The following is a 72,089-nucleotide window of genomic DNA, read 5'->3' on the forward strand; positions in this document are numbered from 1 at the left end:
CGCGATATCTGCGCACCTCCGATTCTGGCCTCTTGAACATCCCTGATTCACTCCACCACTGGCGGCTGCACCATCAGCTGCCAAGGCCCTGAGCTCTGGAACTCCCTCCCTAAACCTCCCCGTCTCTCCAGCTCTCCTCCTTTAAGATGCTCCTTAAAACCTAACATTTTGATCAAGCTTTTAGTCATCTACCATAATATCTCCTTATGTGGCTCAGTGTCATATTTTGTTTGATATCGCTTCTGTGAAGTGCCTTCTGATGTTTTACTACATCCTCAATTTTTAAATCCTGATTCTTGTTTTCAAATCCCTCCATGGCCTTGCCCCTCCCTATCTCTGTCACCTCCTCCAGCTCTACAACTCTCTGAAAATTCCTTTTACCTGGTCACTTGTTCAACCAACCTCACTTCACAGCAACTTGTAATAAAAAGTCCTGAGACATGTCACAGGAGTATTAGTAAACAAAGTTTGACACTGAGCCAAATATTAGGACAGGGGTAAATAAATCCAGGGACCACTTACACAGACACACCAAATCCAGGGACCACTTACATTGAGACAGGACTGGACAGACTAAATGCAGGAAGGATGTTCCCAATGGTCACAGACTAAGGATAAGGGGTAAGCCATTTAGGACAGAATTAAGGAGGAATTTCTTCACCCAGAGAGTGGTGAACCTGTGGAATTCTCTACCACAGAAGGCAGTAGAGGCCAATACATTAAATATATTCAAGAAGGCGTTGGATATATTTCTTAAGGCTAAAGGGATCAAGGGGTATGGGGAGAAAGCAGGGACCGGGTACTGAATTTGGATGATCAACCATGATCACATTGAATGGCGGAGCAGGCTCGAGGGGCCAAATGGCCTACTCCTGCTCCTATCTTCTATGTTTTTATGTTTCTATGAGACACCAAATCCAGGGACCACTTACACAGAGGCACAAATCCAGGGACCACTTACACTGAGACACCAAATCCAGGGACCACTTACACTGAGACACCAAATCCAGGGACCACTTACACTGAGACACCAAATCCAGGGACCACTTACACTGTGACACCAAATCCAGGGACCACTTACACTGTGACACCAAATCCAGGGACCACTTACACTGTGACACCAAATCCAGGGACCACTTACACTGAGACACCAAATCCAGGGACCACTTACACTGAGACACCAAATCCAGGGACCACTTACACTGAGACACCAAATGGGAATCAGAGAGCCTCAGTGTGGGGAATGGTCATGGTGGTGAAACCAGCTGTAGTGAGGGTGAAAGGCGGTTAATGGATGAAGATGTGACAGTGGAATCAGATGGCGACTGGTGGGGCCTGGTGACAGGTTGTTGTCAGAAGCCCTTTTCAGGCAGGCCGACGATTGGGTGTAACCAGAGCAACAACTGGATCCGCCTGTTCTTGTCCCCAAATCCCAAAGTCTAATGTCCCGGATGTCTTTTTCTTTGGGAAATGTCGAGATGTGAAAGAAGGGTGGAAATCGGACTCAGGCCAGACAGAAGGTTCCTTGAATGAACAATTCATGAGGCTGTTTTGTGACTCGTCTGTGTGAGGTTAAAAAAACATGAATGAGAAAGGACGCGTCCAGTGACACTGGCGTTGTCAATAGTGGTTTCTAACCTTAATCACTGTCTCCTAAGCCAAATATCCTATCGACTAAACCCAAACCACTGACCCCAATCCTAACCAATAACCACGAGCCCCAACCACTAACCCCAATCCTAACCAATAACAACTAGCCCCCAACCACTAACCCCAATCCTAACCAATAACAACTAGCCCCCAACCACTAACCCCAATCCTAACCAATAACAACTAGCCCCCAACCACTAACCCCAATCCTAACCAATAACAACTAGCCCCCAACCACTAACCCCAATCCTAACCAATAACAACTAGCCCCAAACCACTAACCCCAATCCTAACCAGTAACCATGAGCCCCAACCACTAACCCCAATCCTAACCAATAACAACTAGCCCCAAACCACTAACCCCAATCCTAACCACTGGCCCCAACCACTAACCCCAATCCTAACCACTGGCCCCAACCACTAACCCCAATCCTAACCAATAACCACTAGCCCCAACCACTAACCTCAATCATAACCAATAACCACTAGCCCCAACCATTAACTCCTAACCCCAGCCCCTAACCATTGATTATTGACAGAGATCAATGGAGGAGCTGATGATCTGATAAAGGAAGTATTTGAAACAATTATCTTGATTAAAGAAATAGTGTTAGTAACACCAGATTAAATCAATGATACCATCAAAATTACCAATTACAATTACAAAGTTCAGAACATTTCAAAGTGCAATATGTGTGATGGTGTTTTACTTAATCGTATCCAAAAAATTCTAAATGATGCAGAAAATAACAGATTTCAAATCTTATACAAGATAGTTCTATAAAGGGGGTGGTTCAAAGGAATTTCAGGTGAGTGTAAAGTGAAACACGACAGTTCAGTCTATGACACCCACAAGCCAAGTACTCAAGCGGAACACACATTCAAACATTCGCGATGCAGCACCTGCCCTTTTACCTCCTCCCTTCCCCCGGTCCAGGGCCCCAAGCATTCCTTCCAGGTGAAACAGCGATTTACTTGTACTTCTTACAATTTAGTATACTGTATTAGCTGCTCACGATGCAATCTTCTCTACATTGGGGAGACCAAACGTAGATTGTGGAACACCTCCATTCAGTCTGTAAGGGTGACCCCGAGCTTCCGGTCACCTGTCACTTTAGTTCTCTGCTCCACTCCCATTCTGACTTCCCTGTCCTCGGCCTCTTACGCTGTTCCAATGAAGCTCAATGTAAGCTCGAGGAACAGCACCTCATCTTTCGATTAGGCACTTTACAGCCTTCTGGACTCAACATCAAGTTCAACAATTTCAGGCCATAACCTCTGCCCCTATATTTTCACATGGCAGTTGTTGATGATTCTGCCATTCCAATTTACAACTCATCTAGATTCATCTTTTGTTTCATTACTTGTCCCATTACCATCTCCTTTTGCTTTGTACTATCCTCCCTTTTGTCATTTAATCTCTCCTGCCTTCCACCCTATCAGAGACGTTCCCTTTTGGTCTTTCCTCCCCACTTTCCCTGCCTCTTCACTTGCTTAAAGTCTGCTACATCTCTAAGTTTTTCCAGTTCTGATGAAAGGTCATCGACCTGAAATGTTAACGTTGTTTTTCTCTCCACAGATGCTGCCTGACCCGCTGAGTATTTCCCGCATTTTGTTTTTATTTAAGATTTCCAGCATCCGCAGTATTTTCCTTTTATATTAGTATTTTAAACAAAGCTGATGTATTCAATATTTATACAGAATATTAATCTCCAGCCCAAGTATTGGGGTTATAGATCAGCAGAAACGAACCATAACTGCTAGAATGAACATGGTTCAGTCCTCAATGCAATCACAGTAAATCATGTTGTATTCACTAATGGCGGTGCTTTTACCCAGCACTCCACGCGGTGGGGAATGTGCCGCACCCAGACTACAGGAGCCCAGTACGCAGGCGCGGTTCCGGGCAGTGTTTGGAGCATGCGCAGTGCGTTGTACGGGAGACAGGCTGGAGAAGGACCGATGGTGGAGACGGGCCTCGGACAGCTGGTAAGAAGTGGGAGGGCGCAGGGGAGGAAGGGAGCCGGTGGATGAGCGTGGAGGCTTCATAAACAACTGGTGCAGGCCGTAAGCTCCGAACAATACCGTAAACTGGAAATAACAACAGAAAAAGCTGGAAAAACTCAGTAGAAGTTCTGAAGAAGGGTTTCGACCTGAAATATTAACTCTGTTTCTCTCTCCACGGATGTTGCCTGGCCTGCTGAGTGTTTCCAGCTTTTTCGATTGTTATTTCAGATTTCCAGCATCCACAGTATTTTGCTATCGAATAACGTAAAGTTCCCCGGTTGCAGATTCGGGGCTTTCTCCCGGTAAAAGGCCTTAGTTGACGGCCGCCATCTTTGTGCAGGAAGTCGGGAATGTTAAGTATCGCGTCCACATGATTCAGGAAGGAGCGCAGCGCATACGCGACCATCTTGGTACAGGAACAAAGAGGGGCGTGGCTTCAGGGTCTGTTCCCAACTGGGTCCGAGTGCCCTCGGGAGAAACACACTGACTCGTTTATCTCACTCTCCACACATCGGATTTCTCCCCATCTTATCCTAAAGGTGCTGGTAACTGCCGAGCTTACGGTTTGCATCCCACACAAATATAACAGAACAGCCCCAGAGCTGGGCCCCCCATGTACAGTCCCAGGGTTAGAATCCCTCTGTACAGTCCCAGGGTTAGTGTCCCCCTGTACAGTCCCAGGGCTGGAATCCCCCTGTACAGTCCCAGGGCTGGAATCCCCATGTACAGTCCCAGGGTGAGAATCCCCATGTACAGCCCCAGGGTTAGAATCCCCATGTACAGTCCCAGGGTTAGAATCCCCATGTACAGTTCCAGGGTTAGAATCCCCATGTACAGTCCCAGGGTTAGAATCCCCATGTACAGTCCCAGGGTTAGAATCCCCATGTACAGTCCCAGGGTCAGAATCCCCATGTACAGTCCCAAGGTCAGAATCCCCATGTACAGTCCCAGGGTTAGAATCCCCATGTACAGTCCCAGGGTCGGAATCCCCATGTACAGTCCCAGGGTCGGAATCCCCATGTACAGTCCCAGGGTTGGAATCCCCATGTACAGTCCCAGGGTTAGAATCCCCATGTACAGTCCCAGGGTTAGAATCCCCATGTACAGACCCAGGGTTAGAATCCCCATGTACAGACCCAGGGTTAGAATCCCCATGTACAGACCCAGGGTTAGAATAACCATGTACAGTCCCAGGGTTAGAATCCCCATGTACAGTCCCAGGGTTAGAATCCCCATGTACAGTCCCTGGGTTAGAATCCCCATGTACAGTCCCAGGGTTAGAATCCCCATGTACAGTCCCAGGGCTGGAATCCCCATGTACAGTCCCAGGGTTAGAATCCCCATGTACATTCCTAGGGTTAGAATCCCCATGTACAGTCCCAGGGTTAGAATCCCCATGTACAGTCCCAGGGTTAGAAACCCCGTGTACAGTCCCAGGGTTGGAATCCCCGTGAACAGTCCCAGGGTTAGAATCCCCATGTACAGTCCCGGGGTTAGAATCCCCATGTACAGTCCCAGGGTTAGAATCCCCATGTGCAGTCCCAGGGTTAGAATCCCCATGTACAGTCCCAGGGTTAGAATCCCCATGTACAGTCCCAGGTTTAGAATCCCCATGTACAGTCCCAGGTTTAGAATCCCCATGTACAGTCCCAGGGTTAGAATCCCCATGTACAGTCCCAAGGTCAGAATCCCCATATACAATCCCAGGGTTAGAATCCCCATGTACAGTCCCAGGGTTAGAATCCCCATGTACAGTCTCAGGGTTAGAATCCCCATGTACAGTCCCAGGGTTAGAATCCCCATGTACAGTCCCAAGGTCAGAATCCCCATGTACAGCCCCAGGGTCAGAATCCCCATGTACAGTCCCAGGGTTGGAATCCCCATGTACAGTCCCAGGGTTGGAATCCCCATGTACAGTCCCAGGGTTAGAATCCCCATGTACAGTCCCAGTGTCGGAATCCCCATGTACAGTCCCAGGGTCAGAATCCCCATGTACAGTCCCAAGGTTGGAATCCCCATGTACAGTCCCAGGGTTGGAATCCCCATGTACAGTCCCAGGGTTGGAATCCCCGTGTACAGTCCCAGGGTTAGAATCCCCATGTACAGTCCCAGGGTTAGAATCCCCATGTACAGTCCCAGGGTTGGAATCCCCATGTACAGTCCCAGGGTTAGAATCCCCATGTACAGTCCCAGAGTTAGAATCCCCATGTACAGACCCAGGGTTAGAATCCCCATGTACAGACCCAGGGTTAGAATCCCCATGTACAGTCACAGGGTTGGAATCCCCATGTACAGTCCCAGGGTTAGAATCCCCATGTACAGTCCCAGAGTTAGAATCCCCATGGACAGACCCAGGGTTAGAATCCCCATGTACAGACCCAGGGTTAGAATCCCCATGTACAGTCCCAGGGTTAGAATCCCCATGTGCATTCCCAGGGTTAGAATCCCCATGTACAGTCCCAGGGTTAGAATCCCCATGTACAGTCCCAGGGTTAGAATCCCCATGTACAGTCCCAGGGTTAGAATCCCCATGTACAGTCCCAGGGTTAGAATCCCCATGTACAGCCCCAAGGTCAGAATCCCCATGTACAGTCCCAGGGTTAGAATCCCCATGTACAGTCCCAGGGTTAGAATCCCCATGTACAGTCCCAGGGTCGGAATCCCCATGTACAGTCCCAGGGTCAGAATCCCCATGTACAGTCCCAGGGTCAGAATCCCCATGTACAGTCCCAGGGTTAGAATCCCCGTGTACAGTCCCAGGGTTGGAATCCCCGTGTACAGTACCAGGGATAGAATCCCCATGTACAGTCCCAGGGTTAGAATCCCCATGTACAGTCCCAGAGTTAGAATCCCCATGTACAGACCCAGGGTTAGAATCCCCATGTACAGACCCAGGGTTAGAATCCCCATGTACAGACCCAGGGTTAGAATAACCATATACAGTCCCAGGGTTAGAATCCCCATGTACAGTCCCAGGGTTAGAATCCCCATGTACAGTCCCTGGGTTAGAATCCCCATGTACAGTCCCAGGGTTAGAATCCCCATGTGCAGTCCCAGGGCTGGAATCCCCATGTACAGTCCCAGGGTTAGAATCCCCGTGTACAGTCCCAGGGTTAGAATCCCCATGTACAGTCCCAGGGTTAGAATCCCCATGTACAGTCCCAGGGTTGGAATCCCCATGTAGAGTCCCAGGGTTAGAATCTGTTGTACCTGTGTGTTAATGGAGACACGGAATGCAGGAGTTGGTTTAACAGGTGTTTACTGAACAAAGTCTGGAGGTGAACTAAAAGATACAAGACACTATACAGGCTTATATAGCCCGAGTGGTCACTCGGTATTACAGTACACAGGGGCTCTTAAAGGTACATACACTACAATTCCTCCCCTTTTAGATAATTAGTACATAACATTTTAAGTAATCATTTATTAACATGTTTACAAGAACAATAATCTACACATTTGCTGCAGTTAATCAATTATAAGTCAGTCTCTCTGGAGGCTTCCTGACTCGGTCCGGATAACGCCTCGGTGGTGCAGTAGGTTCTTTTGGCAAGGTCGATTCGGCTTGAATGCCAGTGTCGGGTTCATCTGGTTCCAGTATCACCGGATTGGAGGTAGATACTATGGGTATCTCTGCTTCATCATTAGGCGTATAGCGTTGTGGTGTAGGTTGTCCCTTTTCGGATGACTCTATGATCTGGTCAGCATGACGCCTTATTATGCTTTCTCCAATGTCCACGGTATACATCAGCGGTCCTAGTCGTGTGCAAATAGTTCCAGGCTGCCATTTCTCGGTACGGTAGTCCCGGGCCAAAAGTTGTTGACCTATCTGGAAGGTTCTAGTTGGCCTTTCATTCATGCCTTGAAATTGCCGGTTCTCCACGTCCCTTCTGATGTTTGGCTTGATCAAATCCAGCCGGCATCTTAGTCTTCTATTGAAAAACATCATGGCGGGAGTTTGGTTTGTAACCACATGTGTTGCATTCCTGTACGCAAACAAGAAGTTATCTACCTTATGTTGTAGATTTATGTCTTCATTACCCATGGCCTTTATGGCCTTCTTGAAGGTCTGGACAAACCTTTCAGCTAATCCATTGGTGGCGGGATGGTATGGGGCGGACGTGTAGTGCTTAACCCCATTGTTTTTTAAGAACTTCCTGAATTCTTCGGACACAAATTGCGGTCCATTATCAGAACAGATCTGTTCAGGCAGCCCATTCCTGGCAAATATGGTCCTTAATACTGTGATGGTTTTTTCCGTGGTGGTGGAGGACATCTTTATTACCTCCGGCCACTTGGAGTGTGCATCAACCGCGATTAAGAACATTGAGTCCATAAATGGACCAGCAAAGTCGATGTGTACCCTTTGCCATTGAGATGAGGGCCACTCCCATGGATGTAGAGGGGCTTGTGGTGGGGCGTTTTGGACCTTCTGGCATCCTAAACAGCTCTTGGTCATTTCTTCGATGTCTCCATCGATACCTGGCCACCATACAAACGCTCTGGCTAGGTTCTTCATTTTCACTCCACCCAGATGCCCCTCGTGAAGCTCCTTTAGCACTTTATCCTGGAGTTTGGGTGGAATCACCACTCTGGATCCACACATCAAGGTTCCTCGGCACACTGACAGCTGTTCTCTTCTTTGCGAGAATGCTGGCAACAGTGGTTCGCCATGTGCTGGCCATCCCTTCACCGTTAAATCGTAGACTCGTGAGAGAGTCGGGTCATTTCTCGTTTCCTTTTCAATGGTAGAATTTGTTACTGGTAGACATTCCACTATGGTTGAGTGGAACATCTCCACTGGGTCCACTGTAGGTGCCTCTTCTACCGTTGGCAACGGTAGGCGCGATAAACCGTCAGCATTCCCGTGCTGTTTTGATCCTTTGTATTCTATGTCATATTGGTGTGCCCCTAGGAAAAGGGACCACCTCTAGCCTTTGCGCTGTCATAATGGGAACGCCCTTTTTAGGGTTGAATATGGAGACGAGTGGTTGATTGTCAGTCAACAAGGTAAATTTTTGTCCGTGTAGGTAATGGTTGAATTTCTTCACTTCCCCATACCAGGCTGAGTGCTTCCCTGTCGATCTGGGCATAGTTACGCTCAGCTGAGTTCAATGAGTGTGACGCAAAAGCTATCGGCCGCACCGAGCAATCGGGGTATCTATGCGATAATACCACTCTTACGCCGTAAGGGGATGCATCGCACGCCAGTCTGATTGGCAGTGATGGGTTGTAATGAGCCAACACTTCCTTGGACGTAATCAAGGCTTTGCATTTATGGAAGGCACGTTTACAGTCTTCGCTCCATTTCCAAATTACTCCCGTTTGTAGCAGTGCGTTAAGAGGGTGCAGAACAGTTGACAAGTTCGGTAAAAATTTATGATAGTAATTTATCAATCCCAGGAACGACCTTAATTGTGAGACATTTTCAGGTGCTGGGCTTTTATGACCGCTTCAATTTTTTCAGGTGACTTATGCAACCCTTCTTCGTTAATTATATGGTCACAATATGATATTTGTTTCTGGAAAAATTTGCACTTGGGGCGATTTGCTCGTAGGCCCCGTTCTCTCAGCCTAGTGAGCACCTGCTCCAAATTGGCAAGGTGCTCATTGTCGTTTTCTCCTGTTACAAGGATGTCGTCTAGGTAGCATTGAGTCCCCGGAATCCCTTGCAGGACTTGCTCCATAGCTCTTTGCCAGATAGCTGGAGCTGATGCTACTCCGAAAACCAGTCGATTGTACTGGTACAGGCCTTTGTGTGTGTTTATCGTGAGATACTTTTTAGAGGCCTCCTCAACCTCCATCTGTAGATATGCCTGTGCCAAGTCAATTTTGGTGAAACGTTTCCCTCCGGATAGTGAGGCGAAAATATCTTCTACCCTCGGAAGAGGATACTGTACCGTGTGAAGGACCAGGCTTACAGTCACCTTGAAGTCCCCACAGATGCGAATTTTTCTCTGTTCTTCAGATTTATCATTATTCAACGTTTTCTTCATGACCGGGACGATGGGTGTTGCCCACTCGCTCCAATCTACCTTGGATAACACGCCTGCCTTTTCCAAATTCTCCAGCTCTGCCTCGACTGCTGGACGAATTGCGTATGGCACCGGCCTTGCCTTAAAAAACTTGGGAATTGCCGCATCTTCCACTTTTATTGAGGCGGTGACGCCTTTCAAGGTTCCTAGTTCCTGTTGAAACACTTCTTTGGCGTTGGCCAAGATGTCTTTTAATCGTTCAGGTATGACATCATCATCATTTTTTTTTCTTACTGGTCACCGTCAGTGCCTGAATGGAGTGCCAGTCTAAACGTATCTTCCTGATCCATTCACGTCCCAACAGCGGTGGACCACCATCTTGCAGAACGTATAAATACAACTTCTGTATTTCCTTGCTGTTGTATACAACAGGCACCCTTATTTTCCCTCTGGGGTATACTTTCTGCCCCGTATATGTCTTCAAGATAATGGATGTGTCTTTCAAAGGTATATGCCGAAATAGCCGCTCGTAATCCCCTCAACTTATGACGGTGGATAGGCAATGGCAAACATTCAAAGACCAAATGGATGAGCTACAGAATTTGTTCATCCCAGTTTGGCGTAAAAATAAAACAAAAAAGGTGACTCAACCGTGGCTAACAAGGGAAATTAGGGATAGCATAAGATCCAAGGAGAGAACATATAAATTGGCTAGAAAAAGCAATAATCCTGAGGATTGGGAGCAGTTTAGGAGTCAACAAAGGAGGACAAAGGGATTAATTAAGAAAGGGAAAATAGAATGAGAGTAAGCTAGCAGAGAACATAAAAACTGACTGTAAAAGGTTTTATAAATATGTGAAGAGAAAAAGATTAGTGAAGTCAAGCGTAGGTCCCTTACAGTCAGAATCAGGGGAATTTATAATGGGAAACAAGGAAATGGCAGACCAACTAAATGCATACTTTGGTTCTGTCTTCACAAAGGAGGACACAAATAACCTCCCAGAGATGCCGGGGAACATAGGGTCGGATGAAAGCGAGGAACTGAAAGAAATCAGTATTTGTAGGAAAATGGTGTTAGGAAAATTGATGGGACTGAAGGCCGATAATTCCCCAGGGCCTGATGGTCTACATCCCAGGGTACTTAAGGAAGTGGCCCTAGAGATAGTAGATGCATTACTGATCATCTTCCAGAACTCGATAGACTCTGGAACGGTACCCATGGATTGGAGGGTAGCTAATGTTACCCCACTATTCAAAAAAGGTGGTAGAGAAAAAGCAGGGAATTATAGACCGGTAAGCCTGACATCGGTAGTGGGGAAAATGCTAGAGTCTATTATAAAAGATGTAATAGCAGAGCACTTGGAAAGCAGTGACAGGATCGGACAAAGTCAACATGGATTTACAAAAGGTAAATCATGCTTGACTAATCTACTGGAATTTTTTGAGGATGTAACTGGTAAAATAGATAAGGGAGAACCAGTGGATGTGGTGTATTTGGACTTTCAGAAGGCTTTCGATAAGGTCCAACACAAGAGATTAGCGTGCAAAATTAAGGCACATGGGATTGGGGGCAAGGTATTGACTTGGATAGAGAACTGGTTGGTGGACAGAAAGCAAAGAGTTGGAATAAACGGGTCGTTTTCCAAGTGGCAGGCAGTGACTAGTGGGGTACCGCAAGGATCGGTCCTAGGACCCCAGCTGTTCACAATATATATTAATGATCTGGACAAGGGAATTGGATGTAATATCTCCAAATTTGCAGACGACACAAAGCTGGGCGGGAGGGTATGCTGCGAGGAGGATGTCGGGAAACTCCAGTACGATTTGGACAGGTTGGGTGATTGGGCAGAAACATGGCAAATGCACTATAATGTGGATAAATGTGAGGTTATCCACTTCGGTGGCAAAAACAGGAAGGCAGATTATTATTTGAATGGCAATAGATTGGGAGAAGGGGAAGTGCAAAGAGACCTGGGGGTCCTTGTGCACCAGTCGCTGAAGGTAAGCATGCAGGTGCAGCAGGCGGTTAAGAAGGCAAATGGTATGTTGGCCTTCGTAGCAAGAGGGTTCGAGTACAGGAACAAGGATGTCTTGCTACAGTTGTACAGGGCCTTGGTGAGACCGCACCTTGAGAGTCACCTTACCTGAGGAAGGACGTTCTTGCCATGGAGGGAGTGCAGCGAAGATTCACCAGGCTGATACCTGGGATGGCAGGAATGACGTATGAGGAGAGATTGTGTCGATTGGACTTATACTCACTGGAGTTTAGAAGATTGAGAGGGGATCTCATCGAAACCTATAAAATTCTGTCAGGTCTGGACAGACTAATGGCCGGGGAGTCCAGAACCAGGGGTCATAGTCTAAGGATAAGGGGTAAGCCATTTAGGACTGAAATGAGGAGGAATTTCTTCACCCAGAGAGTGGTGAACCTGTGGAATTCTCTGCCACAGAGGGCGGTGGAGGCCAGTTCATTAAATATATTCAAGAAAGAGTTGGATATATTTCTTAAGGCTAAAGGGATCAAGGGATATGGGGAAAAGGCAGGGACAGGGTACTGAATTGGATGATCAGCCATGATCACATTGAATGGCAGAGCAGGCTCGAAGGGCCGAATGGCCGACTCCTGCTCCTATCTTCTATGTTTCTATGTCAGAGCTGATCCTGTATCTAGCTCCATTTTAACTGGGGACCCCGCTATCGTGAGGGTAACCCAAATGGTCTGGTAATCTTCTTTGGCAATTACATTATGTAATTTGAGACAGCTTAATCTCTTGTTTCCAGAGTCGCTATCGCTCTTCTGGTCTTCGGAGCTACTGTCCGTCATCATTTGTACCTTTCTGTACTTTTCCTTATTGACCTTTTTACTGTCAGCGGATTTCTTTCCAGATCTGCATACACGTGCAATGTGTCCCATCTTTCCGCATTGCCTGCATACTTTGTCCTTGAACCAGCAGTCCCTCTGGTCATGGGTGGACCTGCCGCAGCGATAACATCTCTGGAAACCTCATGTCATTTCATGGGTGCCGAAGTCCTGTGGCTCTTGCTGTATCTCTGCAGCTCCTCTTGCTGCTGCTTCGTATGATACAGCCACACTGAAAGCCTTCTCCAGTGTCAAATCTTTCTCAGAAAGTAGCCTTTTCTGTGTTCCTTCACTTAGGAGACCGCAGACGAATTTGTCTCGTAGAGAATCTGCCAGTCCTGCCCCGAATTGGCAGTGCTTTGACAGCTTTCTTAATTCGGTGAGGTAATCAGCGTTACTTTCATTCTTGTGCTGATTCCTCCTGAAGAATTTGAATCGTTCCGCTATCAGCAGCGGTGTTGGGTTTAACTGCTCCTGTTGGGTATCAACAATCTCCTTAAAATTCTTGTCCATCGGTTTGGCTGGAGTGATCAAGTTTCGTAACAGCCCGTATGTCCTTGCGCCCATCAGATTCAGAAGTACCGATGCCTTTTTATCATTCTCTACTTCATTCGCTGTGCAATATACCTCCAGTCTTTCCACATATGTGGTCCAATCCTCTATATCACTATCGAAAGCAGTAATATTGCCAGTCTTAGGCATCCTGATAATCAAAAATGGCGCCTCCCGTGCTTTCCTTTCTTCCCTGCCGAGAAAAAATGGCGCCTCCCGCCGCTGCCGCTGCTGCCAACGTTGTTCTCCGTGGTTTTTATTTACACAGATATTTTTAATAGTTGGAGACTCGTTCCCGCCGGACTCTCTGGGACTTTTCCCTCCCTCTGCTTGGCCCGAACGCCGACCCTGCTTTGCAGCGCCGGCCATCTCCCCTCCGTCCTCCGTCTCTGTTTCCCTCCGCCTTCCGACTCGCTGCTCGGCCCCGCTGCAGAGCCACCCGACCGAGCCACAGCCCGCCGCCCAGGAAGGATTAGTGCAGTACCTGCCACCAGCCCGGCTAGCTGGTGAAACCACAGTTTTTTTTGACCTTCGTCTGAGGAATCGATCTCCTTGAGGTGCTGCCGAATTGCAGGTAAGTCCGTTTCCAATTCGTCGCCACTGTTGTATCCGTGTGTTAATGGAGACACGGAATGCAGGAGTTGGTTTAACAGGTGTTTACTGAACAAAGTCTGGAGGTGAACGAAAAGATACAAGACACAAAACAGGCTTATATAGCCTGAGTGGTCACTACCGGTATTACAGTACACAGGGGCTCTTAAAGGTACATACACTACAGAATCCCCGTGTACAGTCCCAGGGTTGGAATCCCCATGTACAGTCCCAGGGTTAGAATCCCCATGTGCAGTCCCAGGGTTGGAATCCCCATGTACAGTCCCAGGGTTGGAATCCCCATGTACAGTCCCAGGGTTAGAATCCCCATGTACAGTCCCAGGGTTAGAATCCCCATGTACAGTCCCAGGGTTGGAATTCCCATGTACAGTCCCAGGGTTAGAAACCCCATGTACAGTCCCAGGGTTGGAATCCCCATGTACAGTCCCAGGGTTGGAATCCCCATGTACAGTCCCAGGGTTAGAATCCCCATGTACAGTCCCAGGGTTAGAATCCCCATGTACAGTCCCAGGGTTAGAATCCCCATGTACTGTCCCAGGGTTAGAATCCCCATGTACAGTCCCAGGGTTAGAATCCCCATGTACAGTCCCAGGGTTGGGATCCCCATGTACAGTCCCAGGGTCAGAATTCCCATGTACAGTCCCAGGGTCAGAATTCCCGTGTACAGTCCCAGGGTCAGAATCCCCGTGTACAGTCGCAGGGTTAGAATCCCCACGTACAGTCCCAGGGTCAGAATCCCCATCTACAGTCCGAGGATTAGAATCCCCATGTACAGTCCCAGGGTTAGAATCCCCAGGTACAGTCCCAGGGTTAGAATCCCCATGTACAGTCCCAGGGTTAGAATCACCATGTACAGTCCCAGGTTTAGAATCCCCATGTACAGTCCCAGGGTTAGAATCCCCATGTACAGACCCAGGGTTAGAATCCCCATGTACAGTCCCAGGGCTGGAATCCCCATGTACAGTCCCAGGGCTAGAATCCCCATGTACAGTCCCAGGGTTTGAATCCCCATGTACAGTCCCAAGGTTAGAATCCCCATGTACAGTCTCAGGGTTAGAATGCCCATGTACAGTCTCAGGGTTAGAATGCCCATGTACAGTCCTAGGGTTAGAATCCCCATGTACAGTCCCAGGGTTAGAATCCCCATGTACAATCCCAGAGTTAGAATCCCCATGTGCAATCCCAGATTTAGAATCCCCATGTACACTCCCAGGGTTAGAATTGCCATGTACAGTCCCAGGGTTAGAATCCCCATGTACACTCCCAGGGTTAAAATCCACATGTACAATCCCAGGGTTAGAACCCACATGTACAGTCCCAGGGTTATAATCCCCTTGTACAGTCCCAGGGTTAGAATCCCCATGTACAGTCTCAGGGTTAGAATCCCCATGTACTGTCCCAGTGTTGGAATCCCCATGTACAGTCCCAGGGTTGGAATCCCCATGTAGAGTCCCAGGGTTAGAATCCCCATGTAGAGCCCCAGGGTTAGAATCCCCATGTACAGTCCCAGGGTTAGAATCCCCATGTACAGTCCCAGGGTTAGAATCCCCATGTACAGTCCCAGGGTTGGAATCCCCATGTACAGTCCCAGGGTTGGAATCCCCATGTACAGTCCCAGGGTTAGAATCCCCATGTACAGTCCCAGGGTTAGAATCCCCATGTACAGTCCCAGGGTTAGAATCCCCATGTACAGTCCCAGGGTTGGAATCCCCATGTACAGTCCCAGGGTTAGAATCCCCATGTACAGTCCCAGGGTTAGAATCCCCATGTACAGTTGCAGGGTTAGAATCCCCATGTACAGTCACAGGGTTAGAATCCCCATGTACAATCCCAGGGTTAGAATCCCCATTTACAATCCCAGGATTATAATCCCAATGTACAGTCCCAGAGTTAGAATCGCCATGTACAGTCCCAGGGTTAGAATCCCCATGTACAGTCCCAGGGTTGGAATCCCCATGTACAGTCCCAGGGTTGGAATCCCCATGTACAGTCCCAGGGTTAGAATCCCCATGTACGGTCCCAGGGTTGGAATCCCCATGTACAGTCCCAGGGTTGGAATCCCCATGTACAGTCCCAGGGTTAGAATCCCCATGTACAGTCCCAGGGTTAGAATCCCCATGTACAGTCCCAGGGTTAGAATCCCCATGTACAGTCCCAGGGTTAGAATCCCCATGGACAGTCCCAGGGTTGGGATCCCCATGTACAGTCCCAGGGTCAGAATTCCCATGTACAGTCCCAGGGTCAGAATCCCCGTGTACAGTCGCAGGGTTAGAATCCCCACGTACAGTCCCAGGGTCAGAATCCCCATCTACAGTCCCAGGATTAGAATCCCCATGTACAGTCCCAGGGTTAGAATCCCCATGTACAGTCCCAGGGTTAGAATCCCCATGTACAGTCCCAGGGTTAGAATCCCCATGTACAGTCCCAGGGTTAGAATCCCCATGTACAGTCCCAGGGTTAGAATCCCCATGTACAGTCCCAGGGTTAGAATCCCCATTTACAGTCCCAGGGCTAGAATCCCCATTTACAGTCCCAGGGTTAGAATCCCCATGTACAGTCCCAGGGTTGGAATCCCCAGGTACAGTCCCAGGGTTGGAATCCCCAGGTACAGTCCCAGGGTTGGAATCCCCAGGTACAGTCCCAGGGTTGGAATCCCCAGGTACAGTCCCAGGGTTAGAATCCCCATGTACAGTCCCAGGTTTGGAATCCCCATGTACAGTCCCAGGTTTGGAATCCCCATGTACAGTCCCAGGGTTAGAATCCCCATGTACATTCCCAGGGTTAGAATCCCCATGTACAGTCCCAGGGTTGGAATCCCCATGTACAGTCCCAGGGTTAGAATCCCCATGTACAGTCCCAAGGTTAGAATCCCCATGTACAGTCCCAGGGTTAGAATCCCCATGTACAGTCCCAGGGCTAGAATCCCCATGTACAGTCCCAGGGCTGGAATCCCCATGTACAGTCCCAGGGCTAGAATCCCCATGTACAGTCCCAGGGTTAGAATCCCCATGTACAGTCCCAGGGTTAGAATCCCCATGTACAGTCCCAAGGTTAGAATCCCCATGTACAGTCTCAGGGTTAGAATGCCCATGTACAGTCTCAGGGTTAGAATGCCCATGTACAGTCCTAGGGTTAGAATCCCCATGTACAGTCCCAGGGTTAGAATCCCCATGTACAATCCCAGAGTTAGAATCCCCATGTACAATCCCAGATTTAGAATCCCCATGTGCACTCCCAGGGTTAGAATTCCCATGTGCAGTCCCAGGGTTAGAATCCCCATGTACACTCCCAGGGTTAAAATCCACATGTACAATCCCAGGGTTAGAACCCACATGTACAGTCCCAGGGTTATAATCCCCTTGTACAGTCCCAGGGTTAGAATCCCCATGTACAGTCTCAGGGTTAGAATCCCCATGTACTGTCCCAGTGTTGGAATCCCCATGTACAGTCCCAGGGTTGGAATCCCCATGTAGAGTCCCAGGGTTAGAATCCCCATGTACAGTCCCAGGGTTAGAATCCCCATGTACAGTCCCAGGGTTAGAATCCCCATGTACAGTCCCAGTGTTAGAATCCCCATGTACAGTCCCAGGGTTGGAATCCCCATGTACAGTCCCAGGGTTGGAATCCCCATGCACTGTCCCAGGGTTAGAATCCCCATGTACAGTCCCAGGGTTGGAATCCCCATGTACAGTCCCAGGGTTGGAATCCCCATGTACAGTCCCAGGGTTAGAATCCCCATGTACAGTCCCAGGGTTAGAATCCCCATGTACAGTCCCAGGGTTACAATCCCCATGTACAGTCCCAGGGTTAGAATCCCCATGTACAGTCCCAGGGTTAGAATCCCCATGTACAGTCGCAGGGTTAGAATCCCCATGTACAGTCGCAGGGTTAGAATCCCCATGTACAGTCCCAGGGTTAGAATCCCCATGTACAGTCCCAAGGTTAGAATCCCCATTTACAGTCCCAGGGTTAGAATCCCCATGTACAGTCCCAGGGTTAGAATCGCCATGTACACTCCTAGGGTTGTATCCCCATGTACAGTCCCAGGGTTAGAATCCCCATGTGCAGTCCCAGGGTTGGAATCCCCATGGACAGTCCCAGGATTAGAATCCTCATGTACAGTCCCAGGGTTGGAATCCCCATGTACAGTGCCAGGGTTAGAAACCCCATCTACAGTCCCAGGGTTAGAATCCCCATGTACAGTCCCAGGGTCGGGATCCCCATGTACAGTCACAGGGTTAGAATCCCCATGTACAGTCCCAGGGTTAGACTCCCCATGTACAGTCCCAGGGTTAGAATCCCCATCTACAGCCCCAGGGTTAGAATCCCCATGTACAGTCCCAGGGTTAGAATCCCCATGTACAGTCCCAGGGTTAGAATCCCCATGTACAGTTCCAGGGTTAGAATCCCCATGTACAGTCCCAGGGTTAGAATCCCCATGTACAGTCCCAGGGTTAGAATCCCCATGTACAGTCCCAGGGTTAGAATCCCCATGTACAGGCCCAGGGTTAGAATCCTCATTTACAGTCCCAGGGTTAGAATCCCCATGTACAGTGCCAGGGTTAGAATCCCCATGTACAGTCCCAGGGTTAGAATCCCCATGTACAGTCCCAGGGTTAGAATCCCCATGTACATTCCCAGAGTTAGAATCCCCATGTACAGTCCCAGGTTTAGAATCTCCATGTGCTGTTCCAGGGTTAGAATCCCCATGTGCAGTCCCAGGGTTAGAATCCCCATGTGCAGTCCCAGGGTTAGAATCCCCATGTACAGTGCCAGGGTTAGAATCCCCATGTACAGTCCCAGGGTTAGAATCCCCATGTACAGTCCCAGGGTTGGAATCCCCATGTACACTCCCAGGGTTAGAATCACCATGTACAGTCCCAGGGTTAGAATCCCCATGTACAGTCCCAGGGTTAGAATCCCCATGTGCAGTCCCAGGGTTAGAATCCCCATGTACAGTCCCAGGGTTAGAATCCCCATGTACAGTCCCAGGGTTAGAATCCCCATGCAGAGTCCCAGGGTTAGAATCCTCATGTACAGTCCCAGGGTTAGAATCCCCATGTGCAGTGCCAGGGTTAGAATCCCCATGTACAGTCCCAGGGTTAGAATCCCCATGTACATTCCCAGGGTTGGAATCCCCATGTACACTCCCAGGGTTAGAATCACCATGTACAGTCCCAGGGTTAGAATCCCCATGTACACTCCCAGGGTTAGAATCACCATGTACAGTCCCAGGGTTAGAATCCCCATGTACAGTCCCAGGGTTAGAATCCCCATATACAGTCCCAGGGTTAGAATCCCCATGTACTGTCGCAGGGTTGGAATCTCCATGTACAGTCCCAGGGTTAGAATCTCCATGTACAGTCCCAGGGTTAGAATCCCCATGTACAGTCCCAGGGTTAGAATCCCCATGTACGGTCCCAGGTTTAGAATCCCCATGTACAGTCCCAGGGTTAGAACCCCCATGTACGGTCCCAGGTTTAGAATCCCCATGTACAGTCCCAGGGTTAGAATCCCCATGTACGGTCCCAGGGTTAGAATCCCCATGTACAGTCCCAGGGTTAGAATCTCCATGTACAGTCCCAGGGTTAGAATGCCCATGTACAGTCCCAGGGTTAGAATCCCCATGTACGGTCCCAGTGTTAGAATCCCCATGTACAGTCCCAGGGTTAAAATCCCCATGTACGGTCCCAGTGTTAGAATCCCCATGTACAGTCCCAGTGTTAGAAGCCCCATGTGCAGTCCCAGTGTTAGAATCCCGATGTACAGTCGCAGGGTTAAAATCCCCATGTACAGTCCCAGCGTTGGAATCCATGCATTGGCAATGAGCTTGGGCCCCAGCACATGCTCTCCGTAAAACCCAGGTCAAGGGCAGGCCCACTGTGCCCACTCTGAACCTGGTTTGCTGCTCCCTCTGTGACCAGCATTGCCTGCACCCCCGGCGCACGGAAGTGGAATTTGAGCCTCAGTGTTACAAGTTTCATCGGTTACAGGCTGGAGAGAGGAATAGTTCAATCTAACCCAGAGCTGTGTGATTGGTTCAGTCTATATATCACTGACGGGTCCTTTTAACTTTCAGTGGTCAGGTATTCAAATTCCCGGTAACTCTAATCCCGGATATAAAAGAGGGGAGAGCTGTGTTTAAATCAAAGAGTCTCCTTGGAGATTCTCTGAGTGAAGGACCTGGTCAGCTTGAAACACGTGAAAGAAAAAATCAGTTAGAAATTTCCAATTAGCAGTTTTTGACCACTATCGACTCCCACAGGGATTGGGAAGGAACCGGGCAATTTTTGAAAGGTATTAACAAAGGATTCAAGGGGCTCTTACTGTTGGGATCTTTCTTAGTTTTGTCCGCTCAAGGAGTTAGATAACAGACTTCCTCCTGTGAATATAGAGCTGGATTATTGGGCCGTGATGTGCCTACTCATGTCCGTGTGTTCCTCCTGACAGTGACGACTTTTCTAAACAGCTTTTACAGGGTATTCGAAGGGGATGATATACAGACGGGATTAAACCTGGGCCCCTCCTGTTCCTATGACTCAGTCGCACTGGGCGGTGCCTTTACCCACTGAGCCATTGGGAGGAGGGTCCAGTGACCCTGTTGGAAAATGCACGTGTGAGGCCTCAGGTGAGGACAGTGGAACAGCCTGTCGACACTCACTGTCGAGGTTCACACATGGAGATTGGGCACATGGGTCACATATTGGAGAGAAACTGGTGAGTGTAGAACTGGAGTCAGCTCCTTCAGGGGAGGAGAGGGAGGGGAACCAGTGAGTGTAGAACTGAACCCAGCCAGAGTCAGCACCTTCAGGGGAGGAGAGGGAGGGGAACCAGTGAGTGTAGAACTGAACCCAGCCAGAGTCAGCACCTTCAGGGGAGGAGAGAGAAGGGAACTAGTGAGTGTAGAACTGAACCCAGCCAGAGTCAGCACCTTCAGGGGAGGAGGAAAACTGGGAACGGAGGAAAGAAATGTTGGAGATAGTGCGATGGGTTTGGATTTCAGCATCGGGAAGAGGGAGAGTGTGTGGGACGGGGATTTACAGCTTTCGGGGAACAAGAGAGGAAAGAATGTTCCATAGAAACTAGAATTGTCTGTCCTGAATTTCTATCCTGTACTTACAGTGATGACTTTTGTAAACTCCTTTTACAGGGTGTTAGAAGGGCAGGATTTACAGACGGGAAACTCAAACCAAACATCACAACAAGACCTGAATATCATCGGCCTTTGAATGTGAAAGGAGACTTGTTTGTCTGGTCTGTTTGTGGGAAAAGATTTCATACGTCAGTGTGACTGGAAAAGCACCGAGACACACACACCCGAGTGAGAGTGTTCCAGTGCACTGACTGTGGAAAGAGCTTTAACCAGTTACACAGCCTGAAAAAACATCGCACCGTTCACAGCGGGGAGAAACCGTACACGTGTTCTGTGTGTGGAAGAGGCTTCAACTGATCGTCCAACCTGGAGAGACACAAGGACACCCTGGAGAAACCATGGAAATGTGGGGACTGTGGGAAGGGATTCATTTCCCCATCCCAGCTGGAAATTCATCGACGCAGTCACACTGGAGAGAGGCCGTTCACTTGTCCCGTGTGTGGGAAGGGATTCACTAAATCATCCTACCTTCTGACACACCGGCGTGTTCACACTGGGGAGAAGCCGTTCACCTGCTCCGTGTGTGGGAAGGGATTCACTCAGTCATCCAACCTGCTGACACACCAACTTGTTCACTCTAATAAGAGACCATTTAAATGTTCTGACTGTGAGCAGAGCTTTAAAAGCAGAAAGCATCTGATTCAACACCAACGCACTCACACCGGGGAGAGGCCGTTCACCTGCTCAGTGTGTGGGAACAAATTCAGAAATTCATCCAACCTGTGGAAACACCAGTCTGTTCACACTGGCGAGAGGCCATTTACCTGCTCCGTGTGTGGGAGTGGATTCACTCAGTCATCCCACCTTGCTGCACATCAACTTGTTCACACTGATAAGAGACCATTTAAATGTTCTGATTGTGAGCAGAGCTTTAAAAGCACAAGTGATCTCCTGAGACACCAGCGTATTCACACTGGTGAGAGGCCGTTCACCTGCTCCGAGTGTAGGAAGGGATTCACTCATTCATCCAGCCTGCTGTCACACCAGCGTATTCACACTGGGGAGAGGCCATTCACCTGCTCAGTGTGTGGGAAAAAATTCAGAAATTCATCCAACCTGTGGAAACACCAGTCTGTTCACACTGGCGAGAGGCCGTTTACCTGCTCCGTGTGTGGGAGTGGATTCACTCAGTCATCCCACCTCGCTGTACATCAACTTGTTCACACTGATAAGAGACCATTTAAATGTTCTGATTGTGCGCAGAGCTTTAAAAGCGCAAGTGATCTCCTGAGACACCAGCGTATTCACACTGGTGATAGACCGTTCACCTGCTCCGAGTGTGGGAAGGGATTCACTCAGTCATCGAGCCTGCTGTCACACCAGCGTATTCACACTGGGGAGAGGCCGTTCACCTGCTCCGTGTGTAGGAAGGGATTCATTCATTCATCCAGGCTATTGAGACACCAGCGAATTCACACTGGGGAGAGGCCGTTCACCTGCTCCGTGTGTGGGAACGGATTCGCTCGTTCATCCAGCCTATTGAGACACCAACGAGTTCACAAGTGACTGCATGGGTTGGATTCTGCTGTTAATCACATCCAGGACTGAACTATGTTCATTCTGACATTTGGGGTTTGTTTCTGCTGATCTTAAACTCTAACCCAGTTATTGGGGTTATTAATATTCTGATTATCTGTCGAATAAATCAGCTTTGTTTCAAATACACAGTGTGTCGAGTATTTGATTTCTCCAAGATAAGAGACTAATTGATGTCCTGTTACCGACTGCTCCATTTTTGGGCCTTTTCTCCTTTCTAACTCTAGATTATTTCAGTTCTCATACCTTTGGTTACTCTCGTGGACAAGTCCCAGCTCCCCATACATTCCAGAGTGCCTCTCCCAGCCTTGGTATCCAGGGAAGGTATCGGTAACACGCCCGGGGTCACTAAACACAAAACCCAGTCTGTTAATCACTGTCAGCTACTGGGCTTAGCGTGGGTCCCACAGCATCTCTCTCACCTTCGATGTGTGAATAGAGCATCGCGTCTGCAAACTTGGTTTTGAATTTGCCCTTGCCCTGGGTTTTCCGATGAGCTTGACCTGCGGCCCAGTGGGCTTTCACTGCTCCGGTGTATTCACACTGGGGAGAGGGCATTTACCTGCTCCGAGTGTGGGAAGGGATTCACTCAGTCATCGAGCCTGCTGTCACACCAGCGAGTTCACACTGGGGAGAGGCCATTCACCTGCTCAGTGTGTGAGAAGGGATTCACTCACTCATCCAACCTGCTGAGACACCAGGGTGTTCACACTGGGGAGAGGCCGTTCACCTGCTCCGTGTGTGGGAAGGGATTCACTCGGTCATCCCACCTGCTGACACACCAGCGAGTTCACAAGTGACTGCACGGGTTGGATTCTGCTGTTATTGCTGCTGTAAATCACATCCAGGACTGAACCATGTTCATTCTGACAGTTGGGGTTTGTTTCTGCTGATGTTAATAACCGCTATAACTGGGCTGGAGTTTAAAATTCTCAAAATTCTGGAGCAGTCTAGAGTAAAACTATTTATTTGGAGGACAGCAAATTTCAGCGGGTTGAGAATGGATCTGGCCCGGGTAATTTGGAATTGAAGATTGGCAGGCAAAACTGTAATTGATCAATGGGTTGCCTTTGAAGAGGAGATGGTTCAGGCACAGTTGAGGTACATTCCCACGAGGGGGAAAGGTAGGGCAACTGAAGCCAGAGCTCCCTGGATGACAAAAGAGATAGAGAATCAGATGAAGCAGAAAAAGAGCGCGTATGACAGATGTCAGGTTGAGAATATAAGTGAAAATCAGGCTGAATACAGAAAGTTCAGAGGGGAAGTGAAAAAGAAAATAAGAGGGGCAAAGAGAGAGTATGAGAATAGACTGGCAGCTAACATAAAAGGGAATTCAAAAGTCTTCTATAGACATATAAATAAATGGGTAGTAAGAGGAGGGGTGGGGCCGATTAAGGACCACAAAGGAGACCTATGCATGGAGGCAGAGGGTATGGCTGAGGTACTAAATGAGTACTTTGCATCTGTCTTTACCAAGGAAGAACATGCAATCGCATTGAGTTTAAGCAGACTTTGGTAAGTGGCAGAAAAAGTCTTTTAAGTGCATTTACTGAATTTTAGTGAGTAAAAAAGAGAATTATTTGAAGTAAGTTTAATTTTTTAAGAGTAAATTAAGCTGTTGGGGAGTTGAAACTGGAAGTAGAATCCGGGTATAAAAAGGGGCAGGCTTAGTGCGGTAGCGCTGAGTGCGGTCGCTTTGAGTGTAAGTAGAGTTTGGTAAGTGGGAGAGTTCGGGCAAGTGGGAGGTGAGGGGTTGCTTGTTGCTCTGTTTTGCTTCCCTCTCTCAGGCTAATCCAACACTGTGGACGTGGAGCAGTGAGACAATTCAACCGGACAAGTCCCCCAGACAGCTTCCACGAGGGAGGTTGGTGATCTGCTGGCTGGTAGGTTCTCTTCCTTCTCTTCTATACCTTTAAGTTGGTAAGTCCTATTAAATAGTGGTGTAATATTATCATCTATATCGGGGCAAAGGGTCTTCATAATTAATAATAAGAAATTTAATTAATTACACAGGTATGGGTGAACAGGTGATGTGTCACAGTTGCGAAATGTGGGAGCTGGTGGACCCCATTGAGGCTCACGGTGATTACATTTGCGATAAGTGTTTGCTGCTAGAGGAACTCCGGCTCCGTGTTAAAGAGCTTGAGACCGAGCTTCAGACACTGCGACACATCAGGGAGGGGGAAACGTTCCAGGAGGTGGCCACACCTATGAAATTAATTACTGCAGATGTAGTCCGTGGTCAGGGACAGGACGGTGTGACTACGAGTGAGGAAGGTACAGGGATCCAGGATATAGTGTTGAAGGAGCCGCAGCCCTTGCTCTTGTCAAGCAGGTTCGAGGTTCTTACTCCCTGTGAGGGCGGGAGCGGGGACTGCAGGGAGGATGAGCAACCTGGCCACAGCACCGTGGTACAGGGGGCCATTCAAGTAGAGGGAGTAAAAAGAAATGTTGTAGTGGTAGGGGATAGTATCATTAGGGGGATAGATAGGGTTCTCTGCAGTCAAGAGCGGGAGTCCCGAAGGCTGTGTTGCCTGCCCGGTGCCAGGGTTAAGGACATCTCTTCTGGGCTGGAAAGAAACTTGGAGGGGGAGGATCCAGTTGTCATGGTCCATGTTGGTACAAACGACGTAGATAGGACAAGGAAGAAGGTTCTGTTAAAGGAGTATGAGCAGCTAGGGGTCAAATTAAAAAACAGAACCTCAAGGGTAATAATCTCTGGGTTATTACCTGAGCCACGAGTGAATTTGGCTAGGATAAATAAAATTAAAGAGTTAAATGCGTGGCTCAAAGACTGGTGTGGGAGAAATGGGTTTTGCTTCTTGGGACACTGGCACCAGTACTGGGACAGGAGGGAGCTGTTCCATTGGGACGGACTCCACTTGGCCAGTGCTGAGACTAGAGTCCTGGTGAATCATATAACTAGGGCTGTAGAGAGGGCTTTAAACGAATTAGTGGGGGGGAGGTTTCTAGAGAGCAAATAACAGAAATGACAACGGAGAAGGTCATAGACTTAGGTAGCAGTGGGGAAATTAAAAAACAGAACGTGTCAGGAAGGGACAGAAGGTATGGAGTAAAAGGTAAAGTAGTAAAAGGGGAAAAAACAGGAACTAAGTGTCACAAAACATATTTGAAAGTTCTTTATCTGAATGCATGTAGCGTTCGTAACAAAATGAATGAGTTAATGGCACAAATAATTACATATGGGTATGATCTTGTGGCCATTACAGAAACATGGCTGCAGGGTGACCATGACTGGGAATTAAACATACCAGGTTATTTAACAATCAGGGAGGACAGGCAGGAAGGGAGGGGAGGTGGGGTGGCTACGTTGATAAAGGAAGGAATCACTATAATACAGAGAAATGATATTGGGTCAAAGGAGCAGGACAGTGAAACAGTTTGGGTAGAGATAAGGAATAATAAGGGGAAAAAAACACTAGTGGGCGTAGTCTATAGGCCTCCGAACAGTTGCAACTCTGTTGGACGGAGTATTAATCAGGAAATAGTTGAGGCTTGTAATAAGGGAACAGCTATAATTATGGGGGATTTTAACTATCATATTAACTGGACAAATCAAATTGGGCAGAGCAGCCTTGAGGATGAGTTCATTGAGTGTATTAGGGATGGGTTTCTTGAGCAGTATGTAACTGAACCGACCAGGGGGCAAGCAACCTTAGATTTGGTCCTGTGTAATGAGACAGGATTAATTAAAAATGTCCTAGTAAAGGATCCCCTTGGAATGAGTGACAATAACATGGTTGAATTCCATATTCAAGTCGAGGGTGAGAAGGATGGACCTCAAACAAGCGTGCTGAGCTTGAATAAAGGAGACTATGAAGGTATGAGAGCGGAATTGATTAGAGTGGACTGGGAAAATAGATTGAAGGGTAAGATGGTACATGATCAGTGGTGTACATTTAAGGAGTTATTTTACAACTCCCAAAAAAAATATATTCCACTGAGGAAAAAATGGTGTAAAAGAAAAGATAGCCATCCGTGGCTAAGTAAGGTAATTAAGGATAGTATCCGACTAAAAACAAGGGCACATAAGGTAGCCAAATCTAGTGGGAGGATAGAAGATTGGGAAGTCTTTAAAAGACAGCAAAAAATAACAAAAAGATTGATTAAGAAAGGGAAGATAGATTATGAAAGTAAATTAGCAAAAAATATAAAAACGGATAGCAAAAGTTTCTATAGTTATATAAAAAGAAAAAGGGTGGCTAAAGTAAATGTTGGTCCCTTAGAGGATGAGACTGGGAAATTAATGGTGGGAAACATGGAGATGGCAATAACGTTGAACAAATATTTTGTATCAGTCTTTGCAGTAGAGGACACTAAGAATATCCCAACACTGGACAAACAGGGGGCTCTAGGGGGAGAGGAGCTAAATACTATTAAAATCACTAAGGAAGTGGTACTTGGTAAAATAATGGGACTTAAGCCGGATAAATCCCCTGGACCTGATGGCTTACATCCTAGGGTCTTGAGGGAAGTGACGGTAGGGATTGTGGATGCATTCGTAATAATTTTCCAAAACTCCCTGGACTTAGCAAAGGTCCCGGCAGATTGGAAAACTGCTAATATAACACCCTTATTTAAAAAGGGTAGTAGGCAGAAGGCTGGAAACTATAGACCTGTTAGCCTAACATCTGTGGTTGGTAAAATGTTAGAGTCCATTATTAAGGAGACAGTAATGGGACATTTGGATAAACATAATTTAATAGGACAAACTCAGCATGGTTTCATGAAGGGGAAGTCATGTTTGACAAATTTGCTTGAGTTCTTTGAGGAAGTAACATACAGGGTGGATAAAGGAGAACCAGTGGACGTAGTGTATTTAGACTTCCAAAAGGTATTTGACAAGGTGCCACACAAAAGATTATTGCTCAAGATAAAAGATCACGGGATTGGGGGTTATATTCTGGCGTGGGTGGAGAATTGACTCTCTAACAGAAAGCAGAGAGTTGGAATAAATGGTTCATTCTCAGACTGGCAATCAGTAACTAGTGGTGTTCCGCAGGGGTCAGTGCTGGGTCCCCAACTCTTTACAATCTATATTAACGATTTGGAGGAGGGGACCGAGTGTAACATATCAAAGTTTGCAGATGATACAAAGATGGGAGGGAAAGTAGTGAGTGAGGAGGACATAAAAAACCTGCAAAGTGACATAGACAGGCTAAGTAAGTGGGCAGAGATTTGGCAGATGGAATACAATACTGGAAAGTGTGAGGTTATGCACTTTGGCAGGAAAAATCATAGAGCAAGTTATTATCTTAATGGCAAGAAACTGGAAAGTACTGTAGTACAAAGGGATCTGGGGGTCCTGGTGCACGAAACTCAAAAAGTTAGTATGCAGGTGCAGCAAGTGATCAAGAAGGCCAATGGAATGTTGGCTTTTATTGCTAGGGGGATAGAATATAAAAACAGGGAGGTATTGCTGCAGTTATACAAGGTATTGGTGAGACCGCACCTGGAACACTGCATACAGTTTTGGTGTCCATACTTAAGAAAAGACATACTTGCTCTCGAGTCAGTACAAGGAAGGTTCACTCGGTTAATCCCGGGGATGAGGGGGTGGTCATATGAGGAGAGGTTGAGTAGATTGGGACTCTACTCATTGGAGTTCAGAAGAATGAGAAGCGATCTTATTGAAACATATAAGGATTGTGAAGGGGCTTGATCGGGTGGATGCGGTGAGGATGTTCCCAATGATGGGTGAAACTAGAACTAGGGGGCATAATCTTAAAATAAGGGGCTGCTCTTTCAAAACTGAGATGAGGAGAAACTTCTTCACTCAGAGGGTGGTAGGTTAGTGGAATTTGCTGCCCCAGAAAGCTGTGGAAGCTACATCATTAAATAAATTTAAAACAGAAATAGATAGTTTCCTAGAAGTAAAGGGAATTAAGGATTATGGGGAGCGGGCAGGAAATTGGACATGAGTCTAGGTTCGGAATGGTCATGGCCCTGTGGGTAGTGGAGTGGGCCCAGGGGCCGTGTAGCCTGGTTCTGCTCCTACTTCTTGTGTTCTAATTCTGTGTTAGATTTCAGGAGATGGTTTTATTCCTGTTCCTGGCTGGGGTGGAGATCGCCTTTACAGAAGGTAAGTACTGTAGAAAATATAGGGACAGAGTGATCTCCTGGAAGAGTTTCGATCGCCTAGATGGGTCGGAGAGGAATTTCCCAGATTTTTTCTCCCAAATTGGCCATTGGGTTTTTTATCTGGTTTTTTGCCTCTCTCGGGAGATCACATGGGTTCGGGTGGGATGGAGAGTGATAGAAGATTTGAGGTTAGGATCAGATCAGCCATGATCTTATTGAATGGTGGAGCAGGCTCAAGGGGCCGATTGGCCTACTCCTGCTCCTATTTCTTATGTTCTTATGCCAAAGTCATAGTGAAAGAGGAGGTAGTGGAGATACTGGTTGAGATGGGAATTGATAAAGAGGAGGTACTAGAAAGGCTGTCTGAACTTAAAGTTGCTAAGTCACCAGGACCTGATGAGATGCATCCTCGGATGCTGAGGGAGGTTAAGGAGGAAATCGCGGAGGTACTCGCCATAATCTTCCAATCCTCCTTAGATACAGGGATGGTGCCAGAGGGACTGGAGAATTGCAAATGTTACACCCTCGTTCAGTTTAATCTCAGTAGTGGGGAAGCTTTTGGACACGATAATCAGGGATAAAGTTTACAGTCACTTGGACAAGTGTGGATTCATTGGGAAAGCCAGCATGGATTTGTTAAAAGCAAATCATGTTTAACTAACTTGATCGCGTTTTTTGATGAGGTACCAGAAAGGGTTTATGAGGGCAATGCTGTTGCCGTGATGTACATGGATTTCCAAAAGGCGTTTGATAAAGTGCCACATAATAGACTTGCCAGCAAAGTTGAAGCCCATGGAATAAAAAGGGACAATGGCAGCATGGATACGAAATTGGCTAAGTGACAGAAAACAGAGAATAGTGGTGAACAGTTGTTTTTCAGACTGGAGGAAGGTATACAGTGGTGTTCCCCAGGGGTCAGTACTAGGACCACTGCTTTTCTTGATATATATTAATTACTTGGACTTAGGAATACAGGGCACAATTTCGAGAATATGACACAAAAATTGGAAGTATAGTGAACAGTGAGGAGTGATAGACTTCAGGAAGACACAGACAGGCTGGTGAAATGGGTGGACACGTGGCAGATGAAATTTAATGCAGAAAAGTGTGAAGTGGTACATTTTGGTAGGAAGAACGAGGAGAGGCAATATAAACTAAAGGGTACAATTCTAAAGTGGGTGCATGAACAGAGAGACCTGGGGCTATGTGTGCACAAATCGTTGAAGGCGGTTAAAAAAGCATACAGGATACTGGGCTTCATAAATAGAGGCACAGAGTACAAAAGCAAGGAAGTTATGATGAACCTTCATTAAAAAAATGGTAAGGCCTCAACTGGAGAATTATGAAGGATGTGAAGGCCTCAGAGATGGTGCAGAAAATATTTACAAGAATGGTTCCAGGGATGAGGGACTTCAGTTACGTGGATAGACTGGAGAAGCTGGGGTTGTTCTCCTTAGACCAGAGAAGGTTGGGAGGAGATTTGATAGAGATGTTCAAAATCATGAGGGTTCTGGACAGAGTAGAGAGAGAGAAACTGTTCCCATTGGCGGAAGGGTCGAGAACCAGAGGACACATATTTAAGGTGATTGGCAGAAGAACCAAAGGCGACATGAGGAAAAACTTTTTTATGCAGCGAGTGGTTAGGATCTGGAATGCACTGCCTGAAAGGGTGGTGGAGGCAGATTCAATCACCGCTTTCAAAAGGGAATTGGATAAGTACCTGAAGGAAAAAGAATTGCAGGGCTATGGGGAAAGGGCGGGGAGTGGGACTAGCTGAAGTGGTCTTGCAGAGAGCCGGCACAGACACAACAGGCCGAATGGCCTCCTACTGTGCTGTAACCATTCTATGATTCTATGATACTATATATGTCAAATAAATCAGCTTTGTTTCAAACAGAGTGTGTCGAGTCCTTGACGTCTCCAAGATAAGAGGAGACTAATTGATGTCCTGTTACCGACTGCTCCATTTTTGGGCCTTTTCTCCTTTCCAACTCTAGATTATTTCAGTTCTGATACCTTCGGTTACTCTCACGGACAAGTCCCAGCTCCCCATACATTCCAGAGTGCCTCTCCTAGTCTTGGTATCCAGGGAAGGTATCGGTAACATGCCCGGGGTCACTAAACACACAACCCAGTCTGTTAATCACTTTCAGCTACTGGGCTTAGTGTGTGACCCACAGCATCTCTCTCACCTTCGATGTGTGAATAGAGCATCGCGCCTCAGAACCTGGTTTTAAATTGAATTCCACTCAGAAAATGTATTTAACAAAATACGAAGAAATAAACACGTCACAGCCTAATAATCCAGCTCTACATTCACAGGAGGAAGCCTGTTATCTAACTCCTCGAGTGGACAAAATAATGAAAGATCCCAAATGTAAGAGTTGCTCGAATCCTTTGTAAAGACCTTTCAAATCCTGACCGGTTCCTGCCTTATTCTAGAATTCCCCATCCCTGTGGGAGTTGATATTGGTCAAAAACTGCTAATTGGAAATTTCTCACTGATTTTTTTTCTCTTTCATGTGTTTCAAGCTGACCAGGTCCTTCACTCAGAGAATCTCCAAAGAGACTCTTTGATTTAGACACAGCTCTCCCCTCTTTTGTATCCAGGATTAGTGTTACCGGGAATTTTAATACCCGACCACTCAAATTTAAAAGGGCCCGTCAGTGATATACAGACTGAACCAATCACACAGCTCTGGGTCAGTTTGGATTATTCCTCTCTCCAGCCTGTAACCGATGAAACTTGCAACACTGAGGCTGAAATTCCACTGCCGTGTGCTGGGGGTGCAGGCAGTGCTGGGCACAGAGGGAGCAGCAAACTGGGGTCAGAGAGGACACGCTGGGTTTGCCCTTGACCTGGGCTTTCCGATGAGCTTGTCCTGGGGCCCAGTGGGCTTTCACTGCTCCGGGGTATTTCCGGGCATGTCCTCGCTGCCCCTGGAATTCCCACACATTGCCCCCTGGGTGTGAGGCCAGCGCTCTGTGCCTTTAAACACTGGAGTGAAGCAGAGTCCTGCAGGCACACAGTCACCGGGAGGAGTTTCTAACTGTCCGCACTGACCTTTTGGGAAGATTATCCCACTTTTGGGCCGGTTGTGGTTTCTTCCCATTGTCCTGTTGCTTGTTCCCTTGGATTGGACCTTTATTTGTTCCCTTTGGTTGGTTTCAGTTTCACTGCTGGACCCACCACTCAAAGCACTTTGTCTGATCTGCCCCCGGGGATGAGCAGACTCCTCCCTCACCTCCCACACTGCACCTTCTCTCCTCCTCTTTCCCCCTTGGTTGTTGTAGTGTATGTGCCTTTAAGTCAGAACTACTTTTACAGCTCCTGTATACTGTAGTACCGGCAGTGACCACACCAGCATATAAGCTTTGCGCATGCCTCTGTACCCCCAGTCTTGAGACTACCCTCCTCCAGTAAAGACCTGTTTATTGTTAATGTACAGCATCCGTGTGATTATTTAATATCAGCATATCCTCTGAATCACGGATCCAACAGTTGTGTTCCACACTCTGGGCCTTGGGCCTTCCCTGGGGATTCTCAGTATGAACAGGTGGGATGTGTTTGGAGACAGGGTGTCCCGGCTCTCCACCTTTAAAGGGACAAGGAGACGACCAGCTGGGCTGAATGGCCCTGCTTTATGACATCACTGCAGTGCCTAGCAACCAACCTCCCTGAGCCCTGCTCATTATGGGCTGGCAGTGTTTGATGGGACAGTGTAGAGGGAGCTTTTCTCTGTATCTAACCCGTGCTGTACCTGCCCTGGGAGTGTTTGATGGGACAGTGTAGATGGAGCTTTACTCTGTATCTAACCCGTGCTGTACCTGCCCTGGGAGTGTTTGATGGGACAGTGTAGATGGAGCTTTACTCTGTATCTAACCTGTGCTGTACCTGCCCTGGGACTGTTTGATGGGACAGTGTAGAGGGAGCTTTACTCTGTATCTAACCCGTGCTGTACCTGCCCTGGGAGTGTTTGATGGGACAGAGTAGAGGGAGCTTTACTCTGTATCTAACCCATGCTGTACCTGTCCTGGGAGTGTTTGATGGGACAGTGTAGATGGAGCTTTACTCTGTATCTAACCTGTGCTGTATCTGCCCTGGGACTGTTTGATGGGACAGTGTAGAGGGAGCTTTACTCTGTATCTAACCCGTGCTGTACCTGCCCTGGGACTGTTTGATGGGACAGTGTAGAGGGAGCTTTACTCTGTATCTAACCCGTGCTCTACCTGCCCTGGGAGTGTTTGATGGGACTTGGGAGAATGAGAGGTTAACCGTCTGCAGAGTTCCAGGTTCAGGGTTTCAACTATGACAGTTAATTTAAAAAAAAAAGGAGCTTAATACAAATAGATACTTTTACTATCTCTCAATTCTGATCTCTAGAACATGGAAGCTCGTCCATCATCTTTCTCCTACAATCATGGAATTTCACAGGACAGTATGAGGCCATTCAGCCCATCGTGCCTGTACTGGATCTCTGAAAGATGAAAAGCACAGACCTGAAACATCAGAGCTTGTCTGTTCTCCACACAGGCACTGACTTACCTGCTGTGTATTTCCAGCATTTCTGGTTTGATCCCTGAAAGAGCTATCCCCTTAATCCCATTCCCGGCCCTTTGAGATGTTTCTCTTCCCTCTCCCCCCACTGTCTCTGGTCGGACATTCCACGTCCGAATCCTCTGCTGAAACAAATCCTCCAAACCCCCTTCGTTCTTCCGGGGATAATCTGAAATTGATTCCCTCTAGTTACTGACTCACCGACCAGTGAAATACTTTTCCTGATCTTCCTGATCAGATTTTGAACACCTCCCTCAGATCTCTTCTCACCTTCTTTGTTCGAATGAAAAGAGCCCCAGTTTCTCTAATCTCTCCTGATAACTAAAGGCTCTCTTCCCTGGTATCATCTCAGTGAATCTCTGCACCCTCTCCACGGCCTTGACATCCTTCCTGGTGTAAGATGCCCCAAAACCTGACACAATATTCTAACTGCAGCCTAACCAATGATTTGTACAGGTTTACATGACCTCTGCCCTTTTGTACTCTACACCCCTATTTATAAAAGCCCACTATACAATTTCTAAAACAGCTTCATCAACTTGTCCTCTCACTTTTAAAGATTTCTGTACCTGAACTCCTGAATCACTCTTCTCCTCTACTCCTTTTAAAGTTTTACATAAGAATTAGGAGCAGGAGTGGGTCACACGGCCCCTCGAGCCTGCTCCACCATTCAATAAGATTATGACTGATCTTCGACCTCAACACCACTTTCCCACCCAATCGCCATATCCCTTGATTCCCCTAGAGTCCAAAAATCTATCGATCTCAGCCTTGAATATACTCAAAGACTCAGCATCCACAGCCCTCTGGGGCAGAGAATTCCAAAGATTCACAACCCTCTGAGTGAAGAAATTCCTCCTCATCTCAGTCCTAAATGGCCGACCCCTTATCCTAAGACAATGCCCCCTAGTTCTAGACTCTCCAGCCAGGGGAAACAACCTCTCAGCATCTACCCTGTCAATCCCCCTCAGAATCTTGTATGCTTCAACTTAGTGTACATTTCCCCTCATTCTTCCCCCCAAAATGTATCACTTCACATTTCTCTACATTAAATTTCATCAGACCTCTACCTGTTGAATCTACTAACCCGTGTATATCACACTGAAATCACTTACAATCCTCTTCACAGTTCCCCACTCCCTATTGTAGTCTCATCTAGATATTTTGATCTTGTGCCCAATAAACCCAAGCCCAGATCATTTGTCTATATTGAGAAGAGCAATGGTCCCAACATTGACCCTGGGGGACACCACTGTTTACATCCCTCCAGTCTGAACATCCAGTAACCACTACTCTCTGCCCTTTACAAAGCTTCCTATCCACGCTGCCCCACTCCCTTTAATACCGTGAGCCTTAACTTGTCCTCCCACTTTTAAAGGTTTGTGTATCTGAGCCGCTTGTTTCCTACAATACAGCACTGTCAGTGACTACACTTCCAAAGTACTTCATTGGCTGTGAAGCACATTGCGATGTCCTGAGGTGGTGAAAGTTGCTATATAAATGCAAGTCTTTCTTTCTTGTAGGTTTTAGAGATATTAACATAACGTGGCTAAAATTCATTGTCATAAAATGTCTTATGTGATATGCATTATGGGAAAGAGAAGTTTAGTCTGAGTTAGAAACTCAATCAGGCATTTCACTGCAAACAGGTCGCCATGGCAACACTGAAAAGACATTCCATTCACTGAATCGACTGGTTGGAATCTGTAATCAGATCAGGGGAAAAACAGGTTTTGTCTGTTATTAACCACAATATAAGCTTAAAGCAGAGTGAGTAGTAGAATAGATTTGATTATAATGTGTGCTGTTCATACCTATAATTGTGAAACTATGAGAAATAACATAATTAACAGCAGGCTAAATAGTTTAGGGATAATGAGAACATTACTGAAGAAAAGTAACTGCTGGGAACCAGGGAAAGTGTCCTTGTAAATCACAGATTACAGAACTTCCAGCTGTCTTTTCCTCGCTTCCTGTCAAAACCCAGCAGAGAAGACAAAGAAGAGTCAGGTGCCAGAGATGGATCACTACAGGGTATAAAAGTGAGGGGATCCTGATGTAAGGGGGCAGTCGGGACTGGAGACACCGGAGATCAAGCTCAGGGCGCCCGAGGTTCCATCCAGCGGGCAGACCTCGTGTACGGGAGAGGACAAAAAATCTGCTGACCTTATATTTCCGAATAAGGTATTAAAGTTGGTGACACGAGACTCTCAATTCTGCTAATTAATAAGACAAGGCATTAGCTAGGATCTTACACCCCAAAGCCTCTCTGCTCCTCTACTCCTTTTAAAGTTTCACCATTTAATGTAGATTTCCTACTTTTTTTCTTCCACCCAAAACACATCACCTTATAATTCTCTGCGTTAAATTTAATCTGACATCTCCCGGCCCCATTTACTAACCTGTGTATTCACACTGAAGTCACTTACAGTCCTCGTCACAGCTCCCCACAATCCCTATTTTGGTCTCATCTGGAGATTTTGATCTTGAGCTCCATATAGCCAAGCCCAGATCATAGGATTACATTGGATTACACAGGATATACGGCACAGAAACAGGCCATTCGGCCCAACCAGTCCATGATGGTGTTTCTGCTCCACTCGAGCCTCCTCCCATCTTTCCTCATCTAAATCGATCACCATAACCCTCTATTTCCTTCTCCCTCATCTGCTTGTCCAGCCTCCCCTTAAATGCATCGATACTATTCACTTCAACCACTCCCTGTGGCAGCGAGTTCCACATTCTCACCACTCTCTGGGTAAAGAAGTTTCTTCTGAATTCCCTATTGGATTTCTTGGTGACTATCTTATATTGATGGCCTCTAGTTATGCTCTTCCCCACAAGTGGAAATATTCTCTCTGTATCCACTCTAGCAAAACCTTTCATAATTTTAAAGACCTCTGTTTGGTCACCCCCTCAGCCTTCTTTCAGGAGAAAAGAGATCCAGCCTGTTCATCCTTCCCTGATATGTATACCCTCGCATTTCTGGTATCATCCTTGTAAATCTTCTCTGCACCCTCTCCAGTGCCTCTATATCCTTTTTATAATATGGTGACCAGAACTGTACACAGTTCTCCGAGTGTGGCCTGGCCAAGGTTCGATACAGGTTTAGCATAACTTCCCTACTTTTCAATTCTATTCCTCTAGAAATAAACCCTAGTGCTTGGTTTGCTTTTTTTATGGCCTTGCTAACCTGTGTCGATACTTTTATTGATTTGTGTATTTGTACTCTGAGATCCCTTTGTTCCTCTACCCCACCTAGACTCGCAACCTCCCAGTGATAAGTGACCTCCCTATTCTTCCGACCAAAATGTAATACCTCAGACTTATCTGTGTTGAACTTCATTTGTCAATTATATGCCCATTCTGCAAGTTTATTAATGTCCTCTGTAATTTGTTGCAGTCCTCCTCAGTATTGATTAGCACCGCCACCCCCCCCCCCCCCCGGCAATTTGGTGTCATCCGCAAATTTAGAAATTGTGTTTTTGATTCCGAAGTCTAAATCGTTAATATAAATTGTGAACAGCAATGGTCCCAGCATTGATCCTTGTGGAACACCACCACCCACCTTCTGCCTCTGTGAATAGCTACCCTTTACCCCGACACTCTGCTTTCTGTCCTGAATCCAGCCAGCAATCCATTCTGCTATTTGTCCCCTGACTCCTCATTCTCTGACCTTGTTCATCAGTCTATTATGGGGTACCTTATCGAAGGCCTTTTGAAAATCCAGATAAATTACATCTACTGCATCACCATTGTCTACTCTCTCTGTTACCTCTTCAAAAAATTCAATAAGGTTGGTCAAGCAGGACTTTCCCTTTTGAAATCTGTGTTGACTATTCATTATTATATTTTTGGTTTCGAGGTGTTCTGCTTTAGTAGGGATTCCATTATTTTTCCTACCATCGATGTTAAGCTGACTGCTCTATAGATCATTTCTTTATATTGAGAAGAGCAATGGTGTCAACACTGATATAATTGCACAATACTGCGGATGCTGGAAATCTGAAATAACAACAGAAAATGCTGGAAATACTCAGCAGGCCAGGCAGCATCCGTGGAGAGAGAAACAGAGTTAACGTTTCAGGTCTGGGACCCTTCATCAGAACTGGAAAAAGCTGGAGATGTAACATATTAAGCAGGTGCCGAGACCGGGGGGGGGGGAGGAGTAGAAAGAACATCCTGTACTTTTGTAAGAGGCAGGAAAGATAAAATGTTGCAAATGGGAATGGCAAAAATCATACTGCATGAAAAATGGGGGCAGGGATAATTATCTGAAATTGTTGAAGTCAATGTTGAGTCCGGCAGGCTGCAAAGTGCCCAATTGAAAAATGAGGTGCTGTTCCTCGAGCTTACGTTGAGCTTCACTGGAACAATGCAATAGCCCGAGGACAGAGATCAGAGTGGGAGTGAAGCGGTGAATTAAAGTGACAGGCGACCGGAAGCTCAGGGTCACCCGTACGGACAGAACGGAGGTGTTCCGTAAAGCGGTCGCCCAATCTGCGTTTGGTCCCCCCAATGTAGAGGAGACCGCATCGTGAGCAGCGAATACAGTATATTAAATTGCAAGAAGTACAAGTAAAACGCTGTTTCACCTGGAAGGGGTGTTTGGGGCCCTGGACAGTGGGAAGGGAGGAGGTAAAAGGGCATGTGTTGCATCTCCTGCGCTTGCACGGGAAGGTGCCAGGTGAAGGAGCAGGGCTGTTGGGGGTGATTGATGTTGTGTCGGTACCTTTCTACCTAGACACAATTTAGGACTCAACTCAGAGATTCAAACATGAAGTGCTTTATTGGAAGGAAAGGAAGTTCTGGAAAGTTCCGAACAAAGAGAGCTAAACTTAACAGAGAACACCCAACCATTTATCTCCTGTGACAGTGCCACCACAGGTGGGAGGAGAACACACAATAGAACACACAATACATAACATTTCCTCCCCTCTTAAATGGAAGGTCCACATTATTCCTCAACAGGTAAGTTACTTTCAATGCACTCAACTAACCTAGGGTAGAGGTAGACTGCCTCAACCCCTGACTTTACCCTGGGGTTTATTCTGCCCCAGTCTTGTGGGTAAGTCGCTAAGCCTACAGATCCAAGCGTCTTGGAGGCCGCCGCTCTCTGACAGGATACCGGCGGTCATCGCTAGCTTCCACAGCAGTAGGCATTGACACAGGCCTAGATGGAGAAGGTGCCTGTGTCAGTTGAAAGTCAGGAGTTTGCACAGGTGGAACAGTCTCTTTGACTTCCTGTGTTGGAGAAGAGCACTGTGGCAAGGGATGCTGGTTTGCGGTATCATCCGGAAACAGTTCAGGCCAACCAGCCATTGGAGCCTCTGTGGCTGTCTCTGCTCCTAGCAACAGTTGATCTGTGTGTCTTCTCCAGACGATGTCCTCAGCAGTCTCAACTGTGTAAGACACAGGGCCCGTCTGCGTGATCACCGTAGCAGGAACCCATTTCGGTCCAGTGTTGTAGTTTCGAGCTAGGACGTGCTCTCCAGGCTGAAACTGTCTCTCCTTGGCTCTTTTCTCTCTCTTTTCAACTTGAGCTTGTTGTTGACAATGGACAACCTGTTCTGCCCTTGGAGGTTTGAGTAAGTCAAAACTTGTCCGCAACTGCCTCTTCATCATGAGCGAAGTGGGAGAAGTTTTGGTTGTGGCATGCGGCTCGTTCCTGTAGGACAACAGGAAGCTGTTCAGACATTGGTGCATGGAGCCCTGACCTTGCGATGCCTTCAAGGCGTGCTTCAAAGTTTGCACAAACCTTTCTGCCTGGCCATTAGTAGAGGGATGATAGGGTGCAGACCTGATGTGTTGGACACCATTCACATGCAGGAAGGTTGAAAACTCCTGTGATACAAATTGTGGACCGTTGTCACTTACGAGTTGTTCCGGTGAGCCATAACGGCTGAACATCTCACCAAGTTTCTCAATTGTTTTCTCTGCCGTGGTAGACCTCATCACAGCGACCTCCGGCCACTTGCTACGAGTGTCCACAACCACCATAAACATCTTCTCTTCGAAAGGACCGGCGAAGTCCACATGTACGCGCTGCCACACTTCTGCAGGCCAATCCAAGGGGCGTAGGGTTGCCAGCTGTGGAACATTCCAGACCCTTTGACATGGGGAACATGTTTTGGCTTTCTCCTCAATATTCCCATCGAGACCTGGCCACCAGAAGTAGCTTCTTGCCATTTCCTTCATCCGAACCATCCCACCGTGGCCTGTATGAAGTTGTTGCAGTATAGGTTCCCTCAGAGGTGGCGGAATGATGACACGGCGTCCCCAAAGAAGACAACCTGCCTGGACTCATTTCTTTTTGAAACGTAAGGTTTCAAACTAGGAGAATCTCCTATAGCTCTCCCTCGAATGACATCGTCCATTACCTCAGACAGGACTGGATCGTTGCGGCTGTACCTTCGCACCTGAACTGCAGTGACAGGTGCTCCCTCCACTTGTCTAAAGTAGACGATGTCTATCTGACGAGGCTCTGGGTGAGTAACAGGCAAGGGTAGCCTCGAGAGACCGTCTGCATTGCCGTGCAAGTCTGATTTGCGATATTTGATGTCGTATGTGTGTCCTGACAACAGTAAAGCCCACCTTTGCATTCTGCTTGCAGCGAGAGATGGAATTCCGGTGTGGGGCCCGAAGATTGAAGTCAATGGACGGTGGTCCGTCAGGAGTGTGAACCTTCTCCCAAACAGGTACTGATGAAATTTTCGAATTCCAAAAACGATTCCCAAGGCCTCGCGCTCGATCTGCGCATAGTTACTCTCGGCCTTGTTCAAGGTGCGTCATGTGAAAGCGCTAGGTTTCTCTTCACCCGAAGGCATGATGTGGGATATGACTGCTCCCACACCATATGGTGATGCATCACATGCTAGCTGCATGGGTAGCTTTGGGTCGAAGTGTGTCAGGACCTCCGATTTCAGCAATGCTTTCTTTGCTTGGGCGAAAGCTTCGTTGCACAGTTCAGTCCATTTCCATGTTTTGCCTTGACATAGCAACTGATGTAACGGCTTCAGCAATGTTGCTAAATCTGGAATAAACTTCCCATAGTAGTTAAGTAGCCCCAGAAATGAACGTAACTGGCTCACATTCTGGGGTGCTGGGGCCTCCACGATCGCCTTGACCTTTGACGGCGCCTTCTGCAGGCCAGTAGCGTCAATCACATGCCCCAGGTACTCAACTGAAGACTGAAAGAATTCACATTTGTCTTTACGAACTCTGAGTCCGTACTCTTTCAGTCGTTGTAGTGTCGCATCCAAGTTCAGAAGATGATCCTCCTCATTTGTCCCAGTGACAAGGATGTCGTCCAGGTAGCACTGGACTCCTGGCAGTCCACTCAAAATCTGATCCATTGCCCTTTGGAATAGAGCAGGGGCCGACATAATTCCAAACGGAAGGCGGCAGTACCTGTATAGCCCCTTGTGTGTCACAATTGTCAGCAGCTCCTTTGATTTGTCATCGACATGCATTTGTAGATAAGCTTGGCATAAGTCTATTTTGCCGAACTTTTGCCCTCCGGCCAGGCCCGTAAAAAGATCATCAATGAGGGGAAGAGGGTTCCGCAGACAGGACCGGGTTAATAGTCACTTTAAAATCCCCACAGATTCGAACAGATCCATCCTTTTTCAGGACAGGAACAATGGGTGTGGCCCATTTGCTCACTCTCACAGGCTCCAGGACTCCATTCTCGACTAAGGCCTCCAAGTTAGCCTCAACTTTTGGCCTAATTGCATAGGGTACAGGTCGGGCTTTCTGAAACTTCAGCTTGCTGTCAAGTTTAATGTCCAGTCTCACGCTGATCTTTTTCATGCTCTCAAGTTCCCCATTGAAGAGTTCTGCATGTTTGTTTAACACTGCAGTCAGACCTGACTCCCCTTTTGACATCATGCGGACTGCAGGCCAGTCCAGCGTGATTTTCTCTAGCCACGCACGTCCCAGTAGCGATGGGTAATTTCCCTTTACCACATATAGTGGCAGTTTTGCAGTCTGTCCGTTCAATTTAACTGTCACCTCAATGACGCCTCTCATGGCCACAGGTTCGCCGGTATACGTCTTTAGCACAATGTTTGTTGGCTGAAGGGTAAGATGCTTTAGCATTTTGTTGTAGACAGTGTCTGAAACAAGGGACACAGCCGCGCCTGTGTCCACCTCCATCCGCACTGATTGTCCCTCCACCAGTGGTGACACCCAGTAGCCATTTGAATCACCTGCAACCGTCAGTATGTGCACCTCTACCTCCTCAGAGGTGTCGCTCCCCTCTGTTTTGCTTGTTCCATCATACTGCACTGAGTGAACACTCTTTTTCCTCTCTTGTCCAAATACAGACATTTTGCTTCCATGCTTCCCAGCTCTGTCTGTTCTTTTTTAACCTCTACAGGTGCGTTCAATGTGACCCTTTTTGCCACAATTTCGGCATTCCAGCTCCGTACACCAGCAGTCATTAGCGTGATGGCCCGTTTTCCCACAACGGTAACATGTGCCGTTCCGCGCACCTTTAGGCTCAGACGACACCTTGTGAACTCTCCCTGTTGAACTCAACTGGTGAGCCTCCTTTTCCACCATCTCCATGGAGACACTAACTTCAATGGCCTTTTCAAGAGTAAGGTTGTCCTCAGTAAGAAGGCGCTTCTGTGTGGCTGCATTTTGCAGAGCACACACAAGTCTGTCTCTAATGGTATCATTCAGCACCTCCTTGAACTGGCAGTGTTCCGACAACCTTTTTAAAGCAGCAATAAACATCGTCACTGATTCCCCCTCCTCTTGATTCCGTTTGTGAAATCTAAATCTCTCAGCAATAACCAGAGGTTTTGGTGAAAAATGTGCTCCAAGAATTTCCACTAGTTGCTTATATGTTTTAGTTCCTGGCTTATCTGGCTGCACGAGGCTGCAAAGTAAATTGAATGTCTTTGGCCCGATTACACTCAAAAAGGTAGGCACGACCTTTTCATTTGCCACCGCATTCGCCAATACAAAATAGTCAAAACGTTCCGTAAATGCGCTCCATTGCTCCACATTTTCATCAAAATCACTGATGTTTCCTAATATAGTAGCCATCTCACGTTTCAAATTAAATTTTCTGTTTACTCACTGCACCCGTAATGTACGCAGATTCATCCGCTCCTCGTTGCCACTTGTTGTGTCAGTACCTTTCTACCTAGACACAATTTAGGACTCAGAACTCAGAGATTCAAACATGAAGTGCTTTATTGGAAGGAAAGGAAGTTCTGGAAAGTTCCGAACAAAGAGAGCTAAACTTAACAGAGAACACCCAACCATTTATTTCCTGTGACAGCGCCACCACAGGTGGGAGGAGAACACATAATAGAACACACAATACATAACAATTGAGGAGTGGACCAGGGTGTCACGGAATGCTGAATGGGGAGGTGAGGGGAAGATGTGTTTGGTGGTGGGATCACGTTGGAGGTGGCGGAAATGGCGGAGGATGATCCGTTGAATGTGGAGGCTGGTGGGGTGGAAGGTGAGGACAAGGGGAACCCTATCGTGGTTCTGGGAAGGAGGGGCAGGGGTGACAGCAGAAGAGCGGGAAATAGAATGGACACGGTCAAGGGCCGTGTCAACCACGGTAGAGGGGAATCCTCGGTTGAGGAAAAAGGAAGACATGTCAGAAGCACTAGTATGGAAGGTGGCATCGTCAGAACAGACGCGGTGGAGACGGAGAAACTGGGAGAATGGAATAGAGTCCTTACAGGATGCGGGGTGGGAGGAAGTGTAGTCCAGATAGCTGTGGGAGTCGGTGGGCTTGTAGTGGATGTTTGTTGAAAGCCGATTGCCAGAAATGGAGATCGAGAAGTCAAGGAAGGGAAGGGAAGAGTCGGAGGTGGACCATGTGAAGGTGAGGGCAGGGTGGAAATTGGAAGTAAAGTGAATGAACTTATCCAGTTCAGGGCGAGCACTGTTTACATCCTTCCAGTCTGAAGAACATCCATTAACCACTACTCTCTGTTTTCTGCCCTTTACCCAGCTTCCTATCCACGCTGCCCCACTCCCTTTAACACCGTGAGCCTTAATTTGATCAACAAGCCTCCTGTCCGGCACCTCATCAAACACCTTTTGACAATTCATCTCCACAACACCCACTGCATTTCCTTTCTCACTACACTGTGTTATTTCCTGAAATAATCCCTGCTGTCTGTCCTGAATGAATCCATTTCACGACCAAATGTTGCAATGTTTGCTCCACGCCACAGGGTTTCATCTGTTTAAAGCCACAACAGAAAGGTCCAGTTTTCTCCTGGAGTTTGAGAAAAATCAGGTTTGAAAATGATGCAGACTTTCAGCCAATGAGGGAGCTCCGGGCTCAGCCCCGCCCACTGGGTGCCGCAAGCCCCGCCCCTCACACACTCCGATTGGTTGGAGGACTCGCCGCCCGCTCGGTCCTCCAGTCCCGCCCTGCTCTTCCTATTGGTCCGGAGCTCCCATCAATCACCCGGGCAGTGTGAGCTGAGCATGCGCGGACCTTGGCAGCAGCCGCTGACACATCAGGTGAGAGAGCTCAAGGAGTTCAACAATTTCAGATCATAACCTCGGCCCCTATTCCATTTTTCTTGTAATTTTTCCACTCCTTCCCCCCCCCTTTCCTTTTGTTTCGCTCTCACACCTGGCAGCTATCCCTTGCCCTGCCAGTACACTTTACACCCAATCTCAGCCTATTACCATCTCGCCTAGCTTCTAACACCTTTCATTGTCTCTTTTTTACTTCTTTTGTTTCTTTTATGCTTTTGTCTGATCGCAGCCCTGCCTCCGATCCATCTTTTCTTTCCAGTTTTGAAGAAGGGTTCGACCCGAAACGTCAACTCAAATTTCTGTCCACGGATGTTGCCTGACCTGCTGAGTTTTTCCAGCATTTTCTGTTGTTATTTCGAGAGAGCTCAGGGAGCGGGTTCATGAACCCTGGGGGGACGCGAGCTGCTCACACCCCGAGCTCAGGGAGCGGGTTCATGAACCCCGGGGGGACGCGGGCCGCTCACACCCCGAGCTCAGGGAGCGGGTTCATGAACCCCGGGGGGACGCGGGCCGCTCACACCCCGAGCTCGGGGAGCGGGTTCATGAACCCCGGGGGGACGCGGGCCGCTCACACCCCGAGCTCAGGGAGCGGGTTCATGAACCCCGGGGGGACGCGGGCCGCTCACACCCCGAGCTCAGGGAGCGGGTTCATGAACCCCGGGGGGACGCGGGCCGCTCACACCCCGAGCTCAGGGAGCGGGTTCATGAACCCCGGGAGGACGCGGGCCGCTCACACCCCGAGCTCAGGGAGCGGGTTCATGAACCCCGGGAGGACGCGGGCCGCTCACACCCCGAGCTCAGGGAGCGGGTTCATGAACCCCGGGGGGACGCGGGCCGCTCACACCCCGAGCTCAGGGAGCGGGTTCATGAACCCCGGGGGGACGCGGACCGCTCACACCCCGAGCTCAGGGAGCGGGTTCATGAACCCTGGGGGGACGCGGGCCGCTCACACCCCGAGCTCAGGGAGCGGGTTCATCAACCCCGGGGGGACGCAGGCCGCTCACACCCCGAGCTCAGGGAGCGGGTTCATGAACCCCGGGGGGACGCGGGCCGCTCACACCCCGAGCTCAGGGAGCGGGTTCATCAACCCCGGGGGGACGCGGGTCGCTCACACCCCGAGCTCAGGGAGCAGGTTCATGAACCCCGGGGGGACGCGGGCTGCTCACACCCCGAGTGCAGCCCCAGGCCCCATTATAAAAACACTCAACATTATCCGCCTCCCCACAACTACCCGCCAGTTTAAGACACAAACTCCGGGACAACCAGGAAGTGCTGGGAAATCCCCAGCGAGTCAGGGAGCGTCTATAAATGGAGGAGAAATGGTGATTGGTCAGGGAGCGTCTGTAAATGGAGGAGAACTGGAGACTGGTCAGGGAGTATCTGTAAATGGAGGAGAAATGGTGATTGGTCAGGGAGCGTCTGTAAATGGAGGAGAACTGGAGACTGGTCAGGGAGTATCTGTAAATGGAGGAGAAATGGTGACTGGTCAGGGAGCGTCTGTAAATGGAGGAGAAATGGTGACTGGTCAGGGAGCGTCTGTAAATGGAGGAGAAATGGGAACTGGTCAGGGAGTGTTTGTAAATGCAGGATAAATGGAGACTGGTCAGGGAGCGTCTGTAAATGAGGGAGAAATGGAGACTGGTCAGGGAGCGTCTGTAAATGGAGGCAAAATGGTGACAGGTCAGGGAGCAGCTGTAAATAGAGGAGAAATGGAGATTGATCAGGGAGCATCTGTAAATAAAGTAGAAACTTTTCATTATTTTGCGGCTTGGTTTTTGTGAATAAATATATCACTAATTTCAATTAGATTCTTTTCTGTGCCCCAGCTCCTGTAAATACTGGCTGGAAAGGTGCTGGACTCTCAGGAGGCTCCACACCGCTGGCTGCTCATGTGTCAGTGATCGCCCATCAGATTAATGTGCTTCTGCTGTGGGTGTGTTTAAAAAAGTGCCCAAAGCAGTTCATAAGGTGGGGAACCAGTGAGTGTGGAACTGAACCCAGCCAGAGTCAGCACCTTCAGGGGAGGAGAGGGAGGGGAACCAGTAAGTGTAGAACTGAACCCAGCCAGAGTCAGCACCTTCGTGGGAGGAGAGGCAGAGGATCCAGTGAGTGTAGAACTGAACCCAGCCAGAGTCAGCACCTTCAGGGGAGGAGAGGGAGGGGAACCAGTGAGTGTAGAACTGAACCCAGCCAGAGTCAGCACCTTCAGGGGAGGAGAGAGAGGGGAACCAGTGAGTGTAGAACTGAACCCAGCCAGAGACGGCACCTTCAGGGGGGGGAGAGAGAGGGGAACCAGTGAGTGTAGAACTGAACCCAGCCAGAGTCAGCACCTTCAGGGGAGGAGAGAGAGGGGAACCAGTGAGTGTAGAACTGAACCCAGCCAGAGACGGCACCTTCAGGGGAGGAGAGGGAGGGGAGCAGACAAAAAAATGTTGGAGATGGTGTGATGGGTTTGGATTTCATCACAGGGATGAGGGAGAGTTTGAGGGACGGAGATTTACAGCTTTTGGGGAACAAGAGAGGAAAGAATGTTCCATAGAAACTAGAATTGTCTGTTCTGAATTTCTATCCTGTACTTACAGTGATGACTTTTGTAAACTCCTTTTACAGGGTATTAGAAGGGGAGGATTTACAGACCAGCAACTCAAACCAAACACCATGTGAAGAGCTGACAGATACACTTGATTCATCAGGACCCAAATATCATCAGCCTTTGAATCTGGAAGGAGAAACGTTTGTCTGTTCTGTCTGTGGGAAAAGATTTCAAACATCAATGTGACTGGAAAAGCACTGAGACACACACACCCAAGTGAGAGTGTTCCAGTGCACTGACTGGAAAGAGAAACCAGTTACACAGCCTTGAAAAAACATCGCACCATTCACAGCGGAGAGAAACCGTATGCGTGTTCTGTGTTTGGGCGAAGCTTCAACAGATCGTCCAACCTGGAGAGACACAAGGACACCCACACCACGAAGAAACCGTGGAAATGTGGGGACTGTGGGAAGGGATTCAATTCCCCATCCCGGCTGGAAATTCATCGAGGCAGTCACTCTGGGGAGAGGCCGTTCAGCTGCTCCATGTGTGGGAGGGGATTCACTCAGTCATCCCACCTCGCTACACATCAACTTGTTCACACTGATAAGAGACCATTTAAATGTTCTGACTGTGAGATGAGCTTTAAAAGCACAGCTGATCTCCTGAGACACCAACGCACTCACACTGGGGAGAGGCCGTTCAGCTGCTCCGTGTGTGGGAAGGGATTCACTCGGCCATCTAACCTGCTGATACACCAGCGAGTTCACCTGCTCCCTGTGTGGGAAGAGATTCAAACGTTCATCCCACCTGCTGACACACCAGCGAGTTCACAAGTGACTGCAAGGGTTGGATTCTGCTGTTATTGCTGCTGTTAATCACATCCAGGACTAAACCATGTACATTCTGACATTTGAGGTTGGTTTCTGCTGATTTTAATAACTCCAATAACTGGGCTGGAGTTTAATATTCTGGATATTTGCCGAATAAATCAGCTTTGCTTCAAATAGACAGTGTGTCGAGTATTTGATTTCTCCAAGATAAGAGACTAATTGATGTCCTGTTACTGTCTGCTCCATTTTTGGGCCTTTTCTCCTTTCTAACTCTAGATTATTTCAGGTCTCATACCTTCGGTTACTCTCATGGACAAGTCACAGCTCCCCATACATTCCAGAGTGTATCTCCTAACCTTGGTATCCAGGGAAGGTATCGGTAACATGCCCGGGATCAATAAACACAAAACCCAGTCTGTTAATCACCTTCAGCTACTGGACTTAGTGTGTGACCCACAGCATCTCTCTCACCTTCGATGTGTGAATAGAGCATCACGCCTGCAAACTTCGTTTTGAATTTGCCTGGGTTTTCCGATGAGCTTGTCCTGGGGCCCAGTGGGCTTTCACTGCTCCGGGGTATTTCCAGGCATGTCCTCACTGCCCCTGGAGTTCCCACACATTGCCCGCTGGGTGTGAGGCCAGTGCTCTGTGCCTTTAAACACTGGAGTGAAGCCGAGTCCTGCAGACACACAGTCACTAGGAGGAGTTTCTAACTGTCCAGACTGACCTTTTGGGGAGATTATCCCACTTTTGGGCCGGTTGTGGTTTCTTCCCATTGTCCTGTTGCTTGTTCCCTTGGATTGGATCTTTATTTGTTCCCTTTGGTTTGGTTTCAGTTTCACTGCTGGACCCATCACTCAAAGCACTTTGTCTGCTCTGCCCCCGGGAATGAGCAGACTCCTCCCTCACCTCCCACACTGCACCATCTATGTTTAAATGAGGGGAGAGTGTAAACCCGGGGAGTCCGCCGTATTCACCGGGCGAAATGTACCAGTGGCAGCGATGGACCAGGAGTGGAGTTTCAGCCCCGATATCTCACTCCCTCCACACAAGTCCAGATCAGCATCAGCCCCCCGCCCCGTGTTCACCTCCTCCACCCCTTGAAGACCAATCGGGTGAAAGAAGGACACCCTCTGAATAAAGAGACTCCCTGTGTTCTCTCCCACCACTCGAATCCCTCAGGTATCTGGGGAAGTGCACAGACTCACAGCTAAGGGTTCGACAGTCAATGGAAATGCCAGGGGGGCAATGGACACCCTGCCCAGAACCCTGAACGGTTCAAAAGGGACTGACCCCATCCCATTGGTGATCATTAAAGGTGGAGGATGAGAGCACAGTGAGGAGACCCACTGAGTGAATGTTTCAAACCCCATCAACTCCAGCACCATCTCCAGAGAGACTCAACTCGGGACAAAGACTTCTGAGAATGAACGGAGAAGGCAAGGGCTGGGATCAGCCACAGAACCTGCAGCCTGGGGAGCGTTTAATAGTCATCGGATCAAACCTTCCTCGCAAACAGTGGACAACCATCAACCGCCCCAGAAACGGTCATGGTAGATGCTGCCACCTTCTCCATAGATGGAAGATTAAAGCATCCCCATCATGTGAATGTGGAGCTCCTGATCAGACCCTGGAGCCCATCGTTGAGCACTGCACTCAGAGGAAATTCACCGGCAGCCGACAAGATACCCACATTGTTACACAGGAAGCTTTGAAACATAGAAACATAGAAGATAGGAGCAGGAGTAGGCCATTCGGCCCTTCGAGCCTGCTCCGCCATGCAATGAGATCATGGCTGATCATCCAAATTCAGTACCCAGTCCCTGCCTTCTCCCCATATCCCTTGCTCCCTTTAGCCTTAAGAAATATATCCAACTCTTTCTTGAATATACTTAATGAACTGGCCTCCACCGCCCTCTGTGGCAGAGAATTCCACAGGTTTACCACTCTCTGGGAGAAGAAATTCCTCCTCAATTCAGTCCTAAATGGCTTACCCCTTATCCTTAGACTATGACCCCTGGTTCTGGACACCCCAGCCATCAGAAACATCCTTCCTGCATCTAGTCTGTCCAGGCCTGACAGAATTGTATAGGTTTCGATGAGATCCCCTCTCAATCTTCTAAACTCCAGTAAGTATAAGCCCAATCGACACAATCTCTCCTCATACGTCATTCCTGCCATCCCAGGTATCAGCCTGGTGAATCTTCGCTGCGCTCCTTCCATGGCAAGAATGTCCTTCCTCAGGTAAAGTGACCAAAACTGTACACAATATTCAAGATGTGGTCTCACCAAGGCTCTGTACAACTGCAGCAAGACATCCTTGTTCTTGTACTCGAACCCTCTTGCTACGAAGGCCAACATACCATTTGCCTTCTTAACTGCCTGCTGCACCTGCATGCTTACCTTCAGCAACTGGTGCACAAGGACACCCAGGTCTCTTTGCACTTCCCCTTCTCCCAATCAATTGCAATTCAAATAATAATCTGCCTTCCTGTTTTTGCCACCAAAGTGGATAACCTCGCATTTATGCACATTATAGTGCATTTGCCATGTTTCTGCCCAATCACCCAACCTGTCCAAATCGTGCTGGAGTTTCACAACATCCTACTCACAGCATACCCTCCCACCCAGCATTGTGTCGTCTGCAAATTTGGAGATATTACATCCAATTCCCTCGTCCAGATCATTAATATATATTATGAAAAGCTGGGGTCCTGGGACCGATCCTTGCGTTACCCCACTAGTCACTGCCTGCCACTCAGAAAATGACCCGTTTATTCCAACTCTTTGCTTTCTGTCCACCAACCAGTTCACTATCCAAGTCAATACCTTGCCCCCAATCCCATGTGCCTTAATTTTGCATGCTAATCTCTTAAGTGGGACCTTATCGAAAGCCTTCTGAAAGTCCAAATACACCACATCCACTGGTTCACCCTTATCTATTTCACCAGTTACATCCTCAAAACATTCCAGTAGATTAGTACTGTCCCAGGGTTAGAATCACCACATACAGTCCCAGGGTTAGAAGCCCCATGTACAATCCCAGGGTTAGAATCCCCGTATACAGTCCCAGGGTTAGAATCCCCATGTACAGTCCCAGGGTTAGAATACTCATATACAGTCCCAGGGTTAGAATCCCTATATACAGTCCCAGGGTTAGAATCCCCGTGTGCAGTCCCAGGCTTAGAATCCCCATGTACAGTCACAGGGTTAGAATCCCCATGTACCGTCCCAGGGTTAGAATCGCCATGTACAGTCCCAGGGTTGGAATCCCCATGTACAGTCCCAGGGTTAGAATCCCCATGTACAGTCCCAGGGATAGAATCCCCATTTAGAGATCAAGGGTTAGAATCCCCATGTACAGTCCCAGGGTTAGAATCCCCATGTACAGTCCCAGGGTTAGAATCCCCATGTACAGTCCCAGGGTTAGAATGTAGTCCCAGGGATAGAATCCCCATGTACAGTCCCAGGGTTAGAGTCCCCATGTACAGTCACAGGATTAGAAACCCCATGTACAGTCCCAGGGTTAGAATCCCCATGTACAGTCCCAGGGTTAGAATCACCATGTACAGTTCCAGGGTTGGCATCCCCTTGTACAGTTCCAGGGTTGGAATCCCCATGTGCAGTCCCAGGGTTAGACTCCCCATGTACTGTCCCAGGGTTGGAATCCCCATGTAAAATCCCACGGTTGGAATCCCCTTGTACAGTCTCAGGGTTGGAATGACCATCTACAGTCCCAGGGTTAGGTTCCCCATATACAGTCCCAGGGTTAGAATCCACGTGTACAGTCCCAGTGTTAGAAACCCCATGTACAGTCCCAGGGTTAGAATCCCCATGTAGAGTCCCAGGGTTAGAATACCCCATGCATAGTCCAAGGGTTGGAATCCCCATGTACAGTCTCAGGGCTGGAATCCCCATGTACAGCCCCAGGGTTGGAATCCCCATGTACAGTCCCAGGGTTAGATTCCCCGTGTACAGTCCCAGGGTTAGAAACCACATTTACAGTCCCAGGGTTAGAATCCCCATGTACAGTCCCAGGGTTAGAATCCCCATGTACAGTCCCAGGGTTAGAATGCCCATGTACAGTCCCAGGGTTAGAATCCCCATGTACAGTCCCAGGGTTAGAATCCCCATGTACAGTCCCAGGGTTAGAATCCCCATGTACAGTCACAGGGTTAGAAGCCCCATGTACAGACCCAGGGTTAGAATCCCCGTATACAGTCCCAGGGTTAGAATCCCCATGTACAGTCCCAGGGTATGAATCCCCATGAAACGTCCCAGGGTTAGAATCCCCATGTACAGTCCCAGGGTTAGAATCCCCATGTACAGTCCCAGGGTTAGATTCCCCGTATACAGTCCCAGGTTTAGTATCCCAAGGTACAGACCCAGGGTTAGAATCCCCATGAAAAGTCCCAGGGTTAGAATCCCCATTTCAGGCCCAGGGTTAGAATCCCCACGTACAGTCCCAGTGTCAGAATCCCCATATACATTCCCAGGGTTAGAATCCCCGTTTACAGTCCCAGGCTTAGAATCCCCATGTACAGTCCAAGGGTTAGTCACCCATGTACAGTCCCAGGGTTAGAATCCCCATGTACAGTCCCAGGGTTAGAATCCCCAAGTAGAGACCCAGGGTTAGAAGCCCCATGTACTGTCCAGGGTTAGAATCCCCATGTAGAGTCCCAGGTTTAGAATCCACATGTACAGTCCCAGGATTGGAATCGCCATCTACAGTCCCAGGGTTAGGTTCCCCATATACAGTCTCAGGGCTGGAATCACCATCTACAGTCCCAGGGATAGGTGCCCCATATACAGTCCCAGGGTTAGAATCCACGTGTCCAGTCCCAGTGTTAGAAACCCCATGTACAGTCCCAGGGTTAGAATCCCCATGTAGAGTCCCAGGGTTAGAATACCCCATATATAGTCCAAGGGTTGGAATCCCCATGTACAGTCTCAGGGCTGGAATCCCCATGTACAGCCCCAGGGTTGGAATCCCCATGTACAGTCCCAGGGTTAGATTCCCCGTGTACAGTCCCAGGGTTAGAAACCACATTTACAATCCCAGGGTTAGAATCCCCATGTACAGTCCCAGGGTTAGAATCCCCATGTACAGTCCCAGGGTTAGAATGCCCATGTACAGTCCCAGGGTTAGAATCCCCATGTACAGTCCCAGGGTTAGAATCCCCATGTACAGTCCCAGGGTTAGAATCACCATGTACAGTCACAGGGTTAGAAGCCCCATGTACAGACCCAGGGTTAGAATCCCCGTATACAGTCCCAGGGTTAGAATCCCCATGTACAGTCCCAGGGTATGAATCCCCATGAAACGTCCCAGGGTTAGAATCCCCATGTACAGTCCCAGGGTTAGAATCCCCATGTACAGTCCCAGGGTTAGAATCCCCGTATACAGTCCCAGGTTTAGTATCCCAAGGTACAGTCCCAGGGTTAGAATCCCCATGAAAAGTCCCAGGGTTAGAATCCCCATGTACAGTCCCAGGGTTAGAGTCCCTATGTACAGTCCCAGTGTCAGAATCCCCATATACATTCCCAGGGTTAGAATCCCCGTTTACAGTCCCAGGCTTAGAATCCCCATGTACAGTCCCAGGGTTAGTCACCCATGTACAATCCCAGGGTTAGAATCCCCATGTACAGTCCCAGGGTTAGAATCCCCAAGTAGAGACCCAGGGTTAGAAGCCCCATGTGCTGTCCAGGGTTAGATTCCCCATGTAGAGTCCCAGGTTTAGAATCCACATGTACAGTCCCAGGATTGGAATCGCCATCTACAGTCCCAGGGTTAGGTTCCCCATATACAGTCCCAGGGTTAGAATCCCCATGTACAGACCCAGGGTTAGAATCCCCATGTACAGTCCCTGGGTTGGAATCCCCATGTACAGTCCCAGTGTTAGAAACCTCATGTACAGTCCCAGGTATAGAATCCCCATGTACAATCCCAGGGTTAGAATACCCTAGTACAGTCCAATGGTTGGAATACCCATGTACAGTCCCAGGGTTAGAATCCGCATGTGCAGTCCCAGGGTTAGAATCCCCATGTAGAGTCCCAGGGTTAGAATCCCCATGTACAGGCCCAGGGTTAGAATCCCCGAGTACAGTCCCAGGGTTAGAATACCCATGTTCAGTCACAGGGTTAGAATTTCCATGTACAGTCCTAGGGTTAGAATCCCCATGTACAGTCCCAGGGTTAGAATCCCCACGTACAGTCCCAGGGTTGGAATACCCATGTACAGTACCAGTTTTGGAATCCCCATGTACAGTCCCACAGTTGGAATCCCCATGTGCAGTCCCAGGGTTGGAATCCCCATGTACAGTCCCAGGGTTAGGATCCCCATGTACAGTCCCACGTTTGGAATCCCCATGTACATTCCCAGGGTTAGAATCCCCATGTATAGTCCCAGGATTAGAATCCCCATGTACAGTCCCAGGGTTATAATCCCCATGTACAGTCCCAGGGTTAGAATCGCCGTGTACAGTCCCAGGGTTGGAATCCCTATGTACAGTCCCAGGGTTAGAATCCCCATGTACAGTCCCAGGGTTGGAAACCACATGTACAGTCCCAGGGTTGGAATCCCCATGTACAGTCCCAGGGATAGAATCCCCATGCACAGTCACAGGTTAGATTGCCCATGTACAGTCCCAGGGTTAGAATCCCCATGTACAGTCTCCGGGTTGGAATCCCCATGTACAGTCCCAGTGTTAGAATCCCCATGTACAGTCCCAGGGTTAGAATCCCCATCTACAGTGCCAGGGTTGCAATCCCCATGTACAGTCCCAGGGTTGGAATCCCCACGTACAGTCCCAGGTTTAGAATCCCCATGTACAGTCCCAGGGTTAGAATCCCCATTTACAGTCCCAGGGTTAGATTCCCAATCTATAGTCCCAGGCTTAGAATCCCCATAAACAGGCCCAGGGTTAGAATCCCCATGTACAGTACCAGGGTTAGAATCCCCACGTACAGTCCCAGGTTTAGAATCCCCATCTACAGTCCCAGTGTTAGAATCCCCATGTACAGTCCCAGGGTTAGAATCCCCACGTACAGTCCCAGGTTTAAGATCCCCGTGTACAGTCCCAGGGTTAGAATCGCCATTTACAGTCCCAGGGTTAGAATACCCATGTACAGTCCCAGGGTTAGAATGCCCATGTACAGTCCCAGGGTTAAAATCCCCATGTACAGTCCCAGGGTTAGAATCCCCATGTGCAGTCCCAGGGTTAGAATCCCCATGTACGGTCTCAGTGTTGGAATCCCCATTTACAGTCCCAGGGTTAGAATCCCCATGTACAGTCCCAGGGTTAGAATCCCCATATACAGTCCCAGGGTTAGAGTCCCCATGTAAACTCCCAGGGTTAGAATCCCCATGTACAGTCCCAGTGTTAGAATACCCCATGTACAGTCCAAGGGTTGGAATCCCCATGTACAGTCTCAGGGCTGGAATCGCCATCTACAGTCCCAGGGATAGGTTCCCCATATACAGTCCCAGGGTTAGAATCCAAGTGTCCAGTCCCAGTGTTAGAAACCCCATGTACAGTCCCAGGGTTAGAATCCCCATGTAGAGTCCCAGGGTTAGAATACCCCATGTATAGTCCAAGGGTTGGAATCCCCTTGTACAGTCTCAGGGCTGGAATCCCCATGTACAGCCCCAGGGTTGGAATCCCCATGTACAGTCCCAGGGTTAGATTCCCCGTGTACAGTCCCAGGGTTAGAAACCACATTTACAATCCCAGGGTTAGAATCCCCATGTACAGTCCCAGGGTTAGAATCCCCATGTACAGTCCCAGGGTTAGAATGCCCATGTACAGTCCCAGGGTTAGAATCCCCATGTACAGTCCCAGGGTTAGAATCCTCACGTACAGTCCCAGGGTTAGAATCCCCATGTACAGTCACAGGGTTAGAAGCCCCATGTACAGACCCAGGGTTAGAATCCCCGTATACAGTCCCAGGGTTAGAATCCCCATGTACAGTCCCAGGGTATGAATCCCCATGAAACGTCCCAGGGTTAGAATCCCCATGTACAGTCCCAGGGTTAGAATCCCCATGTACAGTCCCAGGGTTAGAATCCCCGTATACAGTCCCAGGTTTAGTATCCCAAGGTACAGTCCCAGGGTTAGAATCCCCATGAAAAGTCCCAGGGTTAGAATCCCCATGTACAGTCCCAGGGTTAGAGTCCCCATGTACAGTCCCAGTGTCAGAATCCCCATATACATTCCCAGGGTTAGAATCCCCGTTTACAGTCCCAGGCTTAGAATCCCCATGTACAGTCCCAGGGTTAGTCACCCATGTACAATCCCAGGGTTAGAATCCCCATGTACAGTCCCAGGGTTAGAATCCCCAAGTAGAGACCCAGGGTTAGAAGCCCCATGTAGAGTCCCAGGTTTAGAATCCCCATGTACAGTCCCAGGATTGGAATCGCCATCTACAGTCCCAGGGTTCGGTTCCCCATATACAGTCCCAGGGTTAGAATCCCCATGTACAGACCCAGGGTTAGAATCCCCATGTACAGTCCCTGGGTTGGAATCCCCATGTACAGTCCCAGTGTTAGAAACCTCATGTACAGTCCCAGGTATAGAATCCCCATGTACAATCCCAGGGTTAGAATACCCTAGTACAGTCCAACGGTTGGAATACCCATGTACAGTCCCAGGGTTAGAATCCGCATGTGCAGTCCCAGGGTTAGAATCCCCATGTACAGGCCCAGGGTTAGAATCCCCGAATACAGTCCCAGGGTTAGAATACCCATGTTCAGTCCCAGGGTTAGAATTTCCATGTACAGTCCCAGGGTTAGAATCCCCATGTACAGTCCCAGGGTTAGAATCCCCACATACAGTCCCAGGGTTGTAATACCCATGTACAGTACCAGTTTTGGAATCCCCATGTACAGTCCCACAGTTGGAATCCCCATGTGCAGTCCCAGGGTTGGAATCCCCATGTACAGTCTCAGGGTTGGAATCCCCATGTACAGTCTCAGGGTTAGGATCCCCATGTACAGTCCCACGTTTGGAATCCCCATGTACATTCCCAGGGTTAGAATCCCCATGTATAGTCCCAGGATTAGAATCCCCATGTACAGTCCCAGGGTTATAATCCCCATGTACAGTCCCAGGGTTAGAATCGCCGTGTACAGTCCCAGGGTTGGAATCCCTATGTATAGTCCCAGGGTTAGAATCCCCATGTACAGTCTCAGGGTTGGAAACCACATGTACAGTCCCAGGGTTGGAATCCCCATGTACAGTCCCAGGGATAGAATCCCCATGTACAGTCACAGGTTAGATTGCCCATGTACAGTCCCAGGGTTAGAATCCCCATGTACAGTCTCCGGGTTGGAATCCCCATGTACAGTCCCAGTGTTAGAATCCCCATGTACAGTCCCAGGGTTAGAATCCCCATCTACAGTGCCAGGGTTACAATCCCCATGTACAGTCCCAGGGTTGGAATCCCCACGTACAGTCCCAGGTTTAGAATCCCCATGTACAGTCCCAGGGTTAGAATCCCCATTTACAGTCCCAGGGTTAGATTCCCAATCTATAGTCCCAGGCTTAGAATCCCCATAAACAGTCCCAGGGTTAGAATCCCCATGTACAGTACCAGGGTTAGAATCCCCACGTACAGTCCCAGGTTTAGAATCCCCATCTACAGTCCCAGGGTTAGAATCCCCATGTACAGTCCCAGGGTTAGAATCCCCACGTACAATCCCAGGTTTAGGATCCCCGTGTACAGTCCCAGGGATAGAATCCCCATTTACAGTCCCAGGGTTAGAATACCCATGTACAGTCCCAGGGTTAGAATGCCCATGTACAGTCCCAGGGTTAAAATCCCCATGTACAGTCCCAGGGTTAGAATCCCCATGTGCAGTCCCAGGGTTAGAATCCCCATGTACGGTCTCAGTGTTGGAATCCCCATTTACAGTCCCAGGGTTAGAATCCCCATGTACAGTCCAAGGGTTAGAATCCCCATATACAGTCCCAGGGTTAGAGGCCCCATGTAAACTCCCAGGGTTAGAATCCCCATGTACAGTCCCAGTGTTAGAATACCCCATGTACAGTCCAAGGGTTGGAATCCCCATGTACAGTCTCAGGGCTGGAATAACCATGTACAGTCCCAGGGTTAGAATCCACATGTGCAGTCCCAGGGTTAGAATCCCCATGTACAGTCCCAGGGTTTGAATCCCCATGTACAGTCCCAGGGTTCGAATCACCATGTACAGTCCCAGGGTTAGCATCCCCATGTACAGGCCCAGGGTTAGTATCCCCATGTACATTCCAGGGGTTAGAATCCCCATGTACAGTCCCAGGGTTAGAAACCCGATATACCGTCCCAGGGTTCGAAGCCCCAGGTACACTCGCAGGGTTAGAATCAAGACATACAGTCCCAGGGCTAGAAGCCCCAAGTGCAGTCCCAGGGTCAGAATCCCCATATACAGTCCCAAGATTAGAATCCCCATGCACAGTCCCAGGTTTGGAATCCCCATTTAAAGTCCCAGGGTTGGAATCCCCATGTACAGTCGCAGAGTTAGCATCTCCATGTAGAGACCCAGGTTAAGAATCCCCATGTACAGTCCCAGGGTTAGAATCCTCATGTACTGTCCAGGGTTGGAATCCTCATGTACAGTCTCAGGGTTGCATTCCCCATGTACGGTCCAGGGTTAGAATCCCCATGTACTGTCCAGGGTTGGAATCCCCATGTACAGACCCAGTTTTGGAATCCCCATGTAAAGTCCCAGGGTTGGAATCCCCAAGTACAGTCCCAGGTTTAGAATCCCCATGTACAGTCCCAGTGTTAGAATCCCCATGTACAGTCCCAGGGTTGGAATCCCCATGTACAGTCCCAGAGTTAGAATCCCCATTTACAGTCCCAGGTTAGAATCCCCACGTACAGTCCCAGGGATAGAATCCCCATGTACAGTCACAGGTTAGATTCCCCATGTACAGTCCCAGGGTTAGAATCCCCATGTACAGTCTCAGGGTTGGAATCCCCATTTACAGTCCCAGGGTTAGAATCCCCATGTACAGTCCCAGGGTTAGAATCCCCATCTACAGTCCCAGGGTTAGAATCCCCATGTACAGTCCCAGGTTTAGAATCCCCACATACAGTCCCAGGTTTAGAATCCCCATGTACAGTCCCAGGGTTAGAATCCCCATGTACAGTCCCAGGGTTGGAATACCCATGTACAGTCCCAGGGTTAGAATCACAATGCACAGACCCAGGATTAGAATCCCCATGAACAGTCCCAGGGTTAGAATCTCCATGTACAGTCCCAGGGTTAGAATCCCCATGTACAGTCCCAGGGTTAGAATCGCCGTGTACAGTCCCAGGTTTGGAATCTCCATGTACAGTCCCAGGGTTAGAATCCCCATGTACAGTCTCAGGTTTGGAATCTACATGTACAGTCCCAGGGTTAGAAACCCCACGTACAGTCCCAGGGATAGAATCCCCATGTACACTCACAGGTTAGATTCCCCATGTACAGTCCCAGGGTTAGAATCCCCATGTACAGTCTCAGGGTTGGAATCCCCATGTACAGTCCCAGGGTTAGAACCCCCATGTACAGTCCCAGGGTTAGAATCCACATCTACAGTGCCAGGGTTAGAATCCCCATGTACAGTCCCAGGGTTAGAATCCCACGTACAGTCCCAGGTTTAGAATCCCCATGTACAGTCCCAGGGTCAGATTCCCCATGTACAGTCCCAGGCTTAGAATCCCCATTTACAGTCCAAGCGTTAGAATCCCCATATAGAATCCCAGGGTTAGAATCCCCACATACAGTCCCAGGTTTAGAATCCCCATCTACAGTCCCAGGGTTAGAATCCCCATGTACAGTCCCAGGTTTAGAATCCCCACATACAGTCCCAGGATTAGAATCCCCATGTACAGTCCCAGGGTTAGAATCCCCATTTACAGTCCCAGGGTTAGATTGCTCATGTACAGATTCAGGGTTAGAATCCCCATGTACAGTCCCAGGGTTAGAATCCCCAAGTGCAGCCCCTGTTTTGGAATCACCATGTACATTCCCAGGGTTGGAATCCCCAAGTACAATCCCAGGGTTAGAATCCCCATGTACAGTCCCAGGGTTAGGATCCATATGTACAGTCCCAGGGTTAGAATCCCCATGTACAGTCCCAAGGGTTAGAATCCCCATGTACAGTCTTAGGGTTAGAATCCGCATGTACAGTCCCAGGGCTAGAATCCCCATGTACAGTCCCAGCATTATAATCCCCATGTACAGTCCCAGGGTTAGAATCCCCATGTGCAGTCCCTGTTTTGGAATCCCCATGTACAGTCCCAGGGTTGGAATCCCCATGTACAGTCCCAGGGTTGGAATTCCCATGTACGGTCTCAGGGTTTGAATCACCTTGTACAGTCGCACGGTTAGAATACCCCATGTACAGTCCAAGGGTTGGAATCCCCATGTACAGTCTCAGCGCATGAATCCCCATGTACAGTCCCAGGGTTAGAATCCACATGTACAGTCCCAGGGTTAGAATCCCCATGTACAGTCCCAGGGTTAGAATCCCCATATACAGACCCAGGGTTAGAATCCCCATGTACAGTCCCAGGGTTAGAATCCCCATGTGGAGCCCCAAGGTTAGAATCCCCATGTACATTCCAGGGGTTAGAATCCCCATGTCCAGTCCCAGTGTTAGAATCCCGATGTACCGTCCCAGGGTTAGAATCCCCAGGTACAGTCCCAGGGTTGGAATCAAGACGTATAGTCCCAGGGTTAGAAGCCCCAAGTGCAGTCCCAGGGTTAGAATCCCTGTATGCAGTCCCAAGGTTAGAATCCCCATGTACAGTCCCAGGATTGGAATCCCCATGTACAGTCCCAGGGTTGGAATCCCCATGTACTGTCCCAGAGTTAGAATCCCCATGTAGAGACCCCGGGATAGAATCCCAATGTACGGTCCAGTGTTAGAATCCCCATGTACTGCCCAGGGTTGGAATCACCATGTACAGTCACAATGTTGGATTCCCCACGTAAAGTGCCAGGGTTGGAATCCCCATTTACAGTCCCAGGTTTCGAATCCCCATGTAAACTCCCAGGGTTGGAATTCCCATGTACAGCCCCAGATTTAAAATCCCCATGTTGAGTCCCAGGGTTAGAATCCCCATGTACAGTCCCAGGGTTACAATCCCCATCTACAGTCCCAGGGTTAGAATGCCCATGTACAGTCCCAGGGTTTGAATCCCCATGGACAGTCCCAGGTTTAGAATCCCCATGTACAGTCCCAGGTTAAGAATCCCCATTTACTGTCCCAGGGTTATATTCCCCATGTAAAGTCGCAGGGTTAGAATCCCCACATACAGTACCAGGTTTAGAATCCCCATCTACAGTCCCAGGGATAGAATCCCCATGTACTGTCCCAGTGTTAGAATCCCCACGTGCAGTCCCAAGTTTAGAATCCCCATGTTCAGTCCCAGGGTTAGAATCCCCATTTACAGTCCCAGGGTTAGAATCCCCATTTACAGTTCCAGGGTTAGATTCCCCATGTACAGTCCAATGGTTAGAATCCCAATGTAGAGTCCCAGGGTTAGAATCCCCATGTACAATCCCAGGGTTAGAATCCCCATTTACAGTCCCAGGGTTAGAATCTCCAGGTACAGTCCCAGGTTTAGAATCCCCATGTCCAGTCCCAGGGTTAGACTACACATGTGCAGTCTAAGGGTTTGAATCCCCATGTACAGTCCCAGGGTTAGAATCCCCACATACAGTCCCAGGTTTAGAATCCCCATGTGTTGTCCAAGGGTTAGAATCCTCATTTACAGTCCCAGGTTTAGAATCCCCATATACAGTCCCAGGGTTTGAATCCCCATGTACAGTCCCAGGGTTAGAATCCCCATGTACAATCCCAGGCTTAGTATCCCGAAGTACAGTCCCAGGGTTAGAATTCCCATGTGCAGTCCCTGTTTAGGAATCCCCATGTACAGTCCCAGGGTTAGAATCCCCATTTACAGTCCCAGGGTCAGATTCCCCATGTACAGTCCCAGGCTTAGAATCCCCATTTACAGTCCCAGGGTTAGAATCCCCATGTACAGTCCCAGGTTTAGAATCCCCACATACAGTCCCAGGTTTAGAATCCCCATGTACAGTCCCAGGGTTAGAATCCCCATTTACAGTCCCAGTGTTAGAATCCCCATATACAGTCCCAGGGTTGGAATACCCATGTACAGTCCCAGGTTTAGAATCCCAATGTACAGACCCAGGATTAGAATCCCCATGAACAGTCCCAGGGTTAGAATCTCCATGTACAGTCCCAGGGTTAGAATCCCCATGTACAGTCCCAGGGTTAGAATCGCTGTGTACAGTCCCAGGGTTGGAATCCCCATGTACAGTCCCAGGGTTAGAATCCCCATGTACAGTCTCAGGTTTGGAATCCACATGTACAGTCCCAGGGTTAGAATCCCCACGTACAGTCCCAGGGATAGAATCCCCATGTACACTCACAGGTTAGATTCCCCATGTACAGTCCCAGGGTAACAATCCCCATTTACAGTCTCAGGGTTGGAAGCCCCATGTACAGTCCCAGGGTTAGAACCCCCGTGTACAGTCCCAGGGTTAGAATCCCCATCTACAGTGCCAGGGTTAGAATCCCCATGTACAGTCCCAGGGTTAGAATCCCACGTACAGTCCCAGGTTTAGAATCCCCATGTACAGTCCCAGGGTTAGAATCCCCATTTGCAGTCCCAGGGTCAGATTCCCCATGTACAGTGCCAGGCTTAGAATCCCCATTTACAGTCCAAGGGTTAGAATCCCCATATAGAGTCCCAGGGTTAGAATCCCCATGTACAGTCCCAGGGTTAGAATCCCCATGTACAGTCACAGGGTTAGAAGCCCCGTGTACAGACCCAGGGTTAGAATCCCCGTATACAGTCCCAGGGTTTGAATCCCCATGTACAGTCCCAGGGTATGAATCCCCATGAAACGTCCCAGGGTTAGAATCCCCATGTACAGTCCCAGGGTTAGAATCCCCATGTACAGTCCCAGGGTTAGAATCCCCGTATACAGTCCCAGGTTTAGTATCCCAAGGTACAGTCCCAGGGTTAGAATCCCCATGAAAAGTCCCAGGGTTAGAATCCCCATGTACAGTCCCAGGGTTAGAGTCCCCATGTACAGTCCCAGTGTCAGAATCCCCATATACATTCCCAGGGTTAGAATCCCCGTTTACAGTCCCAGGCTTAGAATCCCCATGTACAGTCCCAGGGTTAGTCACCCATGTACAATCCCAGGGTTAGAATCCCCATGTACAGTCCCAGGGTTAGAATCCCCAAGTAGAGACCCAGGGTTAGAAGCCCCATGTACTGTCCAGGGTTAGAATCCCCATGTAGAGTCCCAGGTTTAGAATCCACATGTACAGTCCCAGGATTGGAATCGCCATCTACAGTCCCAGGGTTAGGTTCCCCATATACAGTCCCAGGTTTAGAATCCCCATGTACAGACCCAGGGTTAGAATCCCCATGTACAGTCCCTGGGTTGGAATCCCCATGTACAGTCCCAGTGTCAGAAACCTCATGTACAGTCCCAGGTATAGAATCCCCATGTACAATCCCAGGGTTAGAATACCCTAGTACAGTCCAACGGTTGGAATACCCATGTACAGTCCCAGGGTTAGAATCCGCATGTGCAGTCCCAGGGTTAGAATCCCCATGTTGAGTCTCAGGGTTAGAATCCCCATGTACAGGCCCAGGGTTAGAATCCCCGAGTACAGTCCCAGGGTTAGAATACCCATGTTCAGTCCCAGGGTTAGAATTTCCATGTACAGTCCCAGGGTTAGAATCCCCATGTACAGTCCCAGGGTTAGAATCCCCACGTACAGTCCCAGGGTTGGAAAAGCCATGTACAGTACCAGTTTTGGAATCCCCATGTACAGTCCCACAGTTGGAATCCCCATGTGCAGTCCCAGGGTTGGAATCCCCATGTACAGTCTCAGGGTTGGAATCCCCATGTACAGTCCCAGGGTTAGGATCCCCATGTACAGTACCACGTTTGGAATCCCCATGTACATTCCCAGGGTTAGAATCCCCATGTATAGTCCCAGGATTACAATCCCCATGTACAGTCCCAGGGTTATAATCCCCATGTACAGTCCCATGGTTAGAATCGCCGTGTACAGTCCCAGGGTTGGAATCCCTATGTACAGTCCCAGGATTAGAATCCCCATGTACAGTCACAGGTTAGATTGCCCATGTACAGTCCCAGGGTTAGAATCCCCATGTACAGTCTCCGGGTTGGAATCCCCATGTACAGTCCCAGTGTTAGAATCCCCATGTACAGTCCCAGGGTTAGAATCCCCATCTACAGTGCCAGGGTTACAATCCCCATGTACAGTCCCAGGGTTGGAATCCCCACGTACAGTCCCAGGTTTAGAATCCCCATGTACAGTCCCAGGGTTAGAATCCCCATTTACAGTCCCAGGGTTAGATTCCCAATCTATAGTCCCAGGCTTAGAATCCCCATAAACAGTCCCAGGGTTAGAATCCCCATGTACAGTACCAGGGTTAGAATCCCCACGTACAGTCCCAGGTTTAGAATCCCCATCTACAGTCCCAGGGTTAGAATCCCCATGTACAGTCCCAGGGTTAGAATCCCCACGTACAGTCCCAGGTTTAGGATCCCCGTGTACAGTCCCAGGTTTAGAATGCCCATGTACAGTCCCAGGGTTAAAATCCCCATGTACAGTCCCAGGGTTAGAATCCCCATGTGCAGTCCCAGGGTTAGAATCCCCATGTACGTTCTCAGTGTTGGAATCCCCATTTACAGTCCCAGGGTTAGAATCCCCATGTACAGTCCCAGGGTTAGAATCCCCATATACAGTCCCAGGGTTAGAGTCCCCATGTAAACTCCCAGGGTTAGAATCCCCATGTACAGTCCCAGTGTTAGAATACCCCATGTACAGTCCAAGGGTTGGAATCCCCATGTGCAGTCTCAGGGCTGGAATAACCATGTACAGTCCCAGGGTTAGAATCCACATGTGCAGTCCCAGGGTTAGAATCCCCATGTACAGTCCCAGGGTTCGAATCCCCATATACAGTCCCAGGGTTCGAATCCCCATGTACAGTCCCAGGGTTAGCATCCCCATATACAGGCCCAGGGTTAGTATCCCCATGTACATACCAGGGGTTAGAATCCCCATGTACAGTCCCAGGGTTAGAAACCCGATATACCGTCCCAGGGTTCGAATCCCCAGGTACACTCGCAGGGTTAGAATCAAGACGTACAGTCCCAGGGCTTGAAGCCCCAAGTGCAGTCCCAGGGTCAGAATCCCCATATACAGTCCCAAGATTAGAATCCCCATGTACAGTCCCAGGTTTGGAATCCCCATTTAAAGTCCCAGGGTTGGAATCCCCATGTACAGTCGCAGAGTTAGCATCTCCATGTAGAGACCCAGGTTAAGAATCCCCATGTACAGTCCCAGGGTTAGAATCCTCATGTACTGTCCAGGGTTGGAATCCTCATGTACAGTCTCAGGGTTGCATTCCCCATGTACGGTCCAGGGTTAGAATCCCCATGTACTGTCCAGGGTTGGAATCCCCATGTACAGACCCAGTTTTGGAATCCCCAAGTACAGTCCCAGGTTTAGAATCCCAATGTACAGTCCCAGGGTTAGAATCCCCATTTACAGTCCCAGTGTTAGAATCCCCATGTACAGTCCCAGGGTTGGAATCCCCATGTACAGTCCCAGAGTTAGAATCCCCATTTACAGTCCCAGGTTAGAATCCCCACGTACAGTCCCAGGGATAGAATCCCCATGTACAGTCACAGGTTAGATTCCCCATGTACAGTCCCAGGGTTAGAATCCCCATGTACAGTCTCAGGGTTGGAATCCCCATTTACAGTCCCAGGGTTAGAATCCCCATGTACAGTCCCAGGGTTAGAATCCCCATCTACAGTCCCAGGGTTAGAATCCCCATGTACAGTCGCAGGTTTAGAATCCCCACATACAGTCCCAGGTTTAGAATCCCCATGTACAGTCCCAGGGTTAGAATCCCCATTTACAGTCCCAGTGTTAGAATCCCCATGTACAGTCCCAGGGTTGGAATACCCATGTACAGTCCCAGGGTTAGAATCACAATGCACAGACCCAGGATTAGAATCCCCATGAACAGTCCCAGGGTTAGAATCTCCATGTACAGTCCCAGGGTTAGAATCCCCATGTACAGTCCCAGGGTTAGAATCGCCGTGTACAGTCCCAGGGTTGGAATCTCCATGTACAGTCCCAGGGTTAGAATCCCCACGTACAGTCTCAGGTTTGGAATCTACATGTACAGTCCCAGGGTTAGAAACCCCACGTACAGTCCCAGGGATAGAATCCCCATGTACACTCACAGGTTAGATTCCCCATGTACAGTCCCAGGGTTAGAATCCCCATGTACAGTCTCAGGGTTGGAATCCCCATGTACAGTCCCAGGGTTAGAACCCCCATGTACAGTCCCAGGGTTAGAATCCACATCTACAGTGCCAGGGTTAGAATCCCCATGTAAAGTCCCAGGGTTAGAATCCCACGTACAGTCCCAGGTTTAGAATCCCCATGTACAGTCCCAGGGTCAGATTCCCCATGTACAGTCCCAGGCTTAGAATCCCCATTTACAGTCCAAGCGTTAGAATCCCCATATAGAATCCCAGGGTTAGAATCCCCACATACAGTCCCAGGTTTAGAATCCCCATCTACAGTCCCAGGGTTAGAATCCCCATGTACAGTCCCAGGGTTAGAATCCCCACATACAGTCCCAGGATTAGAATCCCCATGTACAGTCCCAGGGTTAGAATCCCCATTTACAGTCCCAGGGTTAGATTGCTCATGTACAGATCCAGGGTTAGAATCCCCATGTACAGTCCCAGGGTTAGAATCCCCAAGTGCAGCCCCTGTTTTGGAATCACCATGTACATTCCCAGGGTTGGAATCCCCAAGTACAATCCCAGGGTTAGAATCCCCATGTACAGTCCCAGGGTTAGGATCCATATGTACAGTCCCAGGGTTAGAATCCCCATGTACAGTCCCAAGGGTTAGAATCCCCATGTACAGTCTTAGGGTTAGAATCCGCATGTACAGTCCCAGGGCTAGAATCCCCATGTACAGTCCCAGTGTTATAATCCCCATGTACAGTCCCAGGGTTAGAATCCCCATGTGCAGTCCCTGTTTTGGAATCCCCATGTACAGTCCCAGGGTTGGAATCCCCATGTACAGTCCCAGGGTTGGAATTCCCATGTACGGTCTCAGGGTTTGAATCACCTTGTACAGTCGCACGGTTAGAATACCCCATGTACAGTCCAAGGGTTGGAATCCCCATGTACAGTCTCAGCGCATGAATCCCCATGTACAGTCCCAGGGTTAGAATCCACATGTACAGTCCCAGGGTTAGAATCCCCATGTACAGTCCCAGGGTTAGAATCCCCATATACAGACCCAGGGTTAGAATCCCCATGTACAGTCCCAGGGTTAGAATCCCCATGTGGAGCCCCAAGGTTAGAATCCCCATGTTCATTCCAGGGGTTAGAATCCCCATGTACAGTCCCAGTGTTAGAATCCCGATGTACCATCCCAGGGTTAGAATCCCCAGGTACAGTCCCAGGGTTGGAATCAAGACGTATAGTCCCAGGGTTAGAAGCCCCAAGTGCAGTCCCAGGGTTAGAATCCCTGTATGCAGTCCCAAGGTTAGAATCCCCATGTACAGTCCCAGGATTGGAATCCCCATGTACAGTCCCAGGGTTGGAATCCCCATGTACTGTCCCAGAGTTAGAATCCCCATGTAGAGACCCCGGGTTAGAATCCCGATGTACGGTCCAGTCTTAGAATCCCCATGTACTGTCCAGGGTTGGAATCACCATGTACAGTCACAATGTTGGATTCCCCACGTAAAGTGCCAGGGTTGGAATCCCCATTTACAGTCCCAGGTTTCTAATCCCCATGTAAACTCCCAGGGTTGGAATTCCCATGTACAGCCCCAGATTTAAAATCCCCATGTTGAGTCCCAGGTTTAGAATCCCCATGTACAGTCCCAGGGTTACAATCCCCATCTACAGTCCCAGGGTTAGAATGCCCATGTACAGTCCCAGGGTTTGAATCCCCATGGACAGTCCCAGGTTTAGAATCCCCATGTACAGTCCCAGGTTAAGAATCCCCATTTACTGTCCCAGGGTTATATTCCCCATGTAAAGTCGCAGGGTTAGAATCCCCACATACAGTACCAGGTTTAGAATCCCCATCTACAGTCCCAGGGATAGAATCCCCATGTACTGTCCCAGTGTTAGAATCCCCACGTACAGTCCCAAGTTTAGAAACCCCATGTTCAGTCCCAGGGTTAGAATCCCCATTTACAGTCCCAGGGTTAGAATCCCCATTTACAGTTCCAGGGTTAGATTCCCCATGTACAGTCCAATGGTTAGAATCGCAATGTACAGTCCCAGGGTTAGAATCCCCATGTACAATCCCAGGGTTAGAATCCCCATTTACAGTCCCAGGGTTAGAATCTCCAGGTACAGTCCCAGGTTTAGAATCCCCATGTCCAGTCCCAGGGTTAGACTACACATGTGCAGTCTAAGGGTTTGAATCCCCATGTACAGTCCCAGGGTTAGAATCCCCACATACAGTCCCATGTTTAGAATCCCCATGTGTTGTCCAAGGGTTAGAATCCCCATTTACAGTCCCAGGTTTAGAATCCCCATATACAGTCCCAGGGTTTGAATCCCCATGTACAGTCCCAGGGTTAGAATCCCCATGTACAATCCCAGGCTTAGTATCCCGAAGTACAGTCCCAGGGTTAGAATTCCCATGTGCAGTCCCTGTTTAGGAATCCCCATGTACAGTCCCAGGGTTAGAATCCCCATTTACAGTCCCAGGGTCAGATTCCCCATGTACAGTCCCAGGCTTAGAATCCCCATTTACAGTCCCAGGGTTAGAATCCCCATGTACAGTCCCAGGTTTAGAATCCCCACATACAGTCCCAGGTTTAGAATCCCCATGTACAGTCCCAGGGTTAGAATCCCCATTTACAGTCCCAGTGTTAGAATCCCCATGTACAGTCCAAGGGTTGGAATACCCATGTTCAGTCCCAGGTTTAGAATCCCAATGTACAGACCCAGGATTAGAATCCCCATGAACAGTCCCAGGGTTAGAATCTCCATGTACAGTCCCAGGGTTAGAATCCCCATGTACAGTCCCAGGGTTAGAATCGCTGTGTACAGTCCCAGGGTTGGAATCCCCATGTACAGTCCCAGGGTTAGAATCCCCATGTACAGTCTCAGGTTTGGAATCCACATGTACAGTCCCAGGGTTAGAATCCCCACGTACAGTCCCAGGGATAGAATCCCCATGTACACTCACAGGTTAGATTCCCCATGTACAGTCCCAGGGTAACAATCCCCATGTACAGTCTCAGGGTTGGAATCCCCATGTACAGTCCCAGGGTTAGAACCCCCATGTACAGTCCCAGGGTTAGAATCCCCATCTACAGTGCCAGGGTTAGAATCCCCATGTACAGTCCCAGGGTTAGAATCCCACGTACAGTCCCAGGTTTAGAATCCCCATGTACAGTCCCAGGGTTAGAATCCCCATTTGCAGTCCCAGGGTCAGATTCCCCATGTACAGTGCCAGGCTTAGAATCCCCATTTACAGTCCAAGGGTTAGAATCCCCATATAGAGTCCCAGGGTTAGAATCCCCACGTACAGTCCCAGGTTTAGAATCCCCATCTACAGTCCCAGGGTTAGAATCCCCATGTACAGTCCCAGGGTTAGAATCCCCACGTACAGTCCCAGGATTAGAATCCCCATGTACAGTCCCAGGGTTAGAATCCCCATTTACAGTCCCAGGGTTAGAATGTTCATGTACAGATCCAGGGTTGGAATCCCCATGTACAGTCCCAGGGTTAACATCCCCATGTGCAGCCCCTGTTTTGGAATCACCATGTACATTCCCAGGGTTGGAATCCCCAAGTACAGTCCCAGGGTTAGAATCCCCATGTACAGTCCCAGGGTTAGAATCCATATGTACAGTCCCAGGGTTAGAATCCCCATGTACAGTCCCAGGGTTAGAATCCCCATGTACAGTCTTAGGGTTAGAATCCGCATGTACAGTCCCAGGGTTAGAATCCCCATGTACAGTCCCAGCGTTATAATCCCCATGTACAGTCCCAGGGTTAGAATCCCCATGTGCAGTCCCTGTTTTGGAATCCCCATGTACAGTCCCAGGGTTGGAATCCCCATGAAAAATCACAGGGTTAGAATCCCCATGTACAGTCCCAGGGCTGGAATTCCCATGTACGGTCTCAGGGTTTGATTCACCTTGTACAGTCGCACGGTTAGAATAGCCCATGTACAGTCCAAGGGTTGGAATCCCCATGTACAGTCTCAGCGCATGAATCCCCATGTACAGTCCCAGGGTTAGAATCCCCATGTACTGTCCCAGGGTTAGAATCCCCATGTAGAGTCCCAGGGTTAGAATCCCCATGTACATTCCAGGGGTTAGAATCCCCATGTACAGTCCCAGGGTTAGAATACTCATATACAGTCCCAGGGTTGGAATCCCCAAGTACAATCCCAGGGTTAGAATCCCCATGTACAGTCCCTGGGTTAGGATCCATATGTACAGTCCCAGGGTTAGAATCCCCATGTACAGTCCCAGGGTTAGAATCCCCATGTACAGTCTTAGGGTTAGAATCCGCATGTACAGTCCCAGGGCTAGAATCCCCATGTACAGTCCCAGCGTTATAATCCCCATGTACAGTCCCAGGGTTAGAATCCCCATGTGCAGTCCCTGTTTTGGAATCCCCATGTACAGTCCCAGGGTTGGAATCCCCATGTACAATCACAGGGTTAGAATCCGCATGTACAGTCCCAGGGTTGGAATTCCCATGTACGGTCTCAGGGTTTGAATCACCTTGTACAGTCGCACGGTTAGAATACCCCATGTACAGTCCAAGGGTTGGAATCCCCATGTACAGTCTCAGCGCATGAATCCCCATGTACAGTCCCAGGGTTAGAATCCACATGTACAGTCCCAGGGTTAGAATCCCCATGTACAGTCCCAGGGTTAGAATCCCCATGTGGAGCACCAAGATTAGAATCCCCATGTACATTCCAGGGGTTAGAATCCCCATGTACAGTCCCAGTGTTAGAATCCCGATGTACCGTCCCAGGGTTAGAATCCCCTGGTACAGTCCCAGGTTTGGAATCAAGACGTACAGTCCCAGGGTTAGAAGCCCCAAGTGCAGTCCCAGGGTTAGAATCCCCGTTGCAGTCCCAAGGTTAGAATCCCCATGTACAGTCCCAGGATTGGAATCCCCATGTACAGTCCCAGGATTGGAATCCCCATGTACTGTCCCAGAGTTAGAATCCCCATGTAGAGACCCCGGGTTAGAATCCCGATGTACGGTCCAGTGTTAGAATCCCCATGTACTGTCCAGTGTTGGAATCACCATGTACAGTCACAATGTTGGATTCCCCACGTAAAGTGCCAGGGTTGGAATCCCCATTCACAGTCCCAGGTTTCGAATCCCCATGTAAACTCCCAGGGTTGGAATTCCCATGTACAGCCCCAGAGTTAAAATCCCCATGTTGAGTCCCAGGTTTAGAATCCCCATGTACAGTCCCAGGGTTACAATCCCCATCTACAGTCCCAGGGTTAGATTGCCCATGTACAGTCCCAGGGTTTGAATCCCCATGGAGAGTCCCAGGTTTAGAATCCCCATGTACAGTCCCAGGTTAAGAATCCCCATTTACTGTCCCAGGGTTATAATCCCCATGTAAAGTCGCAGGGTTAGAATCCCCACATACAGTACCAGGTTTAGAATCCCCATCTACAGTCCCAGGGATAGAATCCCCATGTACTGTCCCAGTGTTAGAATCCCCACGTACAGTCCCAAGTTTAGAATCCCCATGTTCAGTCCCAGGGTTAGAATCCCCATTTTCAGTGCAATGGTTAGAATCCCAATGTACAGTCCCAGGGTTAGAATCCCCATGTACAATCCCAGGGTTAGAATCCCCACTTACAGTCCCAGGGTTAGAATCTCCAGGTACAGTCCCAGGTTTAGAATCCCCATGTACAGTCCCAGGGTTAGACTACACATGTGCAGTCCAAGGGTTTGAATCCCCATGTACAGTCCCAGGGTTAGAATCCCCACGTACAGTCCCAGGTTTAGAATCCCCATGTGTTGTCCAAGGGTTAGAATCCCCATTTACAGTCCCAGGTTTAGAATCCCCATATACAGTCCCAGGGTTTGAATCCCCATGTACAGTCCCAAGGTTAGAATCCCCATGTACAATCCCAGGCTTAGTATCCCGAAGTACAGTCCCAGGGTTAGAATTCCCATGTGCAGTCCCTGTTTAGGAATCCCCATGTACAGTCCCAGGGTTAGAATCCCCATTTACAGTCCCAGGGTCAGATTCCCCATGTACAGTCCCAGGCTTAGAATCCCCATGTACTGTCCCAGGGTTAGAATCCCCATGTAGAGTCCCAGGGTTAGAATCCCCATGTACATTCCAGGGGTTAAAATCCCCATGTACAGTCCCAGGTTTAGAATCCCCATATACAGACCCAGGGTTAGAATCCCCATGTAGAATCCCAGAGTTAGAATCCCCATGTAGAGTCCCAGGGTTAGAATCCCCATGTACATTCCAGGGGTTAGAATCCCCATGTACAGTCCCAGTGTTAGAATCCCCAGGTACAGTCCCAGGGTTAGAATCAAGACGTACAGTCCCAGGGTGAGAATCCCCAAGTGCAGTCCCAGGGTTAGAATCCCCGTATACAGTCCCAAGTTTAGAATCCCCATGTACAGTCCCAGCATTGGAATCCCCATGTAAAGACCCAGGGTTGGAATCCCCATGTACAGTCCCAGAGTTAGAACCCCATGTAGAGACCTCGGGTTAGAATCCCGATATACGGTCCAGTGTTAGAATCCCCATGTACTGTCCAGGGTTGGAATCACCATGTACAGTCACAATGTTGGATTCCCCACGTAAAATCCCAGGGTTGGAATCCCTATTTACAGTCCCAGATTTGGAATCCCCATGTAAACTCCCAGGGTTGGAATTCCCATGTACAGCCCCAGAGTTAAAATCCCCATGTAGAGTCCCAGGTTTAGAATCCCCATGTACAGTCCCAGGGTTACAATCCCCATCTACAGTCCCAGGGTTAGAATGCCCATGTACAGTCCCAGGGTTAGAATGCCCATGTACAGTCCCAGGGTTTGAATC

The 72,089-nt window shown here is 48.8% G+C and overlaps 1 pseudogene across 1 annotated transcript; it reads left to right on the forward strand.

Moving 5' to 3' along the window:
• Positions 1–3,323: 3,323 nt before the first annotated feature.
• LOC147118762 (uncharacterized) lies at positions 3,324–47,064 on the forward strand (annotated as a pseudogene). The gene is made up of 4 exons (XR_015077948.1): positions 3,324–3,639; positions 20,807–22,304; positions 22,883–23,141; positions 46,421–47,064. The product of XR_015077948.1 is annotated as an uncharacterized LOC147118762 (transcript).
• The last annotated feature ends 25,025 nt before the right edge of the window (positions 47,065–72,089 follow it).

Source organism: Somniosus microcephalus, chromosome 4, assembly GCF_052327205.1.
Source record: "Somniosus microcephalus isolate GS21.2 chromosome 4, FLI_Smic_1.0, whole genome shotgun sequence".
Taxonomy (NCBI): Eukaryota; Metazoa; Chordata; class Chondrichthyes; order Squaliformes; family Somniosidae; genus Somniosus; species Somniosus microcephalus.